Source organism: Mizuhopecten yessoensis, unplaced genomic scaffold (assembly GCF_002113885.1).
Source record: "Mizuhopecten yessoensis strain PY_sf001 unplaced genomic scaffold, ASM211388v2 scaffold10203, whole genome shotgun sequence".
Lineage (NCBI taxonomy): Eukaryota > Metazoa > Mollusca > Bivalvia > Pectinida > Pectinidae > Mizuhopecten > Mizuhopecten yessoensis.
The window spans coordinates 159,133-231,221 of record NW_018408430.1 but is presented as its reverse complement, the minus strand read 5'-3'; the positions used below and the strand labels follow the sequence as shown (position 1 = coordinate 231,221).

General features: G+C 34.8%; 4 protein-coding genes across 9 annotated transcripts in view; 3 read left to right on the top strand and 1 right to left on the bottom strand.

Annotated features, from left to right (window-relative positions):
- The window catches only part of LOC110459736 (keratin-associated protein 9-1-like), a 21,808-nt gene extending 9,135 nt beyond the window's left edge, over nucleotides 1–12,673 (top strand). Inside the window, exons 3-10 of one of the 3 annotated variants that reach the window (XM_021512144.1) lie at nucleotides 4,713–4,775; nucleotides 5,065–5,088; nucleotides 5,597–5,689; nucleotides 5,883–5,945; nucleotides 6,255–6,278; nucleotides 8,381–8,470; nucleotides 11,987–12,025; nucleotides 12,191–12,673. In XM_021512144.1, coding sequence (XP_021367819.1) covers nucleotides 4,713–4,775; nucleotides 5,065–5,088; nucleotides 5,597–5,689; nucleotides 5,883–5,945; nucleotides 6,255–6,278; nucleotides 8,381–8,470; nucleotides 11,987–12,025; nucleotides 12,191–12,273 — 479 coding nt within the window. In that variant the 3' untranslated portion in view covers nucleotides 12,274–12,673. Of the gene's footprint in view, nucleotides 1–4,712; nucleotides 4,776–5,061; nucleotides 5,089–5,596; nucleotides 5,690–5,882; nucleotides 5,946–6,254; nucleotides 6,279–8,380; nucleotides 8,471–11,986; nucleotides 12,026–12,190 lie in introns of all 3 variants that reach the window. The other 2 variants (XM_021512143.1, XM_021512145.1) reach the window with 2 other exon arrangements.
- Nucleotides 625–4,524, bottom strand: LOC110459735. The gene is made up of 7 exons (XM_021512142.1): nucleotides 4,415–4,524; nucleotides 4,008–4,189; nucleotides 3,332–3,474; nucleotides 2,918–3,137; nucleotides 2,462–2,655; nucleotides 2,113–2,181; nucleotides 625–1,667 (listed from the first exon to the last, which is right to left on the bottom strand). Exons 1-7 carry the CDS (start codon nucleotides 4,513–4,515, stop codon nucleotides 1,020–1,022), a joined length of 1,557 nt encoding a protein of 518 aa, XP_021367817.1. The 5' UTR covers nucleotides 4,516–4,524; the 3' UTR covers nucleotides 625–1,019.
- A 24,673-nt stretch (nucleotides 12,674–37,346) lies between the features above and the next one.
- LOC110459737 (keratin-associated protein 4-4-like) lies at nucleotides 37,347–62,414 on the top strand. 3 transcript variants are annotated; one of them, XM_021512147.1, is made up of 10 exons: nucleotides 37,347–37,480; nucleotides 38,616–38,673; nucleotides 49,764–49,826; nucleotides 50,138–50,161; nucleotides 50,889–50,966; nucleotides 56,934–56,990; nucleotides 58,601–58,624; nucleotides 58,906–58,986; nucleotides 59,150–59,212; nucleotides 61,646–62,414. In XM_021512147.1, the coding sequence occupies exons 1-10, from the start codon at nucleotides 37,478–37,480 to the stop codon at nucleotides 61,723–61,725; spliced, it is 531 nt and encodes a 176-aa protein (XP_021367822.1). In that variant the 5' UTR covers nucleotides 37,347–37,477; the 3' UTR covers nucleotides 61,726–62,414. The 3 variants fall into 3 exon arrangements, with proteins under 3 accessions (XP_021367822.1, XP_021367823.1, XP_021367824.1); XM_021512148.1 differs by having other exon boundaries at nucleotides 59,150–59,216; nucleotides 61,650–62,414; XM_021512149.1 differs by lacking the exon at nucleotides 59,150–59,212.
- A 5,093-nt stretch (nucleotides 62,415–67,507) lies between these two features.
- Nucleotides 67,508–72,089, top strand: part of LOC110459751 — a 19,642-nt gene continuing 15,060 nt past the window's right edge. Inside the window, exons 1-3 of one of the 2 annotated variants that reach the window (XM_021512166.1) lie at nucleotides 67,508–67,639; nucleotides 67,870–67,924; nucleotides 70,801–70,959. In XM_021512166.1, coding sequence (XP_021367841.1) covers nucleotides 67,876–67,924; nucleotides 70,801–70,959 — 208 coding nt within the window. In that variant the 5' untranslated portion in view covers nucleotides 67,508–67,639; nucleotides 67,870–67,875. The remainder of the gene's footprint in view (nucleotides 67,640–67,869; nucleotides 67,925–70,800; nucleotides 70,960–72,089) is intronic. The other variant, XM_021512165.1, reaches the window with a different exon arrangement.

Here is a 72,089-nt window from a genome sequence, read left to right as displayed (position 1 = left end):
TCTACGTATACTCAGAGTACACAATGTGAAATCAATTCACTTGGAAAATTTTCGGTTGATTTTTTTCGTAGTAATGCTAAAATGATGAACTATTATACAGGTTTTGTTGATTTTGCTCAGTTTATGCTATTTTATCAATGTCTTGGTCCCTGTGTCAATGAGCTCTGTCACCAAGGTTCCTTGTTAGATCCTAGAGACCAGTTGTTTATGGTCCTCATGAAACTTCGTCAAGCAAAAGAGGATGTTGAATTGTCCTTGTTTTTCAAAGTATCTGAATCCACAGTATCAAGAATAGTTGTTACCTGGATCAAATTTTTTATATTTTCAACTTAAAGAGTTAGACATTTGGCCTTCAAAGGAAATTATTAAAGAATATATGCCTTCAGATTTTCATAGGAAATTTCCAAACACTAGAGTAATTTTAGATGCCACTGAATTACCAATTCAAAAACCATCAGATGTTAATGCACAGAGTGCAACTTGGTCGTCATACAAGCATAAAAATACGCTCAAAGCAATGATAGGTTGTACACCAAGAGGTGTTGTAAGCTTTGTATCTGACGCTTATTGCGGGTCTGCAAGTGACAGGCAAATTATTGAAAATTCTTCATTACTAAACGAAAGTGTGTTTGATAAAGGTGACAGTATAATGGCTGATCGTGGGATAATGGTTCAGGACCTCTTTGCTACTAATGATGTATATGTAAATACACCAACAATGCTGAAAGGAAAATCACAGCTAGATCCTGAGGAAGTTGTTCATGACAGAAGAGTAGCATCAAAGCGTATACATATTGAGCGTATCATTGGTTTAAGTAAAGGCTTCAAAATTTTGAAAAAAGAACTGCCTCAAAGTAAGTTGCAGTTGGGATCACGTATTGTTTTTGTATGCTTTGCAATCTCAAATTTTAGAAACTGTATTGTTGACAAATATGCATGATTCTGTATACTACAGCTCAGATATGATGTTATCACAACTTATCCTGTGTGTGTACATGGCTACAATATACATACCAAGTTCAAAGAGTTGATGCAATGAAAGGTCTGAAGTATTTGGAATAGAACAATTCTAATTTTGGAATCATTGAATTGTAACAATAATCATGTTCAAGTTCTATCTTCTGCACAAACAAGTCACAAAAAGTGTATACAACAAAAAAGCAAAATTGTCTTTTTGTAATAAAAAGCTGACCTTGAACTTGGTAAAAGTAATTACTGTTGTTTTTCAAGACAATTTTCCCCTGTTCATTGTACATCAAGAAACCAAAATTTTTCCCAGGTTTGATTTTTTCATTGCGACCATTGTATGGACATTTCACTTCCACAATATAGTTGTGGTCAATGATAGCATCAGGTGTTGCACCCAAGAATGGTTTTTGTACATATATGAAAAATCCAGCTTTCTTTGTTTTGATTTGCATTTTTTTCTCAAAAGCTGCCATAGCTTTAGCTTCATAGTTTTTTCCATGTGACATCCCTTCTGAATAGGTTTTGTTTGTATTAAGTAAAGAAGAACAGAGTTTCTGAATATTTCTCCTGTGTGTCATTTTACACACCTCTCCAAATCTGGATGCTGTCAGTCGCCATGCCCTCTCCTTGTACCAGATTTTGGAGGATGACTGGCTCCTTGTGGTCTCCTCAATAATGGAAACCTGCGTTTCTGTGACCTAGAAGTGAAAATGTTTGTGTGTGAATATTTTACATCATTCTGTTGTTTGCAAAGCTGATATATGTTTTACAAAATACATTTGTTGATATTATTATATTTTATTTTTAAATCATGATTTTCATCAGGCTGACAATATAAAGGGTCACTTAATTTATACTAGAACTAGAAGACCAAGTCAATGATGTTTTTCGTATATTGTTGTATGAAGGTTAACAGCATGGTGACTGTCAATACATGTATAATACATGGTTTCAAAGAAAAGTATTTCGTGAAATAATGCATTGATAAATCATAAAATCTGCATTTTTGTGTCAAAAGCACCCTGATGATGCTGTTGAAAAGATGATCCCACAATAAACAGATTAATAACAAACAATAGCTTGCATATAGACATACATTACTTCCATACGATAACCATGAGCTTATATTGTTAATGTTGCTACCTGAACAGCTGAATCCACCCAGTATTCAGTAAATGGAAGGGGTGTATAATCATGGTCCAGTGCAGCTACCTGATGATGATATATCAAATAATGATATATAGATAACATAAAAAAAGGTTATAAATATGAAATTGAAGACTTTTTTATTTTGAATGAAATGTTCCTGGTAGTAATAAAAATGCAGCATTAACATTTGAATTAACATTTTTGAATTTTTCAAACCAGTTCATAATGAAATTTATTGATAAATCTTTATTGAAAAGCATTAGAGAACATTGTTATGTACTTAAATCTTGTTGTGATTACTAGATGTTAACTTCAAACATTTCCAAACTGGAAAATACTTCACCTGTATGTTTGCTCTTCTATAAAGGTATCGCATTGCAACATCTTGAGATGTTGCAGAACAGTGGTTGATGATGCAGTTTCTCACAAAGTCATTATAACCTTCTGTGTTGCGATACTTCTGAGGTCTTGGGTCCTCAAGAAAATCATCCCCGGTTTTCCTTTTAGATGGCAACTCCTCAGCAGCTACAGGGGCACCTGTGATGAGTAGTCCACATATATGTAGAATTAAATCAATGGAAATAATGATTGACATTGATAAAGGGTTTGCTTAAGTGAGGTAAATCTGCATAAAAATTCAGTATCTTAGTGAATATTTATTATATTTTCAAACTATATCTATATTTTGTCAAAGCTTGATATCCTTTATTATGAAATAATAATATCACTATCTATAAACGGATGAATAATTATGTCTTCATATAATGAATTATCAAACAAATATTGTGAGCAATAATACCTTTGTGGGTAAACTTTGGTTTATGGAATGTTTGCAGGCTTTCTGTACATGACTTCTCCACTTGTATCTCACCAGTGTTAATGAAATGCTGCAACATCAGCAGTACTGCAGCAAGGTGTTTACAAGTACCATGGGGTCCTTTACCTGCTGGACACTCGCAATGCGTGTTGACAGGATCCCCTGTCAGTTTATCAATTTTCATCTTGAAGTTGTAAGAAACCTGTTATTGTAGTATAACATAAGGTACATGTTAAATGGTAGTAATATATACAATGCATGTTGACAAGATTAAAATAATTGTTATTGTCATTTCATAGAAAACAAACATCAAGTTTAGTTACACTCCAAAATATAGCATGATTGTCCAACTTGAGTACTTTATCAATATAAGTCATAGCTACTCTATATTGTTACCTTGTTTTTCATGGCAGCCCCAACTATGCCAGTCATGTAAACATGTTCTTGGATCAGCATGGAGCAAGCCTGAATACGGTCTGCCAGAAACATGTCTTTTCCTTTTTGTAGAGCTTTAATGTCCCCCGTGGACTGTCTGTCATCTAAATAAAAGCAGTTTATGTCATTAGCCAGTACTAGGGGAACATGTATAAATGTAGATATGTATGTAGGGATTGAATCTTGATTTCAGAGGTACAATATCTCATTTATGGATATTTTTATGTGTTATAAACATTCAACATAAATCTACAAACATGATGGCGAAAACAGATTTGTTACTGATATTGTGCATCTATCAAGTAAATGTGGCCGACATTTCATCAGTATTGTTACTTGGATTATGAAACAATTTGTATTTGAGTCGTAGAATAGAAGTCCACTTCCAAAATTAAAAACTGATATTATTCATACTAAATGTTACTGTTGTTATTTATTAATAGTACATGAAGAATATTTCTTCTGAACTGAAAGGAAAGCATTACATTTGTTCAAAAGTTTTACGTTAGGCTAACTTAGGAAAATCCATGTAATGGGCTGGGCACTTAGTAAGCACCAAACACTACTGTTAAAACAGATGGGAAACGTGAATGTTTCCTGTCGCTTAATATACATATGTAATTTACATGATATTTACCTGCCATTCTGAACAAAAAGTAACCTTCAATCTGCTCCGTGGTTAACTTTGGAAGGATAATTTTGTGATGGATGTGCAATTGCTGAAAACCTGCAGAAGGCCATCCGACCGCCAAAGGTTCTGGTAAGCTATTAAGCAATGCAGGCTGTCGGAAGTCTTGGTTCCGTCGATATGCTTCTAATCTTTTAAAATGAAAATAATTTATGTATAACATCATTCACGAAATTTATATTTATATTTAAGAATTTCGTGTACACTATAAGGAAAGTATATATGTAGATCTGTACCGAGCAGCAGAACCAACGTTATCATTGACATTGTGACAGCTCGGTTATCTTACAGAAATGGTGAACGGAAAGTATTTAATACTGTGCTTCTATGAATTGTAATGCAAAATATATTATCACCTTTCTATCAGTGCTGTCTTCCTTCCACTCACAACAGCACCTCGTGCAGCCAATTCAGCCTTCAATTTCGGTACCGAATATTTTAGATAGCGGTTCGCCATTGTTGTCTATAGTTACAAGCGTCGCAGTGACTTAAAACGTTCGCGCTACCACCTTTAGTACACAAGCGCCCCCGGCGGTTAGTTCCGTGGGTGAGACCCATTAATCTCATGAATGTAGATTTATATGTTGTCGTTTTTTTAAAGGCGTTTTGAATAATATTGTCATATTATGTATGCTGTTTTTATCAATGTTTCAGCTAATCCTGTCTGTTCTGGAACTGCATGTTCAGGAACTCAAGCATGTAAATGGACGTGTGAAAGTAAGTTAATCTTAATTGTAAGAAAATTATTAGATTCTTTCATAACAGAAATGTAACAGGTTTGAGTGTTGTATATTTTGCGAAAAGGTATACCCTTTTGAACTTGCAACTAACATAAATTACATGTTTCCAACTGGACATACTGGGAGCGTTAATTCATTCGGTAAATATATCATACAGTGTATACTCATGACCGCAATAATTCAAATTTCATTTATCTTAATAATTACCCTCTTAACATAACTATTTTGAAATATCAATACTAAAACCATTCTTATTGTTTTAGCAGATGGCGGGAGTACAGTTGTTGGTGGTACGTATTTTTATTCCATATTTACTCCCATCACTAGGTTTATGCAAAAATACATTTAAGAACTCCGGATTGTATTTGAAGTACTGAACAATTGAATACAAGTAACATCATGTTGATGAATTTCAAGTTTGCCAATCATGGTATTCATTATTAATGTTATAAAATAGCGTTCTATATAATAACACGAAATAACGGCGATATTTGGTTGTTTGAAAGCGTCCATTATCATGTAGAAATATCCTGTTCTACCTGTCCAAAATTTACAGCTTAACGAACGGCAAGTAAAATGCACCCATCATAAAAAGGATGTATTTAAGTTTGATTTGAAGACTTCTTTTATAAATATAAAATGTTGTTTTGTGAACGACGCAACTGATGAAAGCGGATATTGAAAGGCATCATCCAAATATATCTTTAATGTACTGATTGTGCATTTTTGTAGGGAATTACTACTCAAGAAATCGTTTACGACTTTCAATTCTTAAATAGTGTTTATCCTCTCTTCCAGCTAATCGGACCGCTTGTGCAGCTGTCAACGACCTGTGTGGAACAACTAAAGTAACATCAGGGAAATGTAAAGCTGCATGTGTAGAACCCGCCGGTGAGTGACATATTATCCTTTGTAATTACCAAGTATGACAATTGGTCATTGCAATAGTACTGTGCAATCATATGAATCTATTATTTTTAAAGTTTCAAAATAGAATATTAAATTATACAATATATATTTGTATTGTCTACTATCACAACGATTGTTAAAGATAAGATAAAGAAATAGTTTGTATATATTTCAGGTACGCCTGTTTGTACCGCACCTGCTTGTACATCATCTGAAACATGCAAATGGACATGTGACAGTAAGTTATCTAAATTTCCTCAAGTTTCTCAAACTTCAACTATAACAGTCGATGACGAAGATGATACGTAAAAAAACCTGTACGATGAAAACTTGAATTCGCAGCTGATATAAGTTATTATTTTTTTTAAATATACAAGGAACAAATGAATTATTCACATTGCTTTATTTTTTGTGTTCAATAGCAGTTATTAATGATGAGAGGAATATTTTTTTTTTCTTTTTTAGTTTAAACTTTATCTAACAACCTTAATCAAATAGCATCTCTGTTTATTACCTCAACACTAAAATACACGTATCTTTGCAACAGAGAGCGGAGCTGCTATACCAGGCGGTAAGTATCATAACTGCCACTTAAAGATTAATGATATGTTTTGTATACGACGAAATGATTTCGGAAGCTTTTTTCTGGCATTCAAATGTATGACGGATATGTTGTTAAGTTGCTCAAGGAATGGAATTAAATTTAGATAAATGCTAGCATAAGTCGTAGTTGATATATGTATAATAGGTTCTATTGATTTCCTCTATTATTGAACCTTTTTAAAATGTAAAATTGTAATGGATGCTTTTACACTTATTCACCTGATGGGGTACTGAGTGGGTAGTAAGCGATTATTCACACTTTAACTCATGCACACCTTTGCTCCGAAATTAACTCTTGTACAAAGACGTCATTGAAATAAATTAGGAATATGTTGATAAATGGACCATAGTGCCGTACAATGTAACACCAACACAAAAACTAACCCTGATTATATTTCGGTGGTCATCAGTCAAGTTTAAAGGGGCAAAGTTACACTTGATCTCTTTTTGAGTAAAACAATTATGTAAAAAGCTCTCAAAAGAAACCCCCTACAGATAAAATTTGTATTTAAGTCATACTACAGTAACATTAAACTTCACATGTGATAAGAATAATTCGTGAACGGTTAAGGTTAGAATAATTTGTGAACGATTACGGTTAAAGCATCAAAGGTAAAACATTCTCAAATTCGAAGTTAAAGCCTTGTTTGGATCATGTAATGAACACTTTATTCAATTTATTTTTAATATTACACTCCTCGGTCAAGGTTAAGGATAAGTGTTTAGCACGCTTGAAGAAAACCATCGTGTTTGGTATAAGTTGGATTTGGGTAATATCTTGGTGAGCACCTGCTCGATTAACAGAAAAGACGAAGGCGTGGTTGTGCATGTATATTGAATGTGCACGCGGATCGACAATGCATGGCAACATTTGCAAGAAACTTTGAAATGAACGTGCACCTAAACATGTACCTTGCTAAGAAACCATGTGCAGCAAGTTCGCTTCAAAGTACCTGCGGTGGATTTTGTTACTGTTCATGATATCGTTTGCTTATTTGCTGCAATCCCTTTTCACAAGAAAAACTTTTAGAAACCTATTTTTAAACTAACTCGTGATAATTGTGTATTGGATGAAAAAACACTAAATTGCATTTATAATGAATTGACCATTACGCCAATTGGAAGGTAACAAGATGTCATGACCCAGATTTATATAGAAATAGGACAAGATAATGTACATATATTATCGAAATGGTCGTTTTTCAAACAGAAACATGTTTTAAACATCACGCATGGTAGTTTTTTCTCTAAACATTAACTCAGTTTATATCTATGAAATACGCTATTATATTTATCTCTTGTGGATGCTAATTAACAATACGTAAACGTAAGGTACAGTTGTGGGATCACACAACTTTACACGATGTGCGGTGTGCGCACGATGTGTGCACGGTGTTTGAACGGTGTGTGGCCGATGGGCGAACGATAAAAAGCTGGGTGAAAATGCAGGTGAAGGGGACCTATAGGCAAACGAATGCAAATAGCAAATACTATTCATTACGATCAAACGGTATCGCATATCAGCTCTGTGTGTCAGGCACTGGTCAATTAAAATTCCGGACACTCATAAAATTTACCTATTCTGTTACCTTGGAGCCAAACCCATTCTTGACAGCCTAACGGTCGCTGTAATATTGTGTAACACGCATTGGGAAATTGTATAATCTTGATTAATGTGATGAGAAATTACAGATATATACAGTGTACATTATCGCATACAAGCCGTCCGTATTTTTGTCATTCCGTAATTTTGATCTACAAAGATACCAAATCGCACAGTTGTGCGGAGAGAAGCGCCCAACGGGGCGAGCGATTGCTGAATCGCACAGTTGTGCGCACCATGTGTGGACGATGTGCGGACGGTGTGTGAACGATGTATGCACGGTGTGCGCACGCTATTTGTGGTGCGTTGGGCGGTCCCACAACTGTAATATTAACAGCCTACTTTTCTGTAGTGTATAAGTTATAATTGAATGAGTTATAGACTTACAACTACCGCCTTAAAATATACCCTTGCTTTCTTCTTTCTTTGCATTTGAAAACATAAATACTATCGATGACCTCTGACAGCCGACCTTGATGCGTGCGTAGCTCTAAATACTGCATGTGGATCAACAACACAGACAGGACAATGCAATGCTGCGTGTGTATCGACCACTGGTGAGAAATCATTTTGTATTCTGAATTTGTTGAGTTCTGATATTTCATTCACATATTTAATAGTTCACAACAAGTGATGTTTTAAATCTCATCTTTCGATCTGCTTTATCAGATTTAAAATACTGGCAAAACATTTTTTATATTTCATGAAACCTATCATTACCAGTTAATGGAACGTTCTTGTAACGTTCATATTATAATTTAATGTGCGTATATCAGGAAAGTCATATATGTCATATATGCAAAACTATAAGCATTATAATCATTGCATTGAGAAAATGAATCTTTTATATGCTATTACCCTTGAATATGTCCATGTGGATCAATATTAGGATATTTGCAATGATCATATGAGAACTTTTACTTACGAATATATCTTTGATTGCTTGTTATGCTGACATCTAGGGGCATCAGTTGCGTTTTATAAAAAAAGCATATTGCACTTAACAAAACACAACTTTCACACAACACAAATAAAAGTAATTCTAATAATTACAAAAACACACACATCATACAGTTACTTTTCCGGCGCATCGCAAAAATGTGAAATTCAAGCACATTTCTCCACTTCACTATAAAGCGTCCCTCGTTTCTGATATTATCAGACAGAGGAATCATTTGTTAACATAAAAACCAAGAAAAACAAAACTTTATTTTTTATGTCCATTCATTTTACGCCATTTTCATGTATTCATAACAAATGCAGTGCACAAATGACATTGCTATGATTAAAATGCAAAAAAGACGTGTTTCAATTGGACTGTGAGCTAGACACCATTATGCGTTGCCAAAAGAATCTCCCGAAATACAATGTCATACATAAATAATAATATTGTAGAGAAGGATGATATTTGGGTTTTAATTTTGTACTAGATTCACGAAAGACGGCTTTAAGATAGTTTCTGGTAAGGTACGATTAAATATCTCGCATACAATAAAAAGAACATAGAAATCACAACACCAAGATTGACTTTCAGGCTAATTTAAAAAAAAGATCGAGTGTCGGGCAGGTAAAACATGTGTTCTGGGTTCGATCCCTAGTGATGACTTCTGCAAGCAATAATATATGTATATATATATTATGCATGGGTAAAAGAAGTAAATATCACCGGTAACTTCCCAAATAACACTGCGAACGTATGTTTGTTGGATACGAATTACTTACATTTGGTATCAGGGGCAAATAAGTGGATATATATCTACTTTGATAGATTGGGAAATAGACAAAGTCAGGGTACTGGACAGGGCAAGGCTGATTGAACATAAAAGCAGACTTCAAACACAGAGGGTACCTCGTGTAGTCATGTTCCGCCAAACCGTTCACTTTTATCTTTTTTTTAAACCTCTTGGCGCAATATTGAGTTCTCAGCTGAAGCTGTAACATATATTTTTTGGGAGTCCTATTACATGTACCATGCCTATCACAGGCCAAAAATCATCTTTCTCTGCTGCAACAAATGTTTTTTTTCTTCAAAACATACAACAATAATTGTGCAAAATCTGTCCCTACACTTTTAAATGTGAAAGGAATTCTAAAATAATCACCTATTGTAAACACTGAGATGCACACCAGTCAATGTAGTGTATTTTGTTTCCTGCAAAAGAATGCAATATGCAAAATCTAGGACAAAGCTCAAAATCAGAATCAACAACCACCGCTGCTCCATTAATGAAAACAAACCAGTTTTCCCTGTGGCAGGTACTTCAGTCTGCCAAGCAAAAGTTGTGTGTCATTTCGTCACTTTTTTGTATACCTTTTTTTCTTCCCACATTTAATTATAATAATATTTCTTTCGAAATAAACATAGTTGCTTTATGTTTATCTTTTTAAAAGATTGTTCAAGAGTTTCTGCTCCATATCCAGTTTATCATCTTTGGACAAATCGTCGTGTCATTTTTCAGCTTCAGCAACTTTCTTCATGCTTCAGTTTTCCCGGTATATCATAATCCCTTTGTCATTGGTCGGTCACACACAGTATCATTGGTCAACAATACGGTCAGTGCTAATTCTGCATTCGTCTAACGCTTGCCGAGAGTTTGTTTTCAAACATTAGTTATATCAGTTTTCTATTACTTTTATGCAATATAAGTGTTCCTTGTTTTTCTGTGTCTCGATATAGGAGGGATTTGCTCCGAAAATTTGACAACCTTATGTTGTAGACACTGTTGGAATTAGTTTCTACCCAAATATATATACAATCCGCCTGAAGAAGCCCTAGAAGGCAGAAAGGCCTAGCGGACGATCTGGAAAAAAAAATGATTTAATTCTATATATATATATACATAACTATTTCTTTTTTACGGTAAACGAAAGATGCCAATGATTGCAAACAGTAAAAAGAAAAATTGTGTATGTAATTAAAAATTCAGGAAATATCGTTCTGCATTTAAAATGGAAAATGCGATGCGTTTCTTATTGGAGAGTCTATGTATACAAATTTAGTAATATAATACATAATCACGGCGTTCTATTTTCAGTTTTTTACAAAAAATGTCGCTTCGTTAGAGGTCAGCTAATCTGAAATATCATAATATGTTGCTTTATGTCTTCATGATATCTAAGGCAATATAACGATCAAAATGAAGAGCAGCGAAAAACATGCAATTTTTGCGTTGGTTGTAAAGTTAATGGTCGAGAGACAACTGAATTCTTCTCCTAAAATGTCAGATATTTTCCCCTTTTTATTTTTAACGAGGTACCTTCAGTATACAAACAATGAATGGCGAGGAAAAACAAACAAAATAAATTTTGCAAATCAAAATGATAATCCATTTAAAAAACAACCTAATAATGTCCGCAGGTCCTTCATCCCATAGTGAACCAGTATTACCGAACAAAGGAATACATTGTAACAGGTAAAGTTTTTTTGGTATGAAATAACAGCAAGCGATCATTAACGTGAAACTTCCCCGTTTTTTTAGTTTAACGAGACATGACTTAGCGCATTTTCTTCAAGAAGAATCATGAGTTTGGAAATATGTAACATAAACATGTCAATGTATATGCAAACAATGTACGTATTAAACGTGTCGCAACGTTTCAAGGCTCACTGTTCCCTTTGTCAAGCTATTACCTGTACAACGATGTGTCGAAATTGTATATTTCATAAGTCACTCGACACTTGAAACATTATGACACATTTAATTCGTGAAAACTTTGACATCATTTCGATTCAAATTGTAGTTGATGTGTAAGGCAATGCATATTTTAAGTAAGTATGTCGCCATAAAAAATGGCGAGTTATCATAAGTAGTCTGATATTCCGAAAAAAGTATTTATCGTTTTAATGTTGTCTGATACATGCATACGAACAGAGAGTGATAAAAAATAGGGATCTGGTTTAATGTTTATGAGGAATGATTACTTCCTCTATCAAGTGGTTCAGCTTAACACATACCATATATAATGTACATCAACAGATACATAAACAATTACTGGAAACGAGCAAGTCACACATTGCTTTCATTTTGGTAATCAAAATCAAAACTCATCCAATTGGAAAATTATGTCCACAGGTTCTACGACGGTAACAACAACAACTATAGGAAAAACAGGTAAAACTGGCATTTTTGTTCCGAAAAAAGTCTTGATCCACATAACTTGTTCGCCCATCACTGGGATAAAAAGACACATAACTTGTTCGCCCATCACTGGGATAAAAGGACATTTATATACAAAGTACTTACACACATTCTGATAATACATTATTCTGTCATCAGGCAAAAATGGATCCATTAGGCACGGATTATCTCCCCTGATGCTGATTTGCGGATTCATCACCAAGTTGATTCTGCGTCCATAATGGGAGCCATGTCCAAACAAGTTTGCCATCCTGAAAACTGCATTGCACGTTGAGCACAATGACGGATGACACCTTATCCATTTTAAGACTTTAAGATGTGTTAAAAAAGACATTCTCAATTTGAATTATTTCACGATCAAGTTCTGTTGAATGTATCTGCTGATAAGTTATGATGATTGAAATAAATAGATACTAATTTAAATTATCATAAACTCGTACTCAAAGTATCGCATGTATTGAAACACATCCTATAAGCCAGCAATGTGTTGAGCTGCGATTTTATATGTGATATCTGTTCTTTATAATCGATTTTTTCATTATACAATTTAAACCTCCTGTATTACTGTGATTGACGACTACATTTTATATTGAACATAAAACAATAAAACGTCCTACAAAACTGTTTTATTGCTTATCATTGTTACTATTTAAGGGATTATGTCTCATTATATAACACCAAAGTTTGGTGATTTGGGCATATTATTTTGTATTTGTAATCCAAGAAACGAATATACCAGATATACATATTTTTTGTTTTAATTTTAAACCACAGTACTCAAATAATTCAGCATTTGTCACAGAATAATGCCCCTTGCTTCTCCTCGGATACGTTCACAGTGATAAAAGCGGTAAAATATCGCAAGGATCCTATCTACTGATTTGTTACTGTGTTAAGCTACACTTCACTAACATTGCAGTTCCGTATTATAAATCGTATAAACATATGCATATAATACCAGTGATTTACTTATTTAAGATCATGTTATGAACGCGCAGCAATCAAATAATTGACAATAGATTTACATAAAATTCTTATATTTATATATACATATTATATTGGATACTGCACAATCGTTTAGTAAATATCAACTTTCTTATCTTACAACAATTATGAAGCAAGTTTTACAACCTATCTGTATTACTCTTGTTGGCGCACTGTGGGTCTTAATGAGGGAGGAAATCGAAGTACCCGGAGAAAACGCACTTGGTCGGGCAGGTGACCTCTTACCTCTTCACGTCAAAAAATGTACATATTGTACATGGACAAATTTAGCCTCTTCTTTTTTAATGTGTCACTATGTTTACAACATAAATTGATTTTTGTAAACAGTTAATTCGAAAGCTTTATAATGCAGTATATGTGTGTGCTTATAAGTCCATTATTTAATTTCTCCTAATTTTGAAACATTTATTTATATTTGATTGCTTTCAAACTTTTTATCCATACAGTGCAGTAAGAAAGACAGTTTTGCTTGGACCATTATGAGCTTATGATATATTGCAAGTACATATATCTTAGACAATCAACGAAGTTTTGAATTAGAAGCAGTGCCAAAACTCGGTCTTGTTTCACACGTTTCAAGTTCGATCAAAAACATCGGACTTGTCTTAACAATATTTCACACTTTCACTTTATAACTTTAAACCCTTTTAACTGGTCATATAATCATTTAAATACAAAGAGATCGTTTTAGGGCATTCATTGACATGCAGGCTTAACTTGCACATTTACACAGCCTATCAGCGTCCGTTGTAATCACAAGGGGTCAGACTTTGGACTATGTTTCAATACATTGTGATGTTTGTGATTTTGCAGGGTTTCATGAGTGGTCATTTAAAAAATCTGAGGTTAAATTGACCCCGATGGGGGAGGTGAACCAAATCAGGGTTTTGGCTTATGTTTGCGGATTTTCTGTCACTTCCCCACACAATCCGGGGTGATGACCCTTGTAATGTAAGTGAACATTGAAACAACATGGCTTTAATAGCAGAGAATAAGTCGAAAGGGCAGGTAGATGTATAACTTCATCTTAATATTGCTATCAACAAATTGACAAAAGAAAAAAAATTGCGTGCAAATATTTCCTTAACTTTACTTAATCAGTTGATTTCTTTTCTCACAGTGCGTGTTGTATAGTTTAGACGAAGTTATATTCAGTAATACAATAAGTGCCTTAAAACATATTCATTCAGAGGGTGCACTTTGCACAATTGATATCGATGTAATGTTGCAATGTTCTATCGGTCATATGACATAACTAAGTGTGTACATATCCCAAGAGGGTCATTATAATGCCTTTGACCATGTGTATCGACTAGATAATAGTTTGTGTACAATACTTATATATGTACCAGGTAAAATTTATGAAACGAAACGGTTTATTAATTAAATAAAACATTATCATGCATGTGGCTGCGAGTTACGATCAACATCGAGACACTTTTTTTATAAGATTTAATATTCACAAGAGTTGTTGCAAATATTTGTGAAACAACAGTTTCGTGCTGAAAGAAAACACATTAAAATACAATGTAGCAACATTTTGGTGCAAAGCCTTTCTTTTGTGTGATGTCACAATACAGTTTCAATGTTGTGATACCATGAAGTTGTGAGGTCGTAGCTAACCTTTTCACTAGATTATTAGACGTTTGGTTACAACACATTTTATGTAGCTAGTGTTACGAAACTGATAACAGAGTAATAACATGTTACAATATTGCAATAATAGCAACGCTTGTTGATAATTGGTATCCTAGTTATTACGAAATTAAGTTATTTAGATGAGGTTTTTCGTTGGATAGTTCTTGGAGATTGAGGCTGCGTGTTATATAATGTATTAGTTATTTAGATGAGGTTTTAGTTGGATAGTTCTTGGAGATTGAGGCTGCTTTTAACTTCTTATCTTTATTGATTGATTGCATAGGAATTAACGTCCTATGAACAGCAAGTATATTTAATGACACGATTCCATGTTTGTTATGTTTGCGTCCATGTGTGTATGTGTGCCGGAGGCAGGGTTTGTTGGTATAATTGCCTCTAAACACGTATGTTGCTAAGGTGCACATGTCGCTTTGCATACGTGTGTGTATGTGTCCCTTTTCTCAATAAGGTAAAATAACGTGCTTTCAGATCCTAGTTTTTGAAAGATATCTTATTTAAATAAAAGATTAAATGATAGCAGAGTATGGTTAAACCTGTTAGCCTGAACCTGGTAGTCTAAAAAGACTAAAATATGATTGCTTCAGAAAGCTTACGAAAATTTGAAGAAACACGTCATAAAAAACACTGACAGCACCATAACGACGTTATATCAAATTAAACATAATGACGTCAACTGCAACATCCTAGATTCCTATGGTTTCTTTTGGTTTCTGGTCAACAGGACTCATTTCATCGAGTTAAAATCTATATAAATCCCTTTTTAAGCGTTACCTCTCTATGCGCATATGGAAAGCCCAGTGTTTGTATGTTGCGATGGAGTACTGCATAATCGTATCGAATCCAGACTATATCCATCCCGGTAAACAAGAGTAATTACAACAAGTTGAAATGATTTGTTTCACAACAGTTGTAAAATAACTTTTATAAATTGATATTTAAATCATTAAAACTCACATATGATTATATCATTATTGATCAAATACATGCTTGGCAAATCAGTCTCTATGATAGTTGCACATTTCATCATAAAATATTTGTTTCATTATTGATGTAATATTAACTAGTAACCTTACAGTGTCGTAATTTAAACATAAAGGAGTTTCAACATCTATCGCACAGTAGTCTGCTTCAGAAGACGTACTCTAGGCCAGCTGTTACTTGTATTCATGTACCTCTAAGATGAAACATACTCATTCTTGACATGTGTATTTCAAGAGAATATTTTCTTTCATGCCGTCCGCGGCGTGCTTAACTACATAATGAGATATGTTAAATAGGCATATCTAGAACCATTTCCTGTCATATTACTCCTGTACTCGAATCATGCAGATACCTGCAGATTATGAAGTGGTTGTATATCATGCGTTCACAATAACAGTAATGAGTGTTTTGATGGGGGTTGCAGAATGAGTTTGGCTCCTGCGGTGTCTATTAAGATGAAAGCACTTACGAAAACTCCCGAACCCAGAGGGGTTCCTAGTTAGTCACCTCTTACAATATGCTGTAGGATACTGCAAGCCTATGCTGTCCCTTACATCTGTATAGCGACGTTCGGATATAAAATCCTTTGGACATGTCATAACGTGGAACTTTCCTTTGCTAAGTTGTTCTAATACATCGCCTATGACAGGATACAGCATTTGAGCCGACAGACTTGTTTGTGGCTAAATCAAAACATTCAACAACAACTATAACGTTAATGCAGGGAAATTCGCCATGCACCCAAATTCGCCATCCTGTGACGAAAATGCCATATGACGTCGTCATTAATAAGATGTGACGTAAATAACGTCATCATAGTCTTCAACACAGTTAAAGCCTTCAAATATTTGACAAGAAGAGGTATAAGAAAGGAAAAGTTATACCTTTAATCAAAACAGTTATGAAATATCTTGTAACACAACGAATCTTACATATTTGGTCTGTGCGACAGACATCTCGTCAACTAAACTCATTTATCTGAGGCCAGTTGGTTGTTATTTAGTGTAAATTTATTACATAACAATAAATAATATCCATATCTTAACGCTAATTGCAGTAAATGCAAGTAAATTGTTTTTCTACAATTGTACTTTGGTACATGTACAATGTACTGACGATCCAATGCATTTCAATGTTAATCTTTGTTACACACACACATTTTGAGATGTTCGTATCAGTACGACTTGTATAACATAAACATACAACACTTTACATTTAAACACTTATATTACTTGTTAATGAGTTAAATGTTTGAAGGCGGCGAAACTTCCTGCACCTTTGAGCAAAACCACGGAAGGCCTGAGGACGTCACAAATGTTGCTGCGTGACGTTTTTAAGGCGTGTTTACAACAATGTGTATTTATAGGCATTTCAGTCAAATCCTCTTCTGTATTGGTGCTCGTCTGCATTTTGATACATGCGTTTTTGGACGAATAATTAACCGAAACCATCATTAATGTGACGAATTTGCCTGCACTAACGTTAAACACGTTGGAACCAAATAATATAATCTGCTCATTATATAAAAATGCTTCCGAATGGTTTATGTTATAGATATATGTATTTATAAACATCAGTAAAGATAAGAATTTTCACAAGTTTTGAATACCAAGCTTAACATTGTTATACCGCCTAGGTTTAAACTGATATAACATATATCTCTCAAACAGATGATGCAAACGCCAAGATTGCTGGTGGTAAGTATATTTAAGAGTATACTATCAGTATGGTTATATGGGTAGTATATGCTTACCTACTTCCATGTTTTGATTCACCGATATTTCATCAATGGGATTAAAAAAAGGTGTAAATCTTAAAACGCGTCTTCTCCTTAAAATGATGATGTTGATATTACTGCAAAATATTAAAACCATTGTGACAGCAAATTGAACTTATTCAGGTATGAGTATTTTACAAATCATATCTCATGTCATTTAATACTTGTACAAAAATATATATGTTGATACAGTGTGTATACTATATTATATACATTATCAATAACATACTGAACACATGTTTATTTGAATTAGAAGTTCTACACATTATTTGTAAAATACATTGTAGTCATCGAAATGAGTTTGATATTGTACCTTGTCTTTTGTCGTAATACAAGTGCAAATTTACTGCAAATGAACCCACATACGCGTCAACATCGTGGCATATTGATGATGATGCAGGCAATATCACAAAAATGATGTCATCCTGAAATCGTTCTATACAATGCATGTACCGCATCATAATGTAATCTTTACACAAGACTAAACCATACATATCTTTGGCTTCCTTATCAGTTCCGAGCAGATTAAGCTTCTTGATATTCCGGATGTTTGCAATCCACTGCGTCAACATAGTACCGCAATGCTGATAACTTGAAGTTAATATACATACACATATATACTTTTTATTCTAATATAGTGTTTAAAAAAGTGTTGATGTTTAAATAAATGTTTGAACTGATATGTATAGAAAGCAGTTTTCCTTATCAGTAAACAACAGAGCTTTACTACAGTAAGTCTGTAGCAATATGATCTAAATATAAATTTTCTAAATGTTTCCCCAAGAGACCATGTAAGGCTTCTGCAAGAAATTGACATTCTTTATGATACTGCTACCTGCTTCCTATGGGATGAGAACATCTACATTACGGTGACTGAATTAAATTGGCACATGTACGTGTCAGGTCAAACACCAAGTAACTACAGTTATACCGGGGTTTTCTATGAAGAAAATCTAATTTTCGATCACAAGAAAAATAAAACGCAGGAACTGCTTCTCCTTTAAATGAAGTTTTTGTTTTGAACGTGGAAATTGTGCAAGCTCACCCTTTGTCTTTTGTTTTTTTCCTGGTAGTGACAATCTTGTTGATAAATGATCAACGAGTAACACAAAAGACTCAGTTATTTCGGTGTATTTTGTGAAAAAACTAGGTAATATCAACTTTCAGGACAGATGGATAAATATCCGTACATGTATCACTGTTGTCCTAGATGTGAACCTTATCGGACACAAGCGTAAACGTACTGCTTTCACGGGTAAGGTGTTGTCTCACGGATGAAAAAATCGCTTTCAGCTTAAATACAAGCCTGCAGAATAAATCATTATGTTGCTTTAAAATGATTTGTTCCAAACATATTTTGTAATGTTATGGCGTTTAAGATGCTATTGTCACTTCATACTATATAATTTTCGCGCAAATTAGAAGCTTTGCGTTGCGGGAAGTATATGTATTAAAATTAAGGCAAACAATTACTTAACCATGAGCATAACATATTTTAAGTTACATTGATTGTTTGTAAAGTCAATGTTGGTTGTATGGATACAACTTGTATAGTTATATTATTGTGTATTGATAAATAACCATATGACTTTCTTCAGCGAACATTACAAAATGCAGCTCCCCAACGAATGTCTGTGTAGCGGGAAGTAACAAAGGTCACTGTGCAGGTACATGATGTGGAACGAAGCCAAAGGGTAAGGAACTTTACTAAAAAAAAACCAACTTATTCTTGTAATAAAGGAAGACTCAACCGGATTTGTTATATCGCTAGTTTTGCAATATGTTTGATTGAAAATTGTTACCAAAATGTTAGATGCACATATTTCAGTGTATTCCACATGTAGCTTTTTAAAACTTGTTGATATCCGGCTCCTGAAATACCACTCTTTGTGTGTTTCTTTTATCAGTGAATTACGTGTATGACAACTCGCCTTTCTGATCGTGGTTAATCGATATTTCTTAGTATCGTCAAACAACCAATATTTAATTAGAAAACAGTTTGCTGCTTTGCATATTACTTATTATTTATGATTACTGTGAAGTGTGGTTGTACACGTTTTGCTTAGCCTTGAAGGCAGGATCAGTGAGAAGGGTAACGAGTAATTCCTGGACCACCGGAAGCAAGAGTGGTGAGAAGACAAGGCATGACTCTCACTCCTCCTTCGACCTGAGGCCAAGACAATAAGGAATCAGCCTTTTAGGTAAATAACTTCAAGGAGGCAGACGCTAAAGACTCATAAGATGCGAGCATCAGCGATTCGAGCACCAGTGGCAAATTCCACTGCGGAGCCAACTGCCGGACCCTAGGCCTGCGCAACCCAAACCCCCTAATTAAGGCAGAAAGGGAAGAGGACGAGCCTAACTCCGGCCTACCTTGAATAGAGAGCACACTAGCGATGGCCGTGCGATAACCAGCGATAGTGCCAGGGGCAAGATTGCGGTCCCTAAACAGCCAATGAAGGAAATCCGCAATCACCTGGACAGTAGCCTTGATCGAACCAACCTTCCTGCCGACACACCAATCACAGTAAATCTTCCATCGTGACGGTGGTAGACGGCAGATGAGGAAGACCTGATTGATCGAGCGATGTGATCTGACACGTCCATAGAAAAGCCCGCCGGTGCGAGGCCTCCTGCGATAGCTTCCACGCGTGAAGGTGGAGGATCTCTGGACGAGAGCGCATCGTCCTGGACCGAGGCTAGCGAAGGAAGTTCGCTCCGAGAGGACGAGCCAGGGGCTCTTCCACCAGAAGCGACAAAAGCTCCGGAAAACAAGGCTGCCACGGCCACAGTGGTGATATCAGGAGGATGGAACACTGATCCTCTCGAAACTTCTGTAGCACCCTGGTTGAAGGGCGCATTCCGACCCAATCCAGAGACAGAGCGTCCACGGCCCAAACCCTCGGATCTGGAACCGGAGGAACAAACATTGGCAACGGATTGTTCAGTGAAGTGGCGGCGCCCGGAAAGAGTATCTGCTAGAACATTCAACCTGCTTGGAAGATGCTTGACACAAATTGTCAACTGCATTTCCTGGCAAAGAAGAATGCGGATAACGAGGGCACACAGGTTGTTAGACCTGGTTCCCCCTGTCTCTCCAAATACGCGACAACTGTAGAGTTGTCTGTAGCCACACAAACTACTTTGGAATGCAGGATCTCAATCCCTTGAAGAAGGGCCCCTCCAAAAAGAGTGGACCCGGAGAAGGGGGCAGTCAACAAGCGGGAGCGGAAGGTTCATCGACTGGGCGGTTTATCAAAACAATAAGGATTTTGCCGGGCATGTTCTTTCGGGTTCAGGTCCTGGTGTGACAACAGACTTTCTTTCGGGATTGTCTGTGTCTACCGGGATTAGTGACGCGCAGCTCACTAATCCCGGCATCAATACTGGTCAAGCTTACCCTCCCGGTCAGTTACCCGGACCCGGTCCTATTAGGTCCAGCCAGTAGTTTCATTCGTCCGGGAACCTGGGGGAAACCCCCCAGGGTGTTTGGTTTGCTGGATATGGTGCCGGTTTCCGGCCTCTGTTTTCCCATGGCTTAGGGTATACGGGTATCTGCGGGAAACCATCCTTGGGCCACCCTAACCAGCCTAGCAGTTCTTTTGACATCCCCCCGACGGTCTGCTACTTCGGGTCCTTCTGCATCTCGGGTAGACTCGTTGGTCTCTGGGTCCAAGGGTAGGGTTTTGGCCTAAACCTACAGCCACGGTCGTTAGGTGCACTGTACCTACACGCCGCCATGGGGAGCCTTCTCTCGAGGTAGCCCCTCTGGCTGGCCCATTTCCTCCGCCCGAGGCTTTTGTTCTGGATGGTGTGGAGGCTATGGACGTTGAGGGCGCGGGTATGGATATAGACGCTGGTCTTTCCTTATCATCCTTATTACTGATAGCTGACAAAATAACGTTGCTTTAATGTAATTTTAATAATATACCTAAAGTTTAACATATCTTACAACATATATGAATTAACATAGAGCATGTAATCTAAAATCTCCACGCCCAAGGAGAGTCAGTTTACAATTTACGATAATGAAATGAAACATATTAAACAAATTATGTTTTTTTTCGATATCTATACCTGCTTAAAATAATACTCTCGTAAAGATGTCAGTAGAAAAACAACAAGAGAGTATCAAAGTGTATACAAAACTATAAATCGAGCTTCAAATCGATAGCATATCTAAATTTAGAAGTAAACTAGGGTTAATATAAGCGTCTTTTGCTTCATAGACGACCAGCGTCATGTTAATCTAGATAAAATATTAGAAATGACACGTCTACACAACGTAAACTCAGGAAATCACAATAAACCCTCAAGGCACAATAATGAGCATGATAAAAAAACATCGACCTTAGTTTTATCACGTAAAGAAAAATAAATTTCCATATGAGACAAAAATAGCGACCATAAAACTTTTCCATAGTCTTTATCAATCAGCATCTTTGGAAATTCTGTTTTGTATGTTTGTCCGCCAGCACTAGACATGTCTTGATATTAGGAGCAAGCGCTTAAATACCGGATCTGCTGTAGCAAGTTAACACTTTTAGGTAGGCGAAGTTACCACCAAGAATAGAAACTTAATTGTGTTTAATAATAGACAACTACTGGCCTAATAATGGACTGTTACAGGTAACAAAGATACCTTTAAGCACCAGCAAAATTTAGAAGAAAATCAACAATTTATGTTTTTAATAAATGGATTCACTAGACATACATAGCATTTAATTATTATCTTATTCCTGGCACATATGTGTGCACATGAAATACAATCCATCGAAACACCACAGATAATTATATTGATCCATAGATAATTCAGCTGACCATACCAATGTTGTATTGTTTTGAGGAAAATGCATTTGAGAACAAATTAATGCAACAGAATGGTGTAAGACTTGCATGACGTGGGAATGCGGTAACCAAATAGTGCATTTTTCATTACATTAAAAATCTTCAAAAGTGATGTTGAAAGCAGTATCGTCATTTCGAGAGAATTACATGTTTTCTCTTGAAATACTCCGGATTCACCATATCAGTATTTCAATATGATCCATCATATGCATTTCCAATAAATTAACAACAACTATTCATGCATGACTTTACCATAGTGGCATGCTGCATACACACGCATGCCTCGTCATTGTTAACTTCATTACCTGTATATGGTTCAGTAGCTGTCCATTCTTAACACAAAAAGGTGTCAACTATTAATACAAAGGAAAACGTAGGAGAAAAATGTCAAGCTGTCCATTCTGTGAGAGAATGAATAAATCCCAACCTTACGTACCGCGATCAGATCATTCTCCGACAGAAAGGACAGTTTGTGGCCTTTCTTTTTTACTTACTGTGCAAGGGGAACCTTTCGCCCAGTCAAACATTCGCCATTCACAGCTGGGAACCTTGTTCGCTCAGTTTTAATTTCGCCCTTCATGTTTGGTTTAGTTTGGTTGATTTTTTTTAACGTCCTATTAACAGCTAAGGTCATTTAAGGACGTGCCTCCATGTGTGTAATGTATGCGTGCTTGCGTGTGTGTATGCATGAGACACGGTATGTTGGGGTGCATGTTCCTTGTGATAGCGCGGATCGAATGCTGACTTTATAGTGCTATCTCACTAAAATACCACACAGAAGGAACCCAGCACAGCATTCCGCCTGGTAACATGATACTGACAACGGTTGAACATGTTGTTGTCATTCCCCTAAATGCTGAACGTTAAGCAGGGAATAACAACTATCATTTTAAGGGCTTTGGTATGTCCCGGCCTGGGGACAAAACCCATTGCCTTCCTCACCTTGGCGAGCGCTCAACCATCAAGTCAAAAGTGAGGTGTAACCAGCAAGGCACTAGGAAATAAAATGTAGTTAGAAGTAGAAAGAAAGATAAAGATCCCAAATATTGCAATGGGTGCAGCAGATTTATTTTGGTCGCGTTTGTATCCCCAAATAGAGGACACCAAAACAAATCCCCAATTCTGCAGGGTTACCTCATTAGTCGCCTCCTACGATAATGCAGTAGGTAGCCTAACAGCAGGTGTATTCTTTTCCAGATCCCCCGGCTGCAGAGGTGCGCCCTTAACGTGAAACAACTATTAATGGTACATGTACACCCTATGTCCGGATGAATGAAGCCGATACAAATACGAAAAAAATAAAACCCCGGTGAAATCTCCCTGTCCACGGCTTTTGACGGTCATTAAATGTAAATGTAAATTTAGGAGGTTAATCAGGAATAACAACATCAGGACCACCGGGTACAAGTGATAAATGCTGATAGAAACATTAATGATGTATGATACTCATTTTTAAATCAAAATATCTTAAAGTTAACTGTAGCTTGCCTTTTAAAGATTACTTTTATTTGAAATCGAAAAGCTTACTGTGCTGTACCGCATGCAATATATATATTTACTACGTTTTACTCCTTGACTATTAGTCATGTTGTGTCTCAAACGGAATATATCTGTTGATTGGTGGTTCTGCAGGATATTTTAAAGCCCCTTAATTCTTTATTGGATGATACTTCCATTCAACGTACTACGAACATTTAACTGTCCCCTTGCTTCGTCAATTTCGACTAGTTCAGATAAAAACATGTTATTAACATGTTTAATTGTTCAAAAAATTAAATGTCTTGTCATTATGGTTTCACTTATCAATTCCCTGCAGGTAGGGCGTAAGAATTGTACCTGCTGCCCCCAAATTGCATGATCGTAAGAGGCGACTGCATTTGGGACCTTATCTCTTCTCTCCTTTCTAAATAACTTTCTTCTTCCTAATGTCTCCCTTGACCATGCCTCACTTTTGGCCATATGTTGAGCGCTCGCCATGTGAGGAAGGCTTTGGGTTCTGTCCCCTGGCCGGGACATGCCTCGTCATTGTTAACTTCATTACATGTATATGGTTCAGTAGCTGTCCATTCTTAACAAAAAAGGTGTCAACTATTAATACAAAGGAAAACGTAGGAGAAAAATGTCAAGCTGTCCATTCTGTGAGAGAATGAATAAATCCCAACCTTACGTACCGCGATCAGATCATTCTCCGACAGAAAGGACAGTTTGTGGCCTTTCTTTTTTACTTACTGTACAAGGGGAACCTTTCGCCCAGTCAAACATTCGCCATTCACATCTAGGAACCTTGTTCGCTCAGTTTTAATTTCGCCCTTCATGTTTGGTTTAGTTTGGTTGATTTTTTTTAACGTCCTAATAACTTTAAAAATGGTAGTGTCTACTCCTGCTTAACGCTCAGCAAATTAGGAGTTGGACGACTGGTTCACCCGTTGTCAGTATAATGTGACTGGGTGGGGCGTCCTGCTGGGTGTCTTCGGCAGTATGTTTCAGTGAGGTAGCACTATAAATTCGGCATCAGTTCCGCACTATCACAAGGAGACAAACACGAACATATCGCAGCCTCCCAAAATACACACACATACACTACATGCATGCATCTTGCACACAGGGGAGGCCGTCCTTAAATGACCTGAGCTGTTAATAGAACGTTAAACAAAATCAAACAAACAAACAAAATTCACTTATCAACGACAAACGATTTGATAAATGATGTTTAGATGAAATTAACGATACAATCAATACTACGTATTCGACCGGACATTATATCACCGTAGGCCTAGTCTTAATAAAGGAGTGCCATCTAATTATGTGTTGTACTTTGAATCGATTCTGCTGAGAAAATCCCCTACCGATGTAACTTTTAGGATGAAACAATCGTGTTTAACGCAAAAAACAAACATAACTGATATATTTTCTCCTGATACACAATATTTCTCATTCAGGTAACGGTTCATCAAACATGGATTGTCTCTCCTAGTTCTGACGTGTGGGATACTAATGAAGCTGTTTCTGAGTCTGTGATTGGTGTATTTCCAACATGAAGTGCGTCATCCTGATACATGTACCAAAGGCATCGCCATTGAACACAATGATGAATAACATCTTGAATTTTTACAACATGATGTTACAATTATCTGATTATTTATTATATGTATATATAGGATATTTGATAGTTTTCCGTTGAATGCCATATTATTTAACGTGTATGACAGAATACAGATACTTTTCGCGGGTGTTTATTATGACTATCAATTCAATAAACACAAAAATAATCGGAAAGTAAAAGATATAAATAGCAACAATAGGCTATTAAGATTTATTGATGTTTTTGCACAAACAAACTTGAGGCTTCTATTACAAGTGTTTAATACCATATTTATGACATGGCCGTATGACATAGTTAAATAGATCAGTTATATAATAATCTTAACTAGTAACACTAGAGCTAAAATTATTATATGACAATGTAACTAGTTTAGGAAAATCACCATCTTTCTCTTATTTTTCAGTTTGTAAGAGTTATACAAGATTCATTGATCTTTTATAAAATGTGTGAAATATATTGTCAGTGTTTGTTAACATTTTCGGATATTACAGAATAACTACACCAATACTTCCTGATTAATTATGAGTGATACCAACAACGGATTTGAATCTTCGTTTTTCGTCGACATATCAATAATTTAACTAAGGCTCCAGCGTAACTATTAAATCGCCCACCTAGATAAAGGTTTGAAGTTTAACATATTGTGGGAAGCGTTTTATTGATCCGTTTGGTTTCATGACAGCGATATGTGGTTTTTAGATTTTCAATAGCTGTTTTATGGTAGTGCTATTCTACATAATATTATTGCTTAATTTCACATTAAACCGGGCTGTTCTCCCTGTTCGCTATATTCATCTATACAAATGTTGTAAATAATATTGCGCGCAAGGACGAAATAAGAATACAGATCCGATTATAAAACGTCCGGATCACACAGACATAAAAAAGAATGTAATACTTTATTATAAAACCTAACAAAATATTTGAAAGTATCCTGAAATTCTAACTTTGAAAAAAATCCAACCTGTATATCATGCAACCATCTGAATGTGTTTAAATGAAGTTACAATCAGATCTACATGGTTAGTTTAGCAGTATTACTAGTAGGAATATCCAAATTGGATTTGATGAATGAATACAAAAATCAACAGACTTTGATATTCTTTGCTGTCAATGCTGAATATGACTACATCTTTAAGGGGATGGAGAGTAAAGGTTTGAGAGCAAGATTCAGTATTTGACGTATTGCTGTTACTATGTACAGATATATTGGTAAAGGACGATTGAAAGCAGACATTTAAAACATCAGACAATTCCAATCACTTATAACATCTGGTGCTTTTTTCTATGTTATCATGCCTTAAATACTTAATCACATTATTGCAAGTACATAGCAAATAAAAAAATATCGTTCAAAGCACTGTGGCTTATAAAAAGGAGACAACTGAAGTGCACGCGCTATTATTGATTTAAGAATATATCTGTCAGCCGCACGTTTAGCAATTTGATATACTGCATTACAACGGTATCCTTACGCAAACAATTGTCAAGGACATTTTTAAAGTGCTGATTTAGGTGGTCAGACACACAGGGAACGCGAGAACATGTTTTAAACTGATCTTTGTACCCGGCATGTTGATATAGATACAATGTACGTGCAAAAAGAAGGCAATTTAATTCATTCAAGATCTAACTCGAGGTACATGTGTAATGCATCACAACTTCTTACGTTGTTTTCGTCTTGAATACGTGATCTTGTATCAAAGAACTGCTTCAAAAGTGTAGTTTCTCTGACGTCTGTAGATTGTACATGTATAAACTGGTTTTCAACAAAACATGCAAAATTAGTAATGATGTGCACACTTTGGGATGATAGATTTATTGATGATGTCAGTCACACAATAAAAGTCGATCAAAACTGTAAACAAATTGCATGACATAAACATATGACACATGCAAAAATTGTAGTTAAAAAATATGTAACAGTATGACATAATTCGCCAAAGATACCTAAATAATCAGAGACTTATTTGCAATGAGGTCATTGAAACTATGGGAAACGCGTGAGACGGACAGTACTTCGTTTGTTACTCCACAAAAAAAACAACGTTTTTATGTTTATACTTTAAGGCCGCAAAAGTAACACATACAAGTACTTACTGCATCGTTTATGCCATATAATCTTTAAACAAATATGGTTATATTTAAGTTGTCATGAAAGTATCATGCTGTGCTGATGTTTGATCTTTTGAATTACGCTGCGTCGGTACTCAATGTGACTGTTAAGTATTGTTCATAGGAGAAATAAAACTCAATGTGACTGACTGTTAAGTATTGTTCATAGGAGAAATAAAACTCAATGTGACTGTTAAGTATTGTTCATAGGAGAAATAAACATAGAAACTGCCGCTTTCAGGTATTTCTAGTCACTTGGGTTCCCCATATTGTATTAAGAAAGCCAAACAATTGTCAAAGGCAAATTCCTGATCAGTTTTACAGCATAAATATCTTGCCAATACGAAATACTAATTTTGATTATTTAATTAGTGGACATTACTTCTTAAGTGTTTGTCAATAGAAACCGAATAATTACTTCACGAAATTTCGAGATATTTCGATGAAACAAAAGTCAATGTTTTATCCGTTTACGTTTTGAAATCTTTCAAAGACAAAGTGACACTAACAAGACATTTGACCTAAACATCTAACATCTATAAAACTTTCGGCAATTTATCCTGTACATAAATGAGGAAATATTAACATTTAAACCCTTGGAAAAGACACGTAAAACGACCAGTTGTCCGGACGATTAAGGGTATTCTGCTCCGAAAGACATCGTTTATACAATACAATGTACGATATAATCTTTGTTTTACAACAATTAAGAAATACATCATTTCAACTTATAATAATCACTCTTGTTGACCTGCATGCAAGCGCGAGGAGCGTCTGGATGTAGGAGGAAACCTGGGGAAAAGGCGAGTGCGGTATCCACTGCGCAACTCGACTAACCTTTCATCTGAGCAATTATCATCGATTCTCAAACTTTCGCATGGATTCAATCACAATTATGTATTTCCATGCTCTCTGCCTTCGGATTATCGCACCAAGAAATCATTTGTTTGTTGGCTGGGTACTTCCTGTCTGTGTATTAGCTTTGATTATTTTAAGCTTAGAAATTATACCAGAAATGGGGAGGAAGATTGGTTGTGTGAGAGAGGGATCAGGAGTCACTATTAGTATGGAGGGAAGATGGCAGCGGAATAAATTTAAGTCTCTCAAACGCGTATCACAATGGCGTTTTGTCATCGTGCTTACACATCAAATAGATATAATCGTGTCCATATCATAGTAACTATAGAAGCAATGAAAAGTTTGCATTGCAAAAGGACAAATACACTGGTGACAACATCGCTTTATGCATGTCCTTGTCAGACCCATGGGAAAAATTAAAGCTTATACAAATACAGATAAGAATCACTGCGTCGGTCATTTGTCATTTCAGTTGATCTCGTACGGACGGTTTAAATATATTGTTATTGCTATCTAAGTGACAAAAAAAAATATGAAAGCGACTATTATATCTTCTTATTTTCACATAAGAGGTCCACACAAACCTTGGAATGCAAGGTTGTTGTTTTTTTTTTTTTTTTTCATCTCGAACTAATGTCGTTGTCATATAAACAAACTTCTTACAAGACTTTTAAATAATGATAGCAGCGTTCGACTTTCACAGACAGGCACGTAAATGTTTATATGTTGTGACAAAACATTGACACAAATTCGCATTTTTCACACGCTATGTGTGAGTAGTTTCCACCCAAGTTTTCCTCAAAGTTAGTATCCTAATTTGATGATAAGTTAAAATGAAGTAAACCTGGTTTTGCATCCAATTAAAAACTGATCAATATAACAAAAACATTCGCCGTAATTGTTTTGTTGAAGATTATCAGTTGTACGTGTATGTTTCTTATGTATATACTTTCACTAAACTACTTAATCATTCGGTCACACTTTTTTCATTGTTAGCCCTTTGTATTCATCAGAAAATTGCATGATCTGCTGAAGTTGTTTAAATACATTTTTGATAGTATGTAGCATTAAGCTTGAAGAAAAAACGTGTTTTTCATTAACATCGTAGATATTATCATATACAGCTGGTATAAACAAGATTAACGAAAATAATTCCGTCAAATAAATCAATATTTATATTTGCTGTTAAAACAAAATGAATAATTAATAATGTGTCTTGTATCATAATGAAAATATAACCGGTGATGCAACAAAATAATTACATCAGAAAAACTCAACGACATTGAAAGATGCAACTGATCACACGGAGAAGATAACTGAAAGAAATATACTCATACATGTTTTTTACTGTTGCTACTTGATTTATATCATAATTTATTTATCATTCATTAGAAATATATGTTGTGACTAGAAGTTTTGAAAGCTGAGATACTACAGCTCGTAACAAACGAACTTTGCTTTAATGCTATTGTAGTTAGTTGTGAACTATAAATATTGTATAAGTGTAATATCACATTGCGAACACATGAACTTATGTCCAAATGAAGTTAATAATTATAATGTTATGATAATTAAAATAGATACTAGCGGATAAATGAGTGAATATGTGAGTGAAAATCAAATATTCATTTTATTTATAGTGTACTGAAAGAGAGCCACTCTCAGAGGGGGGACACATACTGTTTAGGTATAAATCCCAGTACCCCAACCCTAGCAATACCAAAGCCCATGTTGAAAAGAAATGATCACACGGTAAACGATTTTATTGACCTTGCTCTGTGACACATAACTTGTATCATGACTTTGGTTAATTTGAAAAAAAAACATTTCGAAGAAGATGTTAATAACCAGGTAAAGAGTACATAAATGTGTGTCAAAGTTAAGACTACAGAACAGCATTAAAGTTAGTAAACAGTTCATAGCAACATTTATAAACCTGACACTCTACTAATTGCGTGACCACATATCTGAGGTCGTGTCTACATGCATGTACATGTATGTAAAACCTACCCTGCACGAGGATAGCGATTGTAAGTGGACAATTCCCGGAGGACGTTAGTCCTTGTAGACCACAGCGTCTTCTGGCAAGGAAACTAAATGATACGAATTTTTGAATATGAATATCTTAACAGTCATTGCATATTAATCAACTGTTAAAAACTATCAAAACATTTGTGGAGATACATATTGTTTATGATGACTCCATGTCAATTATATAGTTTCGACTGGGTTAACGGAAGTGTCAGTCATTATGTGTCTGGTTGCGTGTGGCTGCGTTTGTTGAAATGGGTGTTGATCAATGTTGAAAGAGGCGTTGCCTCAGTAACAGATATTGTGTTTGTTCTTTCTGTTTTAGTCTTTTTGTAAATTATACGTTGGTCCATGTTATATTAGGTGTATAATGTAGAACTTGTACTTTCTTTCTTTTATAAAGACCATATGAGAAACCTCACAAAACATAAGATTTGAGAATGAACATTGTTTATGAGATTGATTAAGGTAAGAGATATGTGTTCCCCTAATTGAGCTGTAAACTCATCTCTTACCCAGTTACTGCTGAACCACTTACATACCAGATTACAATTGAATATTTATTGATATTTCTCAAGTCAAAGACCTTTCTAAGTGTCTCCTACGTTGGTGAGTTATCAGCATGTGTTTAGTTGATGAGCTTGAATCTTCTGAATCAGGACCATAGGCAGCATTCTACCATATATCCATTTTAGTGCGGTAAACATGCAACAACCTGTTATAATCAAGCTGAGTGGTGATACCAGCACATAAATAATGTCTGTTGCAACGATGAAATTTGCAATTTTAAATTTTGAAGTCAGTGATATATATCTTTTGGTGTTATTCGTTTACAATGGATAGTCTTAAGAAGAATTGTTAAACGGTAGGAACCTGGGTCGCTGTAGTTTAGCACACTTATTAGAAACATCTTGGTTTGCTACTTGTGGTTACAATTGTATTATTATACAATTTGTATACACTCTTTGGCTCCATGCATGGTCATTCTTCATTTTTGAAAGATCGTGTGTTTTTTTCGACTGGAATTAACATAAAAGATGTATGAAATAAAAGAAAACCGATATATTCTAGAAATAAATAAACAAGGATAACCGCATTACGGAGAACAGTTTTACTGCCATAGATATAAAGGTATTATGCTACTGTACTAATAATAATTATAATACACATAAAGACAGGATTACCTGTAGTAGTATATCCCCGTCCGGAAAAAATAGCATTACCAAGCCTTCACCATTTACAAAGAGAGGGATTACCGGTCGATTCAAAATGGGAGCAGAACGATTAAAGGCGGATACTTTATGTTTGGATATAGTTCATAAAGGATCCTTTTATAAAACCCATACATTGAAAAATAAGAAGTAAAAAATAATGCAGTTAGACAGAAGAGATTCTATGGAAAAGCAAACTTATAATATTTTACAATATTTGAAGAAAGTATACCTTCATTACCTAAAGGCGCAACAATAGTTGCATACTAAGATTTTGCAGATAACAAAAACTATGAAGCAATTACAAGGATATTATAACGATGGAAATGTAAATATAAACAAGAACGTTTACTCCATGAAATAATGAAGTGATACGATAATTAAGAAATATCAAAAATAATTGAAAATTAATTGTAATGAAATTAAAATCCTTTTTGGTCGGGCAACTCGGACAGTTTCCAGTAAACGTTAAAACACAGACTACCATCCTCACCAGTCCCATTTCTATACAGCCATGAAGAAGACCGAAGTGATCCGGGGACAGATATCAGGTACGATATTGGGGATCGAAAAATAATGTGCGGACGATGAAAAAATGGCTGATTTAAGGGGGTGATTGGATGGATGGGGTGTCAGGCCCTATCGTGAGCGTGCGGCAGTCTCTATAATACTTTGAAGCAAGCTTTGCGTATAAAATTGGGCGGTATGAAAATTATACTTATAAGAATTTAAATGTATCAAATGGATTTTCACAGGGGTTTTCCATATTTTTTTCATTCCGGATTATTGATTGCACATTTGTCCCTGCAGAAGCACAAACCATGTCAAATGGTTGTGGAATCGCACTATAGTGCGCACCTTGTGTGGATGTTATCACACGGTGTTTGCACAATGTATGCTTGGTGTGCGCACACTACATGTATGCTATTTTTGTGCTTTGTGGGATAACGTAATTGTACTTGCAACAATTGTGTGACCGCACAACACACCACAAATATCGAAATACGAAAATCGTTCATGAATCTTGCGTGCTTAATATTACAGAAAGAAAAACATACGGAAGACTCGAACGAAATGAAATAGATTGCATAGCAATTTTTCTGGATCACTTAAGTTGATTGCGGCACGGACACGTACACATAAATCATTTATGTTCTTAGGCTGTTCCAAAATTTACACCAACCGAGGTTGCTATCGCTCATCGTGCACCCAACGTGTGCAAGATATTATGGTCCGACACAAACAAATGTATACTCTATGATGAGAGTGAAAATGATTCAGAGTCCTGTTTAACTCTTATGTCCAAACCATACTTTACGAATTGCATGAAAGAGATATAGTTTTGAAATCATCAAACGACTTAATTCCTGACTGCAAACTTTTGTATTAGACTTTAAATCCTTTCAATAATTTCTACAGACAGCATTTTATTGCTGGCTCTGTACTTTGGTCAACTCTGTGTATTATTCAAGCTATTCATACCCCTTATACTCTAGTAAAGACATAGATTTAACATAGATTTTTTGAAGAACTGAAAGATCATTTGATTATTCTTAGTTGTTTTTAGAACATTCGTTGTTTTTCATGCACTACCATACCTCCTACCAAACTGAAGGAACGACTTCCTTGTCCTATGAGAGCTTTCCTCTCCTAAAAGGGCAAACAGCTGTGTAGATATTTTTGTTGCAGGGTATGTATACGTTGTTTTTAAGACTTAAATATGTAAGGCATTCATATGGGTACAAACTGTGTCCTCTTTCTGCCATACTTTGTATAATTGATTTTGATTTTTAAAGAGCTGGAAACGCAAACCTTGCCTAATTGTAATTCTCAGATATAAAGAAATGTATCGACCGTGTCGATCATGTGCAACCTACTGAACTTAAATTCAAGGTCACTACCAATTGTTCTACATCAACCAACTCTCGATACTGAGTTATTCAATATTATTTGTTTGCTATACATTTCATATTGCGACGACTAGACTTTTACTGATTAGTATAAATGAAGCATCATATTTTGACATGATATACATCCTAGCTTATTAGGTTTGTGACATTCTAAAATATATATATGAGCAGAGGTATCATTTCTCTACCTATCAATGACAGGTTAAGACACGGGATCAATCAGGTGTGACCGCACTTTACCCTTGCTGCACGTGGCAATCCTGTTTCACATGTACTGACAAACGTTTTGATATGTAGCGACACAAATCTGTACCAAAAACCATAAGCTTTATGCCGTGTTAGAAAAACTAACAGGAACAATATACTCTGCATGTTGCCGGCTGGTTCGACGACAGGAAACGTTGCACGCATCATAATCGGTGCTTAATCAACAATTATTAGGTTCTTTCTAATGCACCAACAAACATTAAGTGTTAAGGATTGACAACGTTCCGGAACACTGAGGATTACAACGATGGCGCAAAGCTGCTTTAGCAATCAATTCAACATCCAAATGCAACATTTATTTCATAAACCACCCCTCGCAAACCTTTCATTATTTTAACGTCTTAGTCTACATGTCAGTTCTGTTCATTTTCGAACACATATGAAACACGTATCTTCGAAACAGATTCTTGCCAGCAGCTTCTACGCCACAAGCTATTTATGTATCATCACACGCAGTCCGACGTCACCTACGAGATGGTCGACCTAATGTCTGGCAAATTCTTACTCGTAGATCTTTTGAAGAGGTCGTCATTCATTCCTGGTGGGTTCATGCTATATGGAAAACAGTTTGCTATCGAAAAGAGTCCAGATTTCAGCTGAGGAGACCAGACGGTCGGGAGAAGAAATGTCCAATTATAGAACAAACGTACACGTCTTTAACGGACCGGTTAAGGCAGAAACGTATCGTGACGAAATTCTACTTCGAATTGTTTGTTGTAACGTTGAAGTAAGACAATGTTAGGACACGCACTGTCAGAGTATGTACGGAATTCCTGCAGAGCCACCATAGTCATGTCTTGCCTCTGGACTATCTTTGTACCCCGATATGGAAAACCTGTTGAGGGCATATGGGAATACCTTGGGAGACGAGTTGACAGAAAACAACGTTGACCTCTAAAACTGGGATGATTTGCGTCGGACACAGCTGTTTGACGGGTGGCAGAACATTCCTCAATCATTCTAACGATCAGTTATCGGCTCAATGTTGAGAAATAACATGACTTCTGACGGTAATCACTCTAGATATCGGCAGCATGTTGCTTTTTTATTTGAGGATGGACACATTCCACGATCTTCACAATGTACTAAAATATCCAGGTAATAATAGTACTGTGATTTGTTGTTTTGAATACCATAAGAATATCCGAGCCTAGTGTATTTGTTACATACTGTCCTTCAAAATAAAGTGTTGACTGATGCAGCATTTATGTAGATCATCATGATTATAAATGAAAATAAAAAAAACTATTTATACAGTTAAGTATCTTATACATCTGGTCTTATTCTCTGAATAATTCTCTATATCATTTTTATGTACATTTCCGTTGTTCAAATTTTGCCTTAAATGATCGATTTCTAGTTTGAGTAATGGGTTTCTTTACACGCGTTGATTGAATTCTATCCACCTGAAATAAAAGTACAGAGACAGTAGCAATATATTGGATTGCTTTGTATGTTTGTTTGTTAAGGGTTTTGCGTCCTTGCAACGGATAAGCATAAATACATGTAGTTATACAAAGACGGTATGCGTACATTGATCGGTATCTCAAAGGTAACTGTAAAGTGTTATCGCACTGAAATGGATAATTTTAAAACTGCAGCCGATCACAATTGTAAAATGTAATGAACACACACGATGAATGAATTAATTGACGATATGATGCAATATTGAAATTACAATACATTGAAGACATGTTGAAAGAACATTCAAGATATAAAAGTTGAGCACAAGAGAAGATCTGTTATGATCCAGTTGAGAGTTTTGTATGACCTAGGTATACGTTTTTATCAACGAGTTTTTAAGTTCACTCGAAATCGATTTCATTACTAAGTTAACGAGATTAATGCAAAGATACGATATATACGATAATGTAGAGATATTCAAGAAAACTAATAATAACTAGACAATTCGGCGAGTTATAGTCCCCTACCGAATGTGAAATACACAGATGATAAATACGTGCAGGAACTTATTCTATATATGAATGTTTGGCAGACCCACTGTATTCAATAAGGAATAGTTTCAGTGGTACTATTGCAAATAAATCTGGTGGATGTTTACTGGTTAGTGGTACCGTTTTACTATTAAATTACATCTGGTGACACTAAGTATTCTACAGCGTTTCATTATTTGATTGCATTTGGTGGTATAAATGTGTATATCACTATTTTAGTAAGCGATATCAGGATTCAGACGTTCAAACGAATAAGTGATATCACGGATTCAAAGAGGCAATGTCACTAATTTGAATCAATGGTATCACCATTCCTAGGTGCAAAATCAACTCTCCCGTTTTAAATCGGTGTTATGTCTTATTTAAATGTTTTTTTTCACCGATTCAAATTTAGAATTGGTCATATTATCACTGAATGAGTAATACCAGAATCTAGTAAATTGTATTCAGAAGTAAATATTACATCTTAAATGCGCATACAAATGTATCAGAATCATACAGTATGGCAACTGAAAATCCAGTAAAGTAAACAAATTCTTAAGTAACTCAGTCACAGTCAACACACAAGGAAAATACTCATATCACAACACATAGAACAAAGAATTTTGTTGGTTCCATTGTGTGTACGGGCTCTATCACAGTAGTTCTGAAGTATGTCTTTAATAGCTGATAGTATAACAGTCCAACGTTTTGAAAGTGACTTGGTAGAGAAGTAGCAGATCTAAAACAGAGTGACCTACTTTGATACACGACACACCGCCTCACCAAGATGAACCCATACTTCAAGTATAAAGTTCCAGTGACTAGTAGCGTAGTAGATAAAAGCCGGACAAACGTTTTCTTTGGTGCAGGTCAAAAGTCAAAATGTAGGTCAGAGTGTAGGCAGTGTAGGAGATAGAGCCCAGAAACTCTTTTTTTCTTTTATGCAGGTCAAAGGTCAAAATGTAGGTCAGAGTGACCTACTTTTGATACATGACGCACCGCCTCACTAAGGTGAACCCATAAACAAAGTATGAAGTTCCATAGACTAGTTTAAACAATTTAAAAAAATCATACCACTGTAATCCACTCTACTTTTGAAATTTCAAGCATTTAACCGACATTGCAAAAGTTTTAATAAAATAATTTCTGAAAAGAAATGTACAACTTACCAAACGTTTATTAAAACAATAATTAGTTAAAGACTGGAAAAAGCAGATAAAATATAAACAAATCTGTTTCGAAGAAAATGCAAAGAGGTCAGAGTTGAATGTGAATACCCTGGACCGTCAATCATACCGTTTACAACATTGCCCTCTAACTAACCTTATAATGATTCAACCTGATAAGCGATAAATAAAAACGAAATTAAGTGGTTGCTGCCTGTACTATATCCATGGAAAATCTACAAAGGTATTCTCTAGGGTTTGCCTGCATCGAACAGGTATCCTTAAATGGACGCTCTTCTTATTTCATTATTAACGTAGTACATTGTATCTCAGTATGCTGATTGGCTATCCATGGGTGTAAAGTGGGTGTGGTTAAGTATTTGGTATCCATGCAACATTGGGGATTGACAAATGAGTCTTGCCAACGTTAAATTTGCCGTCGCAGTAGTATGCGAGGTGTTCATCGCGTTTCTTTGGTAATTTATGCTACTCTGAATATATAAGCCAGCGCTGTCAGCTACATCCCACACTTACGAGTGCGGAACAGAACACCAAACATGGTATGTATCAGCATATTTTTATATTGTAATTTGACTTGACTTGACTAAGGAGCCTTTGATTTTGTATCATTATGCTGTCATCCACTCCTGCCAACACAATTTAAATCGTTCTAATCATAATTTTATTTGCCGATGGAAGTTTGTTTCACGAATTATGATAAAACAAAGTAGTCTGTCAATGCTACAATACAGTTTTTGAAGTACGTTTAGTTTGGATATATTTTGCTATAAATAAATCCAAAATAGTACAGCACAAGCTATGCCGAACCTCAAAAGCTTTGTCTTCAGCATATGAAAACATAATATATGGTTAATTAAAGGAGAAATTGTAAACAAAAAAATACCAAATTTGAATGCAAAATATCATGTCATAAAACACACTATAAACTTTAAAACTATAATCTTATACATTCATATATATTTGTTTACACTGATAATAAAAGTACATGTAAGTAGATTTTCCTCCAGCATATTCTGGTTTGTTTTTTTGGAAATTTGTGCATTTTCATTATAAGCGTATAATGAGCAATATGAAAGTAATATAGTCAAGTCTATTTTGTTTATTTATAGTATCATATATCACAATTACATCGTACAAGTATATAGTTACACAGTATAAAAACATATACTTGCATTGCAGAGATCGATCATCTTAATGTAAATATATATATATAGACCATATCATAATTTTGTTAAGAACAGCTATTATACATAATAAATTAATAAATTAAAGCAAATATTAAAACAAACTATATATACTGGGTAGTGTAAACGTTATCAAAGTAAAACACTTGTTCGGCTTTGTACTATTCATCGATAACATCAAGTGCATGATGCAGAAATAAACAAAACCAACATGATACATTTCAGTAAGATACATTTTTGTTGTTGAGATATTTGCAAGAAAAGCTGATTTAATGTCAATGTAACAGATTAAAAGGACAACACGTACAATTAATATTAATGTCAATATACAAAAGATATCAATACATGAATGGATGATTTTCAACTTTGGTATTATTGCTTCTTTCTTTCATAACAAGAAATTGATGAATGATGTTATTTCATTCAAAATGTTATAAAATATAATTTTATAAAAAATCGCAATTTGATTTATCACTTGAATCTGTTTCAGGTTAACATGTATCTGATTTGCCTCGTCTCCGTTTTGACACTGGCAGTTGTTCAATGCGGTGAGTAAACTTTTCTTAATGATCTTAAACTGTAAATAGAGATTACCATTATGCCGCTTTACACAAAGGAGGTGTGGCATGGCTACCATGAACTATTTAAGCAGTTTTAGCATCATTTATTAAATTGGCAAGACATACACATCAAAACATATTTTGTTCCTCAAATAGAACAACTTTGTGACGGCAGCCTCCCCTAGATTGATTTTCAGGACACTCAGGATCCCTTGTGCCATTCATGAAATACATTTCAAATACACAAAAACGAAACAAAAGACTGATTCAACTGTGAAGTGGCATTTTTAATTGCGTTTCCGATGGTATAAAGCAACTGACAATGTATGATGTCATTTTCTTGCAAATTATATTGTATACATGTATGCGTACTCATTATTTGTCCTAAAATTACCCCATTTTTATTTTTCATTATTTCGTGCCAAGAGAAGATTTTGGTTTCCATTAGATTTTTACTTTTAAAAAAATCTTTAGGGATCCATCTGCCCTTCATAGAAATTTTGAAAAGATGTATAATTGGATTTGAAAAGGATACTTCACATTCGTTTTCAATATAACTTGGATCACATTTTAGTATAGAGCATTCTGGAGACCGGAAAATCAGATTTTGTATAAAGGGACTATTTCCAGCTATGTTAAATTCACAAAGTAGCCTGCCCCCTTATAACTTTTGTTAACGAGATTTATGCTGCTGTTTTTAATTCTTTTCAATCCTTTATACATCCGATGTTATAACTTTGAATCACTCTACCAAATAATTAGATGATTATCAACCTAATTACAGCATGGGTGTCTAAACCTGAACAGATTTTTTTTAATTGGTTTTTTTTTTGATAGTTTTTTTTCTGAAGAAAACAATCATGTAGTGCTTTAATAATATATTTATCATCCAGAATGCGAGATTAACGAACATTTTGAGAAAATTGTGATGTAAAAATATAGGATTTTTCTTTGTTAATATTCTTGTATACCAAACATGTTCATAGTATAAAAAAGTGCTGTTATTTCAAATATGTATGCAAAAATTCAGTCCAAAAAAGTGGTGGAAAGTATTCATTTTGCCAACAACGTACCCTATGTACCCAAAAAGGTGAGGGCATAAGACATCTCCCGGGCGTCCACCAAAATGCAATGTACCTGATTACAGGAAATTGGTAATGAAATCCGTTGCAAGCCTACAATAAACCTTTTAGCGCATGTTAGGTCACATCAAATTCCAAATTCAAATATGCATCGTCAATTGGATGATTGATAAAGATTTTGTTATCAATGAATTTTAAGATCAAACGTATTATCCTTGTCACTTTTTAGGATGTGTTCTTTTATCATCAGACTTTCGTGTTAACATTGCTTTTAGGGGATATTTCATACTCACTTGTTAATATTCATCTCATAATGAAGAGTAAATGTATTGGTAAAGGTCGCCATCGTATCTTCGCAAAATCTCGTAGATGTAAAGGTACACAAAATGTAAAAAAAAATATCCACAATATAAATGGCTTATGGTTATACTGACTAAAAGTGACATACATTGCTCAAATGAAGAAGTTAGTATTTGTCCGAAGTACTACATAAGGTATCTGCACAAAAGAGAATCTGAAAACGAACATTTTGAAGATGAAACTACTAGAGGTTTTCCTCTCTTAACAATTGAGGCATTACGGTCCTGTTCAAAAAAAAAAGGTTGTCTTTTTTAACAATTTTAATTCGAAGGGAAGCAAATCCACAATTCTGTAAAAATGTCCGAGAAATCAGTTAATTCTTAAACAAAAATTGTGGTGTTCTGCGTCATCACGTGTATTCTCATTTTTTCTTATTAGCAATGACCTGAACCCTAGTACAAAGATAATACTATAAGGAAGAGAGTGTTTGAATTCTGAATTATGGTTTAGGTCATCTGAAATAATTGATGACCCTTTAGAAGTGTCATTCATCTTATCAAAGAATCAATTGCCGTTCACTCTCAATTTGTGTCTATTAGATGACCCGGCTGCAAGGCTTAGACAGTTTGATCAAAGATCCGTTCTTCTTCAGTATAGACCAAAACTGCACAAAATGCTCTTTTACTGTTTTGGGTTATGATGAAAACTGAAATCTCTTGTAATTAAGTGTTTCGCTGTTTTTGTCATTTCCCTGTCTGGTATTTCAAACCCTTTCATTCTGTAGTACAAGCATTGAATAAATCTATAGTTCCAGTGTTCCTTGGTCCTTACCATTTGAGTAGGGAACATGTACTTTCATAAAAAAAATTTTTTTTACACATATAGGGCCATGGCGATTTGATTATTTTGTTTTTTAAACAAACAGTAGAGTAGCGAAGATAAAATCAGATAAAAAAAATCATTTTCAAAAGCATTCGCATTGTATGTGTAGATAATTAAAATAAAAATGGAGTTAAAAATGTTTACAGAGATAACGAATAGATATGGACTATGTGTGTATTTAACGTCAAAGAGGGTAAGATGGGTTAAAAGACATCAGAGTCTTCAGAATAGACAAATGTCTTTCAAATAGTTAAATCATGCCTTCGAGTCCACGGAACTGAAAAGAGTTTTCATATCCGGGACTCGAAAGTAATTATCACGAATGTGTTTCAAATCGGAACATTCCATCAAAGAAATGTTCCACTATGAATAGAGTGTCACTTGCGTGGCATGAAGGTGGATCTTCTCGTTTTAAAAGGTACGAATGAGTAGGATATGTGTGCCAAGTACGTAGTCGAGAGGACAACTTCCTCTCTTCGATCTTTCCGACTGGGAACAGATGTTTTAAGTTTCGGTTGTACTTTAAACAGTTTGTTGCTGGTCTCGAGAGACCAGCGTTGCTGTCATTCATTTTGAATGGCTGTACGAACAATAGGTTTTAAATCAGTATATGGTAGTTTGGTATTTGTTTTTTCGAGATTTAACATATTTTTTGCATTCCCTGTTAACAAATTCGTTGCCTTTAATTCCGACATGGCTTGGAATCCATAGTAAAATATTTTAGATTTTTTTAAGATACGAGATATTCGAAGAGCAAGGCTTTGTACGAGTGTGTTTTTATGATCTCGTAACTGTAATCTGTGTAAGCAGATATAGAGTCTGAACAAATGATATCCTTTTTAATGCGATATTCATCGATATGGTCGAGGGCCAAACCCATGTCCCCATGCTTCGCCAGAAAAGATGGAGGCGGCGTCTGGTATTCGAACTGAAATGCAAGAACTAGCAGTACAGCATACTGCTGCCACTTTCTCACCTTCTTTGAAACCATCGGTGTGAGGTTGTGTATGAATAGGGTAATTCGAAAAGCATTCCAGAAAGGAGGATTTGTGTTCTTCGGGCATTACACTGGATTTCCTTCGCTAATGTAATGTAAAGTTGAAATCAGGTGTTTGTATGGTCCATTGAGGAACATAAGATATGTTAAATTCAGCTATGTCGGTCAACTTTATGTTGAGTTCTTGTAGGAAATTTGAAATTCGGATACCAAATGGTGGCTGAAGTTTTGGGTTTTGCGTAAATATGTTTTGGTACTTTGGGTTGAATACTTGGTCAAAAGCAGGATATTTAGGGTTTGATTGTAATTTAGCTGCAAACTGTAATGCAAGTTTTTCATTCTGTCATAATCGGATGGTTTATTCACTGCCACGTACAGGCTTTTTTCAGGTGTTGTTCGAAAAGCTCCAAGGGCTAGGCGTAGCCCTTGGTTATGGATTGGGTCTAGCAACTGCAGGTAAGAACTGCGTGCCTACCCTTATACTATAGATCCATCCTCCAGTTTTGTTTGAACACTTATCCTTCAGATTCTTTATATGTGGTATGAAAGAGAGTTTCGAATAAAAAATGAGGCCGGGAAATTTAGTCTGATTAACAACAGGAATTCTAGTGTTTAGCTTAATCATTCTGTGAGGAATATTTTTATGGACAGCTACAGCTGCACCACATGCTGCTCTGCTACCTAAAGTTGGAATGTTCTTGTAGAGTGAGAAATTTCGAAATGTTGATCATGATTTCGTGTAGACGAAAAATGGCGGGTATAAATTCTTCTATATTTGCCTTTAATCCGCGGATGTTCCGTCGGATAATTGTATTGTTCGTTTTTCGACTGGATTTCGATGGAGTCGAAGCACAAAGCGTTGAGGCATTCGTCTCCATCTCATCATCGAAATCAAGTAGGACATGAAACCTGTTTGTCGGGTCCTCTGATCCTTTGCCATAGGTGACATTCAGATCGAGCCCAACAAATTTGCCCCTGGCTATTTAAATTCTTTTTCTTAGGTCTGTTGGTGATGTTACCTCTGACCTCAGTTGGGATCGAGGTACAGAGGAAAGTGAACGAGATCGCTGCAAACGCGTATGTGCCCTAGATGGGCTAAGTTTTTTTAGAGTTTTCTCCTGAAGAGGAAGGTGGTTTTGAAACATTGACTGTTGATGATGGTGCCGTTGTTGGTTGTTTGTGAGGTTTATTGGTTTTCGTTTTGGTCGTGAAACGGGATGGATCTCCCATGATGATCCTCAAGTTCTGTTGGCCAGCCTTGTCTGGGACTTGTGAGCCCCAGTCAGCCCCAGTCAGGTCTTTCCTCAGATACTTGAACCGAAGCATCTTTGACTGTGACATTGTCAACCGGCGACTGGACTTAATTCGCTTGTGCATATGAGGGTGCAGCTACGTCTGTACTCTCGACTATCTTCCTAGCCTCGGGAATGAGACACTCCGGGTATATTTGACCCGCAATATCTCTCTTTCGCGATTCCAGCCAGAACAGTCTCGAGACGGAGCAGCATGCTTTCCCTCACAGTTGACACAACGCGGGTTGGCAATAATTTTTTTGATCACAGTCGCTTTGGTCCTCATGACCTTTAATACCACAATACTAGCAAACGTCTTCTGCTTACATCATTTTTCATTTTTGACAGTTACAGCATCTTAATGGATTAGGGATGTAGATTGAGACAGTGCACCTTTGGTAACCAATCACTACGGCCGAAGGTAATGATGGGGTAGCAAAGGTAAGCAAAAATATGTTTGTTGGAACCAATTTGTTGTTCTTCTTGGACAAAATCCGTCGCACCTCGAAGACTGGGATCTCCTCCTCCTGGAAGTACTCAAGTATGGCGGCATCATCAGCGTCATTGCGCAGGACAGGGCATCTGATTACCCTCCTGCTGCTGTTTAGTGATGAATGTGGTTTCACTATAACGCTGAGACCTACAAAGCGGGTGGTACCCAGTAGGTTAATCGCCTGTTGTTTCCGAAAAAAAACTCGATAAGGAGATCACCAGATCCAAAAGGTTTGACGGACTTAACGTCCCCAGGTATTCCTTTTATTCCCTTCCGCAACAGGAGAGGAGACAATGCAGCTGCTGTTTTCCCACTAGTGGTTGACGATATGATGATGAACTGTGGAAATGTGGTAGTTGTAGGGGTTTTAGGCTAAACGTAAAGCAGTTACGTTGCAGCCTATTGTCAACGCCTCTGAAGCCTGTGTACAACAACAATACTAGCATTCTGATTGGTCTGAATCTTCCAACAAGTTACTAACAATACCTAGTGTTGAAATGTGTAAACGGTCTGTCATAAAGGTATTGTCGCCATTACTCAAAATGGTTTTCTGCATACATACAATTGCTGCAAGACAAACAATAATAAACAAGAAGCTTATCCTATCAAAAAATTCACGCATTTCTGACACTTTTCAGATTGACACACACATCAAACATGAACTGTCGTTGCTCTAGTTTAATTCTCCGATACGTGACAATATGGCAGGGCGAACTGTATTATGGGATGACTGACTTCGAAGTCCATAGGGCTGATTTACCGGGAAATTCAAACTGTTAAAAAAATAAAGAATGGTATATCAATTATCAAAATAGTCATCTCAATATAATTTTATATTCCACATCACATAATCCTCCACACTTAAAATCACTTGTGATACATATTTATGCCATGAATGGTGAGGTAAGTTTTGCACTGTCGAATCGCAAGTCGGTTAAACCAACATTGTCATTGTGGATTTGAAACATTTAATTATTATTTGAATATGATTTTCATTTGTCAATATCGATGCATAACTAAATTTAAAAATCTTCGGATATTAGAAAAAAAACAGAGCTTCCAAAATAATCGTAAAATTTCTTGTGACTTTCTTGGTTTTCTTCGGAGATTCACTTTTTTCTGCTGCTGCTGAAGAGAGCTGACATCGACAACTGGGGCTTGTACATACTTGTATGATAAAATTAGCTTGAAATACCTGTATATAAAGAGTTTATATGTAGGTATTTCAAGCTAATTTTATCATTTAAGTTTATACAAGCCCCTGTGCATCGACTATCAACTGCTCGCATTTTACGCCTAAGAAAAGATATTTTCAGACCGCAAGATGCATATCGGACCCACGTTCGCAATAGTCGCCATGACGCTTTTCGAAAAAAACAACCCCATTTTGTTTATTTGCACTTAGTTCTTCATTAAATAACATATTGAAAAGAAATCAATAGTTAATACAGCTTATATAGAACACTTAATACCACAACATGAATAGTATGTTATACACTCTTTAATGTACCGGAATTATTTGCAATATTAAGTTTGAAAATACGCCATTTCATAAAACAGAAAATGGAGAAAGCGCGAACGCCATAGCGACTTTCGTTTCAGAGAAAGCACGATATTTCTTGAAATCTCACCGTTGCCCTACAGCGATGACCCCGTTTCGGTGTCCCAGACCTGTGACATCACAAGTTCAACTCGGTCAGCTCAACCCTATTATCAAAGAGGAGCGATATGTACCGTGATATAGGCGGCATGTCATGTGATTAACATAGTCTTCATCTTCTTTTTATTGTGATTATAGATGTTTAAAAACGACAAGTTTACACACCCATAGACGTTGATTTTAATGCTAAAGTGTTGTGGAAGGAGCTCGTATCGAGGAGGAACAAAACACGTGTTGTGTATGGATGTCGGAACACGCAAGCAGATAGTGTATTATTTCCACGCATTTCCCTTGCACTTGGCAGTGTTTAGAAACAATGCGTACAGTTTGTTGAGAGTGGGAAAACCCTACGAAATGTTCCTATAGTGTTCAAAACACTATTTGAGGGCAGCTCATATTCTATAAAAAAGAATCAAGTCGTTCTGGCCTCTACCGGCCCAACATCCTACTCGTTCACCCCGGCCCCTAAACAAATGTGATGGCTGTTTTCTTCAGCGACATATAAAGATCTTTATATACTGTTGATGTAATGCAAATGAACTACGCCTTTCATTTTATCAAGGACCTTTATGTAATATTAGCTGCGAGCCATGAAATACCACGGACTTGTTTATATCTAATATATGTTCTTGGAAGTACGAAAAGTATTTTTTTTCAGCAAACGCCTTTGGATTTTTTTTTTATTGATATACGATTAATTTAACAGATAAACCCAAACCCGTATAAGGCAAACCGTGACTGACACGCGTATTCAAAACGCTTATCTGTTGTAAATATAATGTAAAGTATACACGGCGTTCTATATGAATTTAAGCTACAGTTGTAAAACTTTTTATTACTTTTCTTTTGATCATCTTCACTATAATCCAACTCCTCAAAATTCGTTTTCAATTCGCAATCTTACCCCGTACAGCTATCACTATCTACCATACTGGCTGCCGGTGGTTGAACTTGTGACGTCACAGCCGGAAAAGCAAGAAGATGCAAGTGCGGACTTCGGGGATCGATATTTCGGTACAGGATGTTTTTGCATTATATACTTGATTTGGTAGTTAAAATACAATGTAATTACATAGATGCAACTTCTTATAGCAGATTTTTCATAAGGGTCAATATTTTCAGATAGATTATAAAGGATTAATCAACTAATAAATTCATTTATTTTACAACTAACTGGTGGTTTAAGTACATGTACAATCCTGTTTTTGTGAAGATTTTGTATGAATATTTCCAAACATTCGAATATTATTTACAGATATCTTTTTTATATATTTAATTTATCAAAATAAATCATAAGTCTTCACAATAGCATGCTATTCAGTTTCCAAAAGCTACATTCACAGTACCAAGTGATATTGAAAAACTTTTTCATAGACAGAGACAGCACATTTGATGTTTGTAATATAATTATAAACGTAAAATTGAAATATCTGAATCACCTTTATTGTTTGTTGCACTTTCTTTTGTTACTTTGTTCTTTATACTAGAAGTCTTAACCGAGCTAAGATTAACTAAGGATGCCATCAAGTTTGTAAAATGTTGTTCTATTGTTTGTAAATTTCATTTGAAATCTCCCACTTCAATATTTTATGATAATGACTTGTATGTTCAGACTAAGCTGGGTGGTGCCCTTAAAGCTTAAAGATGATGTACATTGACAACGTAATATGTTTAGCCATTTAGTACTTTCAGTATTTTGATTTCCTGTGTGTTTTTCATTACCCATTTTTTAATTAGTTCGCTACATGTGTCTGTGTCGCCGCCCACCCCGGGTCCCAACCAGGGGATACTAATATCAGTGCGGACATCCAACGCCAAAGTGTCAGGGATACACAAAGTAGTATACTCGTAAGAGTATACATAACGAGGATACATATAACCTGTAAGAGCATACTCTCGCAATTGACCCTAAGCCACCACCTTCTTGGAAATGTGGATACAAAGGGCTCGGCGTGACCAACCGATTGGTGAAAAGGTCCCCATATCACCTCTCGTCTACCCAGAGTCCGAAGCCAAAGTAGTATGTTGCAGAATGTCGGATCATGTCTCCCTCCTATCCAGAGTTCGTCAGTGATTCCGACCTCTGCTCAACTACCAGGATCTTCTTCCCCCAAGAATACTAGATGCAACCCACGGCAAACAGGTTTGCTCAAATTGAAGCTACTGTGAAAGCCTACTGCTACGGTGATACCCAGTGTGCCACAATCACACCCCCGAAGCGACCATTCACGCACGGAGGGCCAAAGTAGCCAGCCTCTGGATGTGGACCAAGCTTTCATGGAGGCCAATTATCTTGGCTATCATAGCAATCTTCAAAATCCAAATTTGAACCTAAGGGCTATTCAGTTCCGACAAAGCTTGAAATATTTCTTTTTTAATCTAGAATCACAAGTTTGAAAACAAACTCAAAGCCTTGCATCATTTTTTTCTTCCTTATTTTTTCCAAGTCTGCCATTCGAACACATTTAATACTCTTGCATCTTACAAAACATTACCTGTAAATGTCATGGCATCTTACAAAACATTACCTGTAAATGTCATCAGCTGTAAATATAAAATCAAAGTAGCAAACAAACACACAATCTCTGAAATCCACTGATAGTTGTCTATGAATCTAACAACTGATTGAGCAGTAAAATGAATGATTTGGTGGCCATCTTGAAAAGGAATCAAACATCGAATCTTTTCCAAACATCTTCTCTGTTGATTAAATTCTCATTCCATCCAAACTGGAACAACTTTGTTCTTTTTCTGTCAGTTTTCAGTCATAATGATTAGACTATACATATAGTAATGAATTTTGATGTACAGACCATATAGTCATTTGATCCTTTTTTTTTGAATATGTCCAACCACATATTTTGGATTGATCTTTTGGTCACTGGTAATTCAGGACCTAGTACATCTATAATCAAAATACTTTTGGTATACAAAAGTTATAAGATACTTTTAAGCTGAACACTTTTTTGTGTGGAAAACATCATTGCTTGAGATGGCTTCTGGCTGTTGATTTGTCTGGATATATCTGAAAACTAACCAAAGTAAGGTATTTTTATATGTATATTGTAATATGTGATCCGTAGTTTCGGTTGCATCATAAATTATCCTTCAGTGCATTGATAGTTTGAAAATATTCGTCTTTTTTGAAACAAACTCTAGCTTTTTGAGAATTTCAGTCTTATGCTTTTACGAAAAAGTACTCATTTGAATGTGTTTTTTTTATAAGGTTTAGGTCTTCACTCAACAAAGAAAACTGAAATAAAAAGGGGCAATTTTTGTACGGTATGGTCTGTGCATGTGTCTTAACATGAACCTATTGGATTACACCTCTGATTGCTATTTAACGTCATGAAGGAAAAGGTACTGAATTTTTATCAATCGATGTCGTTGTTTTGCAGGGGGACAGAGGGGCGGATTTCTGCACAGTTGAAAATGTTAAAAAAGGGCGAAATATCAAGACAAGAAAACAAAATCTTTGAACCTTAATTCTCAAAGCGGAAGCACAACTGCCTCTTGTTGAGAAAGCAGAAGATGCTAAATTTTTCGGAGAATCTGGTCTCGTTCTCCTAGGGTATTAAATACCTAATTATCTGTTATTGAGTTCACATTCTCCCTTTCTTTATTTGTTTTAAGTTCTAACTACAATTTGGTTGACAATGGTTTCTTTAATGAGCAAATATGAAAGACCCTAAATAGTGCGATAAGGCTGAATTTAATGATTATCAATAAACTTAATACTTTGATGGTCTAAGGTTGCAACATACCAAAGTCTATAAAATTGGACAGTCTGCTAACAGATGTATTGTCAGATAATGTGGCATTTCTGAATTACTGTTTTTTGCAGTTTTTCGTGCGTATTGGCAAATTATATGAACCTACCTTACTCAATTAAATTCATAACTATCCTCATATGACACCCGATTTTGATGGGACAATGAGCTTAAAGTATGCAATATCAGAATAGTCCGTTCAATTTTGTTTCCATCAACTTTATAGTGATTTCAAACGCACGTTTAACAAATAACAATATTCGACCTGTATTAAGTTCGATTAATTGCTATCAAAGATGTATAAATAAATTACATTACTCGTCTTTCAATGACTCAAGGGTGAAATATATTAAAACCTTCAAACAGCTTATTCCAAGAACTATTTGCACTAGTGCCATACAATCCAAATAGTATGTAGCTAGAATGCAGGCCTATCAATTGTTTTAATACATTACTTTTACTCGTATTCAAAATAACAGGTTTAAGTAAAGTGTCATGACTTTGAAAGTAGATAGTATAAATAAATGGTTATCATGGCTGTTCTAAAGTTCAAGCTTATGGTTCAAGGAACAAATACCTACCTTTGTTATTATGTATTTCAGGTGGACCTGATTGTTCTCCATCTTCCTGTGCAGCACCCAAAACATGCCAGTGGACATGTAAAAGTAAGTTAATCCTAATAACTAAATTATATGATGCTTACCATACTTTGTTTTAATTTGGATACTTTGATAATGGGAATTTAACACGATAGAATGCAGTTTTGAGTTTGCAATCAATACGATTTATGTATTTTCTCCTGAACAAACGTATCATTCAAGTGTTTCTGATTTTTGGTAAAATATGCCTGTAACAAAATGCATCGTACAAATATATTACATTCATTTGAAAGGCTGAACTGCAGTTTGTTTTATCATTGTTTTTATCATGTTTTCTATGAAACTTGAACACTAAAACTATTTCATTATTTTCTCAGAATCCGGAAATGAGATTAGTGGAGGTACGTATTACAGCTACTATAGTATCAAAAATAACATCCTGCATGATTTTGAAAACTCTAGTAAAATGATTTCAGTAATTGAAATGAAAAACTGTCACGCTTGTTTAGCTTTTAAGTACTCCTGGCTCAGTGCATTATGAAGTTTCGTTTTGGATATAACTGTAGCTCATTTGAACCAATAATGATACATGACAAATCAGTCAGAGGTCCAGGTTCGAAACTCAGTCTAGCCTAGATGAGTTGTTTACACTCAGGACACTGTTTGTTTATATTTTGCTATTCACTTATCAAAGCTATCGTCCTGCATGGTAGTTACAGATTTAAGCATCGGTGTGGGGATCCTTAAGCATATTTCTGGAAATATTGAACCCAGAAATGTATTTTTTATATAGACCTAATTTGAATAACATCAACATGGAAATATTTAATTTGATAAATTTGGCGTTCATCTGAACGTCAAGAGATGATGTCACAATAAAATGTATAAAAATGACGCCAACATTTTAAAGAAACACAATAGTGTTTATAATTAGCACAATATAAATAATGTATTGTTATATTAAGTATGTTGTTGAATTTATTGGTTACATCATCCAGATAGATAGGTAAAATTAACAACTTTCCCAACAACATGTACATAGTAAAGTGTATTTGATATTATTATTGTAGTTTTCTGGTGTTTGTAAATTGTATACGGCATTAAAATCGTTCTAACGATTTGTTTCAGCTACAGTAACCACTTGCACAAATGCCGACGATACTTGTGGAAATGTAACAGTAACAGACGGGCAATGCAAACCTGCATGTAAGTTAGGTTTTGTTTTCAGTTACAACGCATAGAAACAAATGTTATTATCATACACTTGTATAAATCATATGAAACAGTTGTATCCACTTGCAGTATATCCCTTTCCTCTCATTGCATTAGCTTATTGTGATGAAACCGATAACTTGCTTTGCATCAACAGCATCCTGATTGCTGTAAGCTTCATTTCATAATGCACAGTTTCACGATATAATAACAAGGCACATGTTAGTTGAATTATATTCCTTAACAATTTGCTTATTTGAGTTAACAATATATGCACTTGCAGCATTTAAGCTATCCATCGTCAACGTTATCTTTGTCGTTGAAAAAACCCAATGGAATGAGTTTGTCTACATACAAAAGAGGTTAACGCGAAGCGGTACATAATATGCCCGTCACATGTTTAATGAGTAGTTATTTGCATCATATGAACTATTTCGGAGTAATGGACGTTAAAGGAAAACTTATTCAACATAGATAATGAATCAATGAGCGCAATACAACATTTTGGAATGCATGTAGTACTGTATTAATGAAACAACGGGTAATAAGTCAATTTTGGTAAGATAAGATAAATGTGATTATATTCACACCACTGATTCAGGGGGCATAACTCCGTAAGTTATTGTCGGATAACGGTAGTAATCCTCTGAGCTTACATGGCAATTACATATTCTATGAGTTTGAAGTTAATACGTTAACAATACTTGATATATCGAGCGGACACTGTTTCAGCAACTGACTTAAGGGACATAACTCAGTAAATTATGTCGGAAATTAAAGTTATGACACTTAGCTGAGCTTTCAAGTTAATTAATCTTACTATGAAGTTTGAGGTTAATCTATAGAACATTACCCGAGATATCGGGCGGACACGGTTTTAGCAATTGTTTTAAAGGACAAAACGGAGTTCATACAGTTGTGTGACCGCACAACGCACCAAAAATAGCGTGCGCACACCGTGCATACATCGTTCACACACCGTCCGCACATGGTGCGCACAACTGTGCGATTTAACAATCGTTCGCCCCGTTGTTCGCTTCTCTTCGCCCAACTGTGCGATTAGGTTCAATTTTGTTGATCAATATTACGAAATGAAATAAATACGGAAGGCTCGTATGCAATAATGTAGATGTACACTGTATATATTACTGTGATTTCCCATCACAATAATTAATAATTAAGATTATGTACAAGTTTACAGGTCGTGTTACACAGTATTACAGTGACCGTTAGACTGTCAAGAATGGGTTTGGCTCTTAGGTAACAGAACAGGTATATAACATTTTGATGAGTGACCGGAGTTTTACCTGTCCTGTGCCTGACACATATAGCTGATGTGTGAAACCGTATGACCGTTATGAAAACACAACTGGCCAATTAGTATTTGTTATTTGTATTCGGTTTGGTTTATAGATCCCCTTCACCTGGATTTTCACACCCCGATGTCGATTAAGGTCGTTCGAAAAACACCGAAAACACCATTTCTAAATTCAGGAAAGTATAGAGAGAAAATTTAAAGATAAGCTTATAGATGCAGCTAGTATATCAATAGCACATACTTAAAAATCAAGTTTATAAGTTTAAACACGACACTGTATATATTGGTAAGGCATTCCTCAATTTACACCAACCACGATTGTTTTCGCATAACGTTCGTCCATCTTGCGCACAAATGTGCGCAAGTAATGATCGTCCAAGTTTTCATCGTTCGCACATCGTGCACACATCGTTCACACACCGTGCACATACCGTGCGCCCTCCGCACATCGTGTAACGTTGTGCGATCCCACAACTGTAACAATTGAAAAATGGTTGTTATCGAACTTTGCCGAGCTCCTATGGTAATTAATCTTACCATGAAGCTTACAGTTTATGTATTGAACATTAATTACCCGTGATATCAAGCGGATCGCATTGAGCAATTTATGAAAGGGGTATAACGCGGTAAATGATGGTCGGATTATAGTGGATATCTAACCTCTCCGAACCGCTATGGTAATTAACGTCCCTATAGAGTTTGAATTAAATTCGTTTAAAATTGCTCGAAATATTAAGCGGACACTGTTTCATCAATTTATTAAAGGAACATATCTCAGTCGAATAATGGTGGTTATCGACCGTGTCCGATCGTTCATGGTAATTAATCTTCCCATGAATTTTGAATTTAATCCGTTGAAAATTACTCGAGATATCCCCAACCCATTCACGAAATAACATAATTCGTCCCTACGTCTTTGGACGGGCGTATAACAAACACAGACATCGCACACATGTGCATGTATCGAACAATTAAATGTGACATGCACTTAATGCCAAGGTTTTTTTTCAACTGAAACGTTGTTTAATTTAGATATGCATATATACCAAAACAAATTATCTACTAGCAGATTTGGAGCATATTTTGATATTCTAACATCATACAGAAGCATTTAGATTACACATAAAACATATATCAATCATTCAAAATCTACAAATTAAATATTTTTTGGGCGTCGGCTTACATTCATGTAAAATGTCAGCCATTTGACGATCATATGTCATACAAATTTGAACTACTCTCCGTTTCTTTTCTATTTTTCTGTTTTTAAACTGATTATTTTCAGAAAGATGAATTATTCATTAACATCGAAAACAGCAAAATATCTCTAATCACTTTCATTTTCAAGAAAGGTCCTACCATAAGTGTGCGCCATTTGCAAATATTCTGTTAAATAACAGCGAAATCTTGAGTAGTTGCAAGATAGAAGTATTTCCGAGGAATGAGTTTAGTTGAAAAACATGATTAAACTGCCAAAGACATTTTCAAAAGTGTAATGTCACAAACATTGAATTTCCATTTTCATATGAAATATCAATGAAAAGAGCCTATGAATACTAACTGTAACAAGCTTCTGGTGGGATACGATTAACTTAAGGAGGTGTTGCAAGGCACTCGACTGTATAATGTCTAGCATACTTTTTTTGTTTATTACTAAATACACTTCAAACCAATGTTTAATCCTCAAAATGAACAAGTTTTTTACCTCTACGCCCTCAATCGTGATTTCAGGATGTCCAGGGCAAAGATTCACCAACGTATGTCTCTTTACATTGTACCTCTTGTCTGACTATGTTAAGAACCAGATTACATTTCTTTAATGGCTTTAATGTAATGAGCCTACGTTGCTCAATCTCATTCCACACTATCCTCTTATGATTCCAATTTTGTTTGGACGGTGGGCTTACAGTATGCGATAACGGAATACCTTTTCGCTTTCAATTTTGTTTCCTCTATGTTGTAATTATTTCTTTTCACACGGACGTTTAACAATTGAAAATGTTCGTCTCCAATTACAAAATAACAATTGGACCAATTAAAATCAATTTGGTACTGCTGTTTCAACTAATTTTGTCATCATATATCGTTGCTTATCAAGTCTAAATGTCATTTATGAATGTACCTCTATCTCTGATTTGCTGTCACTTGAGATATTTTCATAGTTTTTTGTTTCCAAAATGACTGAATCAATAGACTCAAAAGTTTCATGTAATGTTGCTTTAAAAGCCATCTGTTCAAAATAAAATATTTACATTTGTATGGCAATGTCACTATATAGCCTCTTTGAAAGCTGTGTCGTTGATGGGACTTTAATTACTATGCATCACGAGACACAATTCTTAGCGTATTAAAACAACACTGACCGGAACTACAATATCCAATATAAATAAACATGACGGCTGCTGAAATATCGCTGGGCATTGTGAGATTTAACAATGTCATTGTAACTTTATGTTCAAAATAAAAAATAAAATAAACACTTTTATTACAACGAAAACAAGACCAAGGTCTGCAATATCGTTCAAAATGCACATCGGTTGAAATCACCAATGCCGGCAATGGAAACAATTTTACGCTCATGTAATTTATCAGAAATATCATCTGTTACACTGCACTGATCAACAGGGGTTCGTTACAAACGTCTGAAATACACATATTCTATAGACCTACTGACACATATGTTACAGACCCACTGATATAAGTCGCAGCACACATAAACATTTCAGACATTTGTAACGAACCTGTGCTCCGTCGCCAGATCACTCACTTCAAACTCTATCAGTTTCACGCGTCTTGCATCCACGGTTCCTCAGTTTCTGACGACATGTCAAATACCGAGGATGTTATAGAGTCTACCGACTGTTGTCAGATTCCCATACAATCAACAAATACATTCACGCCTGGATTCTTCACAAAATGAGCAAAGAGAAAAGTTCGAATTAACTTCCAAAATTAACTCCGTCGTGGAGGGCAAGGTCGGATGTACGGTGTTCATTGTATTTGTCCATGCGCGAAATTTGTTCAAGGGAAAAATCGAAACAATTTCAAATCTAACTTTCAGCTCAGAGTTCAATTGATAAACTTAAATCACCCTATAGACATATCATACACAATTGTATTGATACTGAATTGTGGAATGAAATTGAAGTGTTTGTTAAAATTTCAAAGTAATACTCTGTTTGCCAATCAGCACGCGACATTACGCTGTTCAAACTATTGAACGAAATTGTGTGGACTGTCGATAAGGCGGGCATTTTTGATTTTAAATATAAATTATAAGTTAAAAAAGAACATAAGAGGCAGAGAAAACGTAAATATAGCGCGCATTATGTTGTTCGCTTGCAAAGCTTTGTCATTCAAATAGATCATAAATACCATACAAAAACAGGTCAATGCTTAAATATGGTCAGAAGGGGCCACATTTTAAACACATATTCTATTGGGCTCATGTTGTTCAAATATGTGAAGTGACAATGGCAAAATCAAACTCTTCATGTCGTTCCTATAAATGGCGTTGAACTTCAAGTTAGTGGGGCCAATACGTTAAAAGTATCAAACAACTTGTTATCAACTACCATAATTCTAGGAACATGTTTGTTTGAGCAGAAAGGGGTGGCATTTGTTTAAAGGAATGACATCTTTCAAGAACACAAGGGTCAAATATGTTAAAATGTTCAAACATCTTCTTTCAAAGAACCATACCTCATTGGAGCATACTATTGAAACAGTGTGAAGGTAGGATGCAAGACTGTTACATATTTTGAACAAGTTTCTAATCAAGATTTAACATACAGCGTAATAATTAAGGCAGTAATTAATATGAAAGAAGGACTTTCATGGTTGTTCAAATAAGGACCTTTGAGTGTATTTGAAATTTCATATTCTATCACTTGATAAAACTGATATGAACTTTGGTTATCCTCAAGCGATTACATGCTATAAACTGTGCATGTATACCATGCCAAAAATATGTTTGTCATTTAATCTTATGTATGCGATTTTGCAGTGAATACATGATTAATTTCATTTCCCTGCAACATACATTACCCTGTCTTTGTTGGGGCCTGATGACTACTGGTTTATGTTGTTAGGATGATTGAGTGTTAAAATAGTGTATCTTCATGCATAATGTCTGCAACAAAAATATAGTTTATGATGTTATTTGTAATTCATTATAAATATATTCATGGTGAATATTATTGTTATAAATCACAATAGTGTGTCATGGAGTTTTTATGCGTGAAATACATGCAGCAAATCGAATATGCGTACTGTTTAGCAGATTTTAAGACACATTTCTGAAATAAGAAAAACAATTTCGCAAAGGATTAAATATGTCTATATTGATGCATTTTAAAGAAAATAACCATACTTGGTTGTTGACTTCCAAGCCAAATATTCGTTTATGATCAGATAACAGAAGTGATTGAGTTCTTTTAAAACTTTGTTATTTGATTAAAAAGGGGGCTGGCAGAAAAAAAACTATAAAGTGGGCATATCAAGGAAATTATAAGCATACATAATCTTCTTTTTCATTTGAAGCGAACACAATATTCTGTTTATGGCACACCCATGATTTTTAATAAAAGTTGGAAGGAGGCTTTGTCTGCAGTGTGTCGATGTTTTCTTATCTTTAATCTAAGGCAAGTGTGGGACTGCAACCTGTTCTGCAACTCAGTCGTGTGATTGGAACTGTACACGTAAGTTTACTTTATTGCAACTATAGCATGTTTATAACTTGGTAATACAATTTGATTTGAGTTTAATTGATGCACAAAGACAACGTTCATACTATAATTGCATTTATTTCAATGAGAACAATAATGTTTTCTATGCTATTTCTATGGTCGATCACAAATAGAAATAAGATTTTTTACAATTACCTCACAACTGTATATATTAATCTGGAAATTGGACACTGTACTTTATATTTACCAAACTACAAATAGTAAATTTGCATTTGAATATGAAAATATCGCATCTAGACAATGCACCCACTCTAACCAAATATTGGCTGATATGTAAATATTCAAAAGTAAAATATGTATTTATTTATTTATTGTTTAAATGGTTTAGTGCATCTGAAATGTTTGTTTAAGGGAATTGAAGTGGTTGTATTTTTTCCTGTTGGCTGTAGTTGGGCAATTGAAAATATTCTATCACTAGTGCCAAGAATTGCATGTATTATGCATATGGTTTTTACTTTCTATTACAATCATTCGCTTTTCCTCGACGTTAATGCTGCGCGATAATCTGCCTTGGTGTACTGGCGAGACACTGAATTATCACACTACCAAGAGCAGTCCCAGAGGCATACTATTACCCAGAGAACAGTTTCTTGGTTAAAGGAATAACAAGAAATCACAGCCACTTAGATCACTTTAATCATTTGGTCAGAATGTGATGAGTACTACCCTCAGAAATGCCAACCATATGAGATATCTCAGAAACAGCAAAAAGACCATCGTCCTTAATTGTTTGCTTTTACAGTAGCAATGCTCTTATTTGATGCTGTAACAACTGGCCTGCATGGCCGTGTGTCCTCTTTGATGTCAACTTAACCATTCTTGAATTTGTTCATCCTTCTAAAAACAGTTCTAAATGTTTGGGCGGGAAAACCTTTTATGCTGCAAAGCTATGCATGTATCTGTATTGACGGTATCTGTAAAGCCACCCGTGCTTATAGGAACGCATCTTAGCATTCCCAAGAGGTCTCGAGGGTAAACCTGTCTACAATGAATAACTTATTCAATTATTGTCGGATTATGTCGTAATTGTGCACGTAGATTGTTCATTAAATATTGTTGCAGTATGCAAAGGCGCGAATTTTTGTATTGCCCGTTCGTATAAATTAATATTTTGCTGTATGTATTGAATGAACCTCGTTGAATGAACCTCGTTTTAGCCGCACGTGTGACTAAGGAAGGGAATTTTAAAACAATCAATTATTACATGTAGCACGAATTATAATCGATTCTCCTTCATGTAACGGTACGATCCGGATGGAATGTTACGCATAACTTTTATATGGGGAGGTTTTTTTCACGTTTACAGGATTTATCGTTCTTTAATGATGTGCAAATTAACAAGTTTTACAATTTTTCTTCTTCACGTAACATAATATATAATGAATTTCAGTAACATATGCTGTCCTATAAATCAATATATATATGGTGTAGACAAATTAATATAAAATTAGTATCTCTAAAATATTTGATTATAAAATATTAAAGTCATATGTTTTTATTTAGAACATATTTAAGATATCCACTATTATACACATTGTTACCTCATGTAATATATCTTTCAGATGGTGGAAATGTCATTCCTAATGGTAAGTAATAATAAAATGTATTCGAAAAATGTTATACGACATCAGTAGCCACCTAGAATTTTATACAATTATACTTTTTCTTGTATACACATCTTATGCTAGTTTTCGCGTTAATGCTCTAACGCTACAGAAATTATTTTCATATAAACGTATCCTAAAGAGTATAAAGTCATTGCAATTTTTTGAATAATAACACTGACCAATACAAATTATTTTATCGAAATTGAAGAATTATACCTTCAATTTGTACAATTATTATGAGGTTGTTAATTTCATTTTAGCTGACGTAACTAGTTGTTCAGCTTCAGCTAAGACCTGCAACTCAACAGGAACATGTGTAGCTGCCTGTCTGCGAAAACCAAGTACGAAGTCATTTGATTTTGTTTCAAATGTTTATTTAGGAGTCAAAATATGTTTGAATACAGATATACATTTGGGAAAAGTATTATGTATGGAACTAAGTCATACTTTTATATTTTATTTTGGGAAAGCTTGCCTTCACATTTTCTTTTTCTTTAAAAATAGCTCATCAACCTTCGATAATTCAAATCCCAATTCCAACTACTGATAAGCACACGGAAATGCCTCGTAAGTATTGTATTCCAAAATGAAAATTTTGCATGAATTCCTTCTTACCATGCCATAAAACATACCTGAAACACTATGATCACATCTGCTACCAATCAAAATATTAGAATGCCAAAAATCCGATATTGCTGCCATGATGTCTAACGTCACACATTTACAACGTTAATAACTCAAACAAATATTCATCATACAACATTATATCATTTGTAGATATTTCTCCGGGCTTACCAATTTCATAACATTTTATTAGAAACAAATTAAAATAAAAATCCCTTCTGTCGGGTCAAAAGTCACCATTTTTAAAACCTTTTTCATTTGTCGTATTTTTATATTCATTTTTATAATCTATAGGGACCTCCATTTCGATGAATTTGATGTCTTTGTTGTTTCTATTGCGTTTACCGTAAACGTCCAATGCAATTTTGAACATTTCCTTAGATCTACTTGAGAAGCAATATATATTTATTAAAACCGTTTAATGGTTATGTTTTGGTGAGCAGGTCTCGACCAAATTTTATGCTTACCAGGGCTACCTACCAAATTATTTATAAATTTTCACTTGGTCCATAATCCAAGATGCCTGACATAACGTTATATTTGTTTTTTTTCTTCATAATTGCGATAATTTATTAACGACTACATCTTTGGATATGTAATGTTAAGTGAAAATGCAGAAACAAAAAATCAGAAACATGTTTGTGTCAAAAGTCAACTTACCTTTTCGGTAAGGGTCAAAATTCAAATATGTTTTTTTTGGCTACCAAACTTAAAAATAAATATCCTCAAGTTTTGCGAGGTCTAGGGGTTTGATATTTGGTCTCTAACACATTGAGGTGATTGGCAATCGGATTTGTGAAAATGAATGACCTCAACCTTCTTTTAAGATCACAAGGCCAAATGTGTAAAAGAAATAAATTTCTTTAGATACAAATATTTGGAAAACAACAATTTAAGAAATTAGCTTCATAGTCTGGTATGACGTAGAGGACACCAATGCGGATATTTCTGCGAGGAACTATTTTAATGTTAGAGTTGAATTTTTGGTTGTCAGTAGTGCTCCAATTTCAAATGTACAATTTCAAGGTAACATATATGACAAAAAAAATTTCAAGTTCCCTATATTTGATCTGTCAAAGGTGTACATACTACGTTGAATAGCTACCACATTTGTTTAAAGGAATGACCTAGTTTCTCTTTCAATGGTTTATATTTATTGTTTAACGTCCTATTAACAGCTAAGGTCATTTAAGAAATGTGCCTCCATGTGTCTAGTGTAAGCGTGCCGGAGACCGGGTATGTTGGTGTACATGCCTCCTTGTGATAACGTGGAATTGATGCCAACGTTAAAGTTCTATTTCACTAAAATACCATGCCGAAAGCACTAAGCACAGTATTCCGCCCGGTCACATTATACCGACAACTGATCAACCAGTTGTTGCCATTACCCTAAATGCTGAATGCTACCATTTTTAAGAACTTCGGTATGTTCTGGCCTGTGCCGTACAGAACCCGAAGTCCTTTCAGGTAACTCTGTATGAGTGGGTTATCTTGTGGTGTAGTTGTCACTAACGGTGTATCTTTTATTAAAATGTGCCCTCACTTAAACACCTTATAGCGGCTTTTATTTCCAGTGTTTATACAATTGTAAGCTCAAATATAACAAAGCGGGATATGAAGAAATTGACTGCCCCTTATGTAAATATTTTGTAAAATACTATCCCCTGGTTACAGTTTCATGTAGGTGTCATGTTTATGCGTGGCAACATTCAGCTTGTTTTTAGATTGTATGTCTTTCTAGTGCTGGTAAAAGATAAACTGAACACTTTCGTGTTCAATAAGATGCTGATTGAAGCATACATAATTTATTATACTCAAAATATTTCAAAATTAACTGTGGATTGCTTCACAAAGATTATTTTACAATTGTAAATCAAAAAGGTTACATAATATGTACTACATTATATATATTCTACGATTTACTCCGTCTCAAACGGAGTATAACACTTGATTGGTAGAACTGCAGGTAATTTTGAAGCCTCTTGATTCCTTGTTTGATGATATATACATTCTACGTAATAAGGCCAGTCAAATGTCCCCATGCTTCCTGGACTTGATAGAATAAAAAGATATTCCTTGTGTAATGTTCAATTGTCAAAAAGCTAATAAAATGTCAGTATTGTTTCCTTTAGCCAAGGCAGACCATTTGATAACTGCTTTATTAATGAGATAAACAATTCATTCAATATTACATATGCGACGGATATTATATCACTGTCATCGTTATAAAGAAATGGCATCTAATTATTTATTGTAGTTTGAATCGAGTTTTGTTCATAAAATCTCCTCCTGATGTAATTTTTTCGAGAGCTTGTTTGAAGCAGAAGACCAACATGAATGTTATAATTTCTACTGATACACATATTTCTCATTCAGGTAGCGGTTTCATCAAACATGGATTGTCTCCCCTAGTTCTGATGTGTGGGATTCTAGCCAAGCTGTATCTGAGTCTGTGATTAGTGTATTTCCAACACGAAATGCGTCATCCTGATACGGATACGAAAAGCGTCGCCATTGAACACAATGACGGATGACATCTTGATTTTTTACAACCTGATGTGATGAAACTGAAAGAAAAAAAAATGTATTCTTTATTGACTATGCCTGTAAGATTGATTTTAAATATAATCTAAAACGAAGACTAGACATTATTTTAAACTTTCAAAGTTTGAAATATGACGGTGCCTATAACTTTGAGCAATCCGTTCAATTTTATCTAAATAATCTGTCTCTCTGCCAGCAACGAAAATCAGCATTGTTTAAATCAAAATATTTAATCAAATTTACGATTTAAAACAGGATCGAAATGTTTTATCTCCAAAGAAATACAGGTTTAATCCTTTGTAAAAAAAACACCCGATGAAAACATCGTTTGTGAACACCATAGTCTTGGTGCTAGTATAATGTTTCATTATATGTTTTAAATGACTGATTGATAATAATTTAGACCAATTGAATAATATCAGACCTATGAAGAATTTCGCATGCATTGAATCATGTTACTGCAAGTAGATGAGCTGCGATTCAAAATCAATTATATGTATCAAATTTATTAACATTACTACCTTGAAATACTAATTTATTGTTAATGTGATGTTTATTTATTTAATTTTTAGATATCATTTACATATAAATATGCATTTGAAAAGACATTTATGTTTTTCTTTTCTTTCATCAGTCCTACGTAATATTCCATTAACACAATGGAATCATTTGAATTATGTGTTATACATATCTCTAACGTACAAATATCAGACACATTATACTTTGAATAAGACAAGACATCTAGTATTATGATTGTATAGTATTTGCGCAGCGCCCTTGCAGAAATAATATCGTGCTTAGGCGCTATACATCAAGCTAAAGACATTTCGCAGTTCATTAATTTTTTTTCAAAACCAACTCTGTTCATCACCCCATGAAATCGACCAAAGCAAGATTCAATCCTTAAATTTCAATCAACACTGGAATGTGAAGCTGCAGTTATTGAATGTCGAATTACACAGGTAACCAGACGTGGCTTGAAAGGACGAAACATTTAATATGAAATCTGGCTGATCGACAGTATTTCATATAAGACGCGACCACATGGATCTACCACAGGGGTTCGTTACAAATGTCTGAAATACACATATCATGCTATAACTGTTATGGATCACAGTAACATTTGTAACGAACACCTGTGAATCTACGTTTTCGGTTTGTACCGGAGGTTGCCTACTTTCACAAGGCAGAATGGGTAGCTGGAAGGAGAACGTTTAGGGCAGTACAAGACTTGTCACTACCGCTAGCAACCGTGAGCTGAAATATTTTGTTGATTGATCGTTTTTGGTTGTTACAACAATTTCTTGTGTTGCATCAATAAAAATGTGAAATCTCATCAAGTGGTATCTTTGTATAATTATATCAATAGTTTTCTCCCTTCGCAAAATCATACGCACAGGTAATGTTGAAACATGTTACATTTGGTAGTTGCATTGAGTCCATGTATAACCTTTTAAAAGTCAGTGCATTGTGGATTCTTCTAGGTTATTCCATAGTGAGGTACAAGTACATCTGTAAAACCGTTTGTTAAATGCATATCTGCATTTTGGGATGTATAAAAATGTAATTTATTTCAAGTAAAAGAAAGAATGGTTGAATTCCGGTTAACGTAAGTGAACAAATTTTCTTTAAAAAATCCTGGTGCCTCATCGTTGAGAATCTGTAGGTTAAGATACATTTTTAAAAGTATAAAAGTCATAAATAGGCATCCAGTTCAGACACTTTGAAAGTGCGGATGTTGGTGTAGAATAGCTTTAGCTTTTAAGATCACCCTTCACAGCTCTTTTTTGAAATTTCAAAAGTATTTCTGTCCTACGCAACTAGGCTATTCCAATTCACTGTATAACACATTTTAACAGTTTTAATTAAATTAACTTAATGTATAATCTATATATGTTTATAACTAAACATTCGAAGCGTGTATCAACAACAGTTAGTACCACGTATTGTATGTATCAATACTTGCTGAATTACTAAGGGATGAACAATCCGCCATCTTACAAAATCGGTCTGATCGTATCTATGTCAACTAAACAAAACACTTGAAGATCTTGTTTTTTTTTGGGGGGGGGGGGGGGGAAATAAAGCATTGGGATGTTTTATATCAGTGGACTGCAATCGAATATGGACTCGTTGCTATGTTAGCGATTTGTAGTGCTGTAGCGCTTCACGTTAAGATATGTCATTATCGTAAGCACACATAAGATATTTATATCCGTTATATCATACATGAAAATAAAAAAAAACACAAACAACGTTGTTAATCATTATTTTATGTCAGCTATACACTGCAGTAAATAGACTTGGTAAAGTTGTTTAAAAACAGAAGGACCATCACACCTTTATCATATTGAGCCGGGATCAATGTGCGTTATATTGTTTTTAATATTTAAAAAAGAACTATACATAATGACATAACAGTCTCAAAAGACTTTTAATAAGACAATCTCGGAATAAATCATGCACTCTTATTTTATACGTATTACACCCCTACAATAAACCATTACAGGTAAATCTTAGGATGTAATTGCATCATTTACCCCCTTGGTAATACCTTAGAAGAGCAATAGACAAGTTCCGATGCAAACTTTTAGTATAAAGCTGATCACCTACCTGAAAGATCACCGAGCAAAACCACTCACAATTCCTTAAATAAAACTTTACTATAGTACCTCCTTTTACAATAATAAGTCCGTGGTCCGACACTTACGAAAAGCGATCCGGTGTACCAGAACAACATTTTCCAAATTTAGGAATCAAATTACAGACAGAATCCAGACCAAAAAGTAAGGTACTGACTACCAACATATCCGTTAGGGGGAACAAACAGTCTTTCAATTAATTACCCTCAGGGAGTCGCTTCACAAGCACGAACATGGCAATTAGATTTGAAGTATTCAACTTCGCTCCCCCAAGCCGTACACATCTACGATACCACCTTATCAACTCCCGATACCAAGAGAGCTACTGTGCATGCTGATATGGTTGAACAATACTATACGCATGCCCTTAAATAGGTTATGTATATGCTTTAAAATTAACTGTGTCTACCCGACATCAACACATCATATTGGATGCGAGGAAGTCATGATATAGTTATGCTTTCCTTTTATATTCTCCCATACTACTTATATCTTTAATTTTTAGTGTAGATACTTAAGATCTGCATTTTTTCCATATACAATGTATGTACTCAAATGCATTACTTTGAATTATACCGCAATACTATTTACTCTGGATCCTGTACAGTGTTCAGTTGAAGACCTAAACGTAACACAAGGACTGTGCGGTCTTCAATCTGATATTATAGGTTGTATACTACATGTATATGCGGTCTATAACCAATATATATACATATAGATATTACCTACATTGTATATTGCAGACTAAATCTAACTAATACACTATTCTATGGAAGTTATATTCCCCTTCCCCCACCCACACCAAATTTTGTATGATAATCTCTTAATAGTGTAAATATCTAATTAGATTTAAGTACTTAAGAAATATAATCAGGATTTAAAAGAAATATAATCAGAATTTTAAGCAATTCATTTGTGATCATATCATTTTATATAACTTTCTATGTACCTTATTTACCTGAAATTTTTCTCTATACCAAAATGTGCAGACAATAATTACCAAATATAATGGATACACAATTATATTACTACAAAATAGAATGTATGTTGATTAAATTTTATATGTACCAGAAATTAAATCATCGGGCCAATTCGTAAATATTCATACTGTATCCGTTACTAAATAGTTATGTATATATCATATTATTTAACATCAGATGCATGAGGTCTTAGAAATGAACAGTACTGTACATTAATTTTTGTAGTGACTTATTGTCTAAAAATAGAGAAAAAAAGGTTCTAACGCCAAATATGTTACTTGTTTACAATGATTAATTTTTGACAGTAAGCAAAATCTTATTATTATAATATAAATCCATTATGTCCATATACGTGAATCTACCATCATTGGAGAGGACTTATATAGGCTCTAAGCCTGTTGTCCAATCCTTTTGACAGTGTAACATTCTTCTATGTCAATAAAATATGTTGAAATGAAAAATGCGAGGAAGTTGATTATTTACATTGACAATGCTCGATACTGTGTCTCAGATTAAATCCTGCGAAACAAACATCAATTTAAAAAAAAAGGATTTTATCGCCGTACATACATGTACACTTCTGCTCAATTGCGGAACAACAGTAATTTTGTTTGACTGTCAACATAAAGTTCCGTTCCTCCTACGAAAAGAAAACCTCAGAAGTAGAAATAAAGACAAAGCATTTAACAGTAACATTTGTCAAATATAAATCGTTACCTAAGAAATAAGCACACCCAAACTGGATGTCTACAAATTACAGAAAATGTCCTTATGGGTTGATGAGTGTGTAAATGGTAGCGTAAAGAACCAATTTTTCAGCAGTTCGTTTGTGTGATTTAAAACTTGCTCTATGTTGCACGTCAAACTCTACCTAACGACTGCTCGACAATTAACATACACATGCGCATAAAGGGAACACACATCAAATCCGGACAAACCAGTTTGGTAACCGCCCATTGAACCCACAAGTCCTTCCAGAAAATGCAGATATATTTCCCAGGCAACATCATTGTACATATGCTAGGTCTTCCTCACACTGTATACACGATTTATCTATTTTGTTCAAATCATATATTATTAGCATTAACCTGGCTAGCTTAATTACTATTTGGTTTTCTAGAAAAACCTAGAGAGAGGTATAAAAGCGTAATGTTTTTGATTGCGAATTGACCTGACACACTATTAATAGTTTTGAAAAACGCAATCAATCAAAACTTTATGTAAAAACATTATGAAGCTTGCACATGTTGATGATTTTTCTGACGTTACAACATGTCATACATCATATAATAAAAAAAGATAAGTGAACGGTGTACAAGCTTGATTATGTACATTTTATTCAATTACCGTTTATGATATTTAACAAGTCCAGCTCTACAAAGTCATATGCATAACAAATGCTGTTGGCAGAACGGTTTGTAGTTTTAATTTATAAAACATATCTAATGGTTCTTAACGACAATAATAACATGAAAAAAATCAAAATTGTTTCTCCTTCAATTTACCTTTTAAATAATTACTTTATTAATACTAAATATATTTCCTAAGCCAGGTGTAACAAACTAACTCGTTTTCAATTAATCAAAACAAAGATTTATTACTTTTTTTGCAATATAATTCCCGCTACATCCGTCATTAAGCTCACAGTTACCTTTCAATAGTATGCCTTTCCTAGATAAACGTGATTATATTAGATTGCACATGAATGATAAAAACGAGTCTAAATTATGTTTTTATGTCAGCTTCAAAAAATTGTATAAATATATAAGAGACAGATCCGTATATATTCTAATGTGCTTTCCACTTCCAAATAGCACCGGTGTTTTTTGTTTTTGTTTTTAATTTTTATTTTATACCTCATCAGGTTAACAATTATTTTAAACGATAGTACGGAACTGTAATTTCGCACAATATGACTCGTGTATGTCTAGCATATGAAATGTAACAGGACGAAACGTGTAGCAGCATAGTATCTTTCAACATTGATTATAACAATATAAAGACAAGCACTTACATTGTGATAGGAGTATTATAAAGTTTTATTAAGACACGGTCTACCCGAGCTGTTTGTTGGGGGTTGTTCTAAATGACACAGGCGCAGTTGATCGTGTTACTAAGGCAATATGTAAATAAACCTGCTATATAAACGGATATGGTAACAACGCAGTGTAGCAGTTGCGGGTACAGATCCAGCAAATAAGTAGGTAAAGCTATTTTGTAATATTATTTGATAGAAACGAATGTCATTTTAAAGACATTATTTTGTTCATGATTTTCGAATATATATATATACAAGAACATAAGAGATTTCATATCATTATTATTACAATGTTATAATATAGCTAAGGTTTGGTTCAGAAAAGAAACTAAGTTTGTTCAAGATGACAATGTAATTAAATATTACGTTTATTGAATTCAACTTTATATCTTGCAGGCAAATATGAAGGGTATTTTCATTTTCGTTTGTTCAACCCTGATATCCGTTACATGTGAGTACACATACATTTGAATTTAGTATTTTATATAAAAAAAAGTTTTTATCTATTTTTGCTAGATTCTGTCATAGGTAGAAATTGTATATTATGTCTATATTGGAAATCTTACTAGAGTGTATTCTGTTCAACACTCAAAAACGATAACAAAAAGGTTTTGGGGATATCTGAGATTATTAAATGAAAGTTGAGCTTAGCTATCTACCTAAAAATAAGTAAAAAGTACATGCAACATAATTATTTTACTGAAACATTTATAACAAAGAACAAATATAGGTCGAAACTGTTAAGTTATTCAAACTTAAACATTCCACTACTTTGAAGGTAGCAAACTCTAGTTTATCGATATTTCATTTTAAGTAACATTTAAAAAAACAAAAATACTGATAGGATTTTACAGATTTGAAACAAGGATGTAACGTGTGTTATTAATTAAGATTTGCCGCCAAATAAGATTTAAGCGGAATATAGAATAAAAGAAACTGATATTTCTAATTTAAAAGAAAAGAAAGTCCCCGATAAAATTACTTTTAGTTTGCAATAGTTACTTCTCACATGAGAGGTAAATAATTAAAAACTTTTTTTTTTTTTTTACAACAAAATGCAATATGATTGTTTCCATTATGAATGTGTGTAATGGAATTTTTTTCGTCAAAGTTTTTGCCTTTCGACGATTCATAAAGGATATATGGTATAAAACATTTTCAGTTATTGTTAGAGACAAAAGATACAACTTTAAACTCTAACACGCCCCTTTTTTTAAATGTAAGACAAATGATCTACACATATTGAGGTAATGAATATGTCAGATCATCATAGCCTGTATCAAATCCATAATCTTAATACTGATATAGCTAGGACATATGGAACGTTATATAAATCTCTAGGTTAACACTGTCGCATGATAACGTTGATTAAAGAGGGACATTTAAGAACTTCAAGCCCTAGGTGTAACCGAAATTGCAAACTCGAACTTCATATGATACCTATACTGTTACATTCCGAGGTTGTCTTACAAGTATTATATCGATAGTTGTGGTGGAAATATCCTTCCCTGTACATATATAATATAGCATTGCTATGTTCTTTAATTATTCGTGAAGTTAATTAGAATACCATGTTATGCCTTTATTAACTACTATACTTATAACTGTCACTGAAGGAATACTTTTTCTCATGTGTTGTAAAGCGCTTTGGAGTAATTTTAAAAATTATATAGAGCGCTTTATAAATGTGTTTATTTAGTATTGTCATTATTATAACAAATTATCTGTCTCTTAAAAAAAATAGCGCTAATGCTGATAGCGACTCTGGTTTAAAAATAATATGACGTGTAAGCAACTAAACACGTTACATATTTTTTCAGGTATACTATTTAGGAAATAGTAATTTATTATGGAATATGGAATTTCACTTTTAACCTCAAGTCTGATGGTCTTCGATAAAAGGGTTGTTAATTTGTAACGCATCATCAGACCTAGCCATTGGACATAACATAATCCCATGTTGTACGCTTGTTATCATGACTATAGGAAAAAGCCAATGCTTTTGAATAGCATAGGTATTTACCAACTATTGTTATCTCAGACCTTTGAGAGTTTTTAAGGGGGTGGGGGTGGAGCGTTGGGTGATGGGGAGTGTGCGTTCTTACTCAATAAAACACGCATATAACCCAAATTTGAAACAAAAAACACTAACTTTTACTTAAATGCGTTATTTCAGCAATGAGAGACATCCGTGAATTTTCCTTTTCTCTACATATATTTAGTACACTAGCACCTCACTCCAGCACTGAGCGACGAGACCCAGCCATATGAAATTCACTTTATTCTACAATTTGCTGCTTACTGCCTATCAATGGCACGATGCCCTAGATCATGATTACATTTTTGGATTTGTCATGTCACTTCACTCGGAGGAGGTATGATGTAATTTGCAAATTTTCTGAAATATCATCGGACGTTTCAAGACATGAGTTTAATTATGATATCCTCGATTCGACCATAGAAAGATTTATGTTTTATTAGTTAGTTCGCTAGTTATTTTTTCTTCTCTTTTAAATTCTGGTCCAAGCTATATCCCCTTGATCGCAAAGGAGATATCAGTGTAAATCAAAACTACCATCTTCTATTGATTTTCCAAGACATAACTTATTTAAGACAATATATATTGCTGGGACTTCAATGACAATGTACCAAAGAGTGTATGCTCCCTGTATATATGTTGTAAATCGCAATAGACATGCAAAGAAGTCGAGGATACTGAGATTTGGTAAAACACTTCCTATAAGATAATTGTTTTGTAAGACTTCTGGGCAAAGTAAACACAATATTGGGACGCACGTAGGACTGGACTATGGTACTCTAAATTTTAATTTTCATTTCCCATCTTACACTTGGTGCAAATTGCTATTAACAACGGGATTTAACGAATGCACGACATGTGGCAATTAAGGAAATGCTATGATAGCACAGAAAGTTTTTCATTCAGATAAATAAATATATCTTAGTATATTTGGGACAAAGGAAATACATGTTTTTTAATGTGTAGGCATTTTTTGGTATCAATCGGCAGCATTAAAGTAAATTATCGAAAGTCCTATATATCATGCAAGTGTGGCTGGAAATGTATGATGCTTATTTTGTGATAATTAATTACGCATTGGTTGCTTTTGTTGTGACTTAAGAGTTTTATATAAGAATTTTTTTTTCTTTTGTGTGTGGGGGGGGGGGGGGGGGAATAAGATGTAAAAGGAGTTTTCAATTGTATATTACTGTGTAATTTGAAGTAATTTGTAGTGAATAGCAACCACCAAAACACAGTATATTTTATGTGACTCTTCAGACTAAAGAAATAAACTTTTGAAATTTCAGACGGATCGAACTTTTGTGCATTGGGACAGGCAGAAAATGCAACATGTGAAAATAACGGCATATGTACTACGGCAATGTGTACAACACCACAAATAACAGCAGCAACAACAGTAGCAACAACAACAGTAACAACAACAGCAACACCAACAACAACAAAAAGTGAGTATTACTGTAAACATTCACGTAAGTTCTTAGCAGTAGGCATTTTCAATTTGATGTATGGACGTAAATGTAATATAAATATGTATTACATTTTTTCCAGTGAAATATTGGATTCTATCAACTTGATAAAACTGATATTTTTCACACTGTGATAAATATCAAAAGTGATATTTGCAGTGTGAAAATATCACTTTTTGGTATTGACCAATCATACCTGTATCTTCTATTCGCTGCATTCAAAGGCAACGATTTGTTATTAAGATACAAATGAAGCGACGGTAAAATGTTTGGTAAATGTTTGGTACTCACACTTAAGTATTTACATAAAAAACAATTTATAACATTTGTATAAGCAATCATACCAAAAAGCAGAACAGTCGGAATTGCGTTTGGTATCCCATTCAAAAAGGCGCGCAGCCTTGTTGTTAAGCGTGACGTCATTATAATATGGCGTTAATTCTTACACTTCTGATTCCCGCCCTTTTTTAATGAATTTGAGGTTTTTGAAGTAAAACCAATTTTCATGATGTAATACTTACCATAACTTTAGTATGCATATACAATACCTACACCCATCTTTGTAGCCCAAAAACAAAAGATTCAAATATCCCTACCTCCCTACCGTGACGTAACCTCTATCTCGATGACAGAGCCACGGAGTGATCTCCCTTCCTCAAACCCCCTTTTATGGAGCCTAAAGGCAGCCAGGATGAGGAGGCAAGGGGAGGAATACAGGGTGGGACTCCATAAAGTTATGGTAAGTATTACATCATGAAAATTGGTTTTACTTCAAAAACCTCAATTTCATTTCAGTAATAATTACCATAACTTTAGTATGCGAATTCGTCTTACCGTAGTGGAGGCTTCGAATCCAGGCAGACCAGGCTGACGGAACAAACTCGAGACATGCTCAAGGTAGGGAAAAGGTTCAAGGAACCCCCCTAATAAAGCCCCGAAAGTAATTAAAAAATGGAAAACCTCCCCGTGAAACGAGCAGGTGTACCACCGTGGTGCCTGATAGCATACTATTTAAAATCACTGAATTACTGTGGAGGAACAGCCACAGACTGTGCAACCACCACCGGTCCAAGGGAATACAATCCATCAGAATGAGAGGCCAAGGACCG

Bases quoted from the DNA above. Each gene is read 5' to 3' on its own strand.
- LOC110459735 (XM_021512142.1), bottom strand. From the start codon at position 4,515: ATGGCGAACCGCTATCTAAAATATTCGGTACCGAAATTGAAGGCTGAA. The intron at 4,190-4,414 runs GTGATAATATAT...TCATTTTAAAAG, and splicing joins AAGACAGCACTGATAGAAAG to ATTAGAAGCATATCGACGGA. The intron at 3,475-4,007 runs GTAAATATCATG...GCTTTTATTTAG, and splicing joins CTTTTTGTTCAGAATGGCAG to ATGACAGACAGTCCACGGGG.
- LOC110459737 (XM_021512147.1), top strand. The intron at 49,827-50,137 runs GTAAGTTAATCC...TTATTTTCTCAG, and splicing joins ATGCCAGTGGACATGTAAAA to AATCCGGAAATGAGATTAGT. The intron at 58,987-59,149 runs GTACGAAGTCAT...CTTTAAAAATAG, and splicing joins TGCCTGTCTGCGAAAACCAA to CTCATCAACCTTCGATAATT.